The following is a 72,089-nucleotide window of genomic DNA, read 5'->3' as shown; positions in this document are numbered from 1 at the left end:
ATCCTACCGACAGATCTTCATTGTCATTATCCTGCCAATGGAGCATAATCGTCATCCTATCGATGGAGTAGCATCATTATCATTCTATCGATGGAACATCATCATCATCCTATCATTATCGTCTCCCTATCAATGAAATATTATTATCCTATTAATGGAGCATCAACATCATCATCCTATCGATGAAGCATCATCATTATCCTATCATGTAGCAGAATTATCCTACCGATAGATCAGAATCATCCTACCAATGGATTATCATCATCTTACCCATGGAGAATCATCGTTATTATTTTCATTTGCAAGGACGTCATTAAGATATCCATCAACATATTACATCAGTCTATATTTTATTTCTTCGATATCAAAGGAAGAGTACATTGAAGAATTATATCGCAAATATAAAACACAAGCTTTATTTGCTTCACGTCAAACCCGATAAAGTTGACGTTAAATGTTCAAGGAGAGCGACTAAGTGTCAACATGTCTTTGTCGAGAGTATCCGAGAGGATGAATTCTCAAAACAAACCACAGGTGCGGACGACATCAAAAGGGATGCAGTACAACGTGAAACTTTTTCTTAGCAGCGAACTGGAACATAGTCCAAAGAGGAGTGTCAAACTCTTAGGATGCGAGCAGAGGAGTGACTTTCACCACAATCAAACCACACCCCTATCAGAAGGCATGTGGGTTTTTCTAGATTTGTCAGTTCCTATTTTACATCCGAAAAATTTTGGGTTCACTGGAAGCAATTTTCCAATCTGAGTGACAATGCACCAAGAGCTTTGGAAATTATGTCCGTGTAAGTTCTTATTTATGGGTGTGAAGCATGCCACATTCATGGCTAAGAGGTTGCAAACCTCCTTTTCATACTCGACCTACTTTGTCACTTTTCCAGAACCAAAGGTTATCTTGCATAATAGATTTTCTTTTCAACCGATAGAGTCGAACTACAAGCAGTCTGATTCCCTAAGTCAAGGGATATGTAGGCGGGATCAGTGTTGAAAACTCGGTTGTATTCCAATATTTGCTCTTAAATCTTATTTCCAAGCATTTTGATATCTTCATAATTCGATATCAGGATAGTTTTTGAATTCTTTTCAAAATCTTGCGTCAAATCAAGCATATAGAACTACAAGTGGCCTGAATTCTCATATAGCCTTAGATATGTAGGAAATCCATTTTCAAGATTCGGCCATAATTCCTGAAGTCCATACCAAAATTCGTTTCTGAAAGATGAAGATGTGGTCGCTCAAAATTGGATTTGTCAATTTCATTTGCCTCGGATTTCTTTCATCAATCCAAGTCAAACGAGGCACAGTTGTTGACACCCAATTTTGGACCCCACAATATAAATTAATCATTTCGAGCTTTTTCAATTTCAAACGATTTAAAATAATTAGTTTTTACAAAATTTTGAATAAATAAATATAGTTTGCAAGTTGTTTTAAATAGTTTTGTGACTTTTTATAATTTTTAGATAATATATATGTTTCGCATAATTATGTATATAATTAGTATATTTTATGATTATTCGAAAGTCGCCTCAAAAAGATTTTGTTTTAATTAAATATTTAATTAATTTAATTAATACTTATATTTTTGCTTTATTAATAAATAATTAAATTAATTATTTTATTTCGTTGAAATTAAGAAGCTCATTAATTAATTATATGAATTCGTCTTATTTAAATTTTAGTCGAGTTCTCTAAATTATACTCAATTTGGCTAACTTCTTAATTTCTATGGCCATAATTGCAAATCATGTGGCTATTTTCTAGTCCCTTTCTTACCAATTCATTCAATTCTTTTGAGACCAATTTTGGGCCTTGCTTTAAATCTCCAGCAGCCCATCCTTTTTTAATTCCAAATCAGCCCACCACTCCATTCAATTTCAACTCCAACATCAATATAACAACAACAACAGCCCACCAACAATACACCAGCAATACAACGTACAAACGACCCCCACATTCTTCTTCTTCTTATTCACGCGTGACCAGACAAAAATGAACCCAGAAGCAAACCAGCGAACTCAGCCCAGAAATCGGCAGCCCACCAAAATCGATCCAGCAGTAGCGCGCCTCTCTCCTCTCGACGTGTCCCTATCTCCGCGATTCACTCGTCCTTGCTCAAAAATCGCACGGCTCTAATCAATTTTCCCGTTAAGAAATCCGTTCATTTGGTACAAGTTTGGTACTAAATCGAGCTGGCTGGCAGCCTTATCCGGGAGAGATTTCGAATTTCAAATTTTGAATTTCATCCCAAAGTCCCTCCCGTTTTCCCCCTTGACTCAGCTCCAATTTCTCATATGTAAACCTCCATTTACGTTCAGTGAAGGGGAAAAAAAAAAAGAGACAATACATATATATATATATATATATATAGATCACAAATACATAAATTAGATTTAAATTTTCTAATCTCAAACTACGGTTTTGAGTTTCCTATTCTCTTAAGTTGAAAGTTTTCGTCGGAGGACTCTTTCACGTGGTGGTGGAATCGTTCTTAGAAGCTCGAGTCCCAGTCGTTGCCCCAAAAAAGGTAATGTTCTCTCCATAGTTTCCTCTTCGTCATTATTTTTATTCGCGATGTATCTCATTAATTTTTGGTTGTGTCGCTGTTATTACTCGTGGTTGAACATGGGTAATCTTAATAGGCTATACATATTGTTTCTGGAATGATTCGATCTTAATGTCAATTCGAGTTTTTCGTGGTCTTGCACTTAGTGTTGTGATTTCTCCGCTTCTTGGATCGAGCTTGCTTATTATTGTTCTTCTTATATGCTTAATTGAATATTGTTAAATGCATTTCTTATTACATCGGATTTTCTTATACCAGTCTGTTGAGTCATGAAGTTGTTATTCCTTTCAAGAGTCTGCTTGTTTTGAGGTTTATTCTAAGCTTTTTAACATCGAACGAGCTTGAAATATTTAAATTTCGAGTTGCCAAGAGATGTTAACTTTCGAGACTCTAAAATAGCTTCGTGAATGCCCTGCTTCATCTTTCAAAAAGGGCTAACGTAATGGTTGTCTATGTTGGTTTCTTACTGTTTTAAGTTGCATAGTAACATGATTTAGATTTCCCTGCTATATCCAAATAACTTTCTTACAGCATACTCCTTGATGCCTCTGTCATTTTTTGGTTTTCAATTTAATTGAATTAAAGGTTTGGGTCCTGTTGGTTGTTTATGTTTTGGTGCTAATCTTTGAGTATTACTCATGTGTTGTCTTTAATTTTATTTGACTAGTAAGTTGGTTTCTTATTTTCTTAACGTTTGTTCTTCTCCTTTGACTTATGTGACTCTTAATGTGTGTATTCATCAATTGGTTGCTATGGATTAGTCATTAATTGTCTTTCTTTCTTATGATTCTGCCATGTTTTGTGCGTTTTCTTTATAAGCTATTTTAAGAGTTTCATTTACTAATTCATTTCTTTATTTTCTTTTGTTATGAATCACATCCGAGTTCCTCGTGGACTCCCTCCCTCCTTGCATATCGAGTTGGGCCATGGAGGCCTAATTTTGCCTCTTGTTTGGTCAACTTTAAATGAGTCAAAGTTTGGAAATGGAACTGAGGAAGCACGTGTACAGGTCGAGAACAACAAATAAGGGCTGGAAATTGGATTTTTCAGGCCTCAAAAAGTCCAAGGAAAGGGCTGTATACTTACTGTATGCGGCAGTATACACTAGTATACATGGAGGATTTTAATATACAAGTCCAAAAATTAATACAGGAGCTCGAGGAGCAGCATTAGGATGTATACATTGAGTGTACAGTCCAATATACTGAAAAAAAGCTCAAAATACGACCCATATACAACAATATACCTTTGCTGTATACACAGTTGCTTGAGAGCGAAAATGGGCCCCAAAAGGTCCGAAAAAATGGCCCGACAGCAGAATCTTGATCGAATAGGCCCAAAATCATGTCGGAAATTTTTAGAATAGGACAGGTTCAACAAATTTGGGGAATTTGGGCCAAAGGCCCTAGTTCAATACTCTCTTCCTTGCTTTTATTTATTTTGTTGTGCTTGACTAACATTTGATTATCTTATGGTTTAATTTAATTAAATTCCCGAGAATGGTCATTTCATCTTATTTTATATAATTAAGGTATATATATTTATTACTTAGTTCTTATTTTAATATTAGTCTTGTCAATGCTTAATTTATTTCCCTTTAGAAAATTCTCCTCTAGTTCATTTCCCTTTAGATAAATAAAATGATAAAAAATAATAATAGTAATAAATAAGTAGCTTAAAATAAAATGAGTTTTCACTCAGTTAAAGTTTCCCAAAAAGTCAAAATAAATGAGTCCTTCTTACTTAGTCAAAATTTCAAAAAGTTGGTTTAAATAGATTTTTTTTTACTTGGTTAGAATCTCGATAAAATTAGTTAAAATAAATTGAGTTCTTTACTTAATTAAAATTTTAAAATTAGTCAAAGTCGTTAGGAGTTCATTTACTTAGTTAATACTGTTTCAAAATTAGTCGAAGTCATTTTTAGTCAAATCACCGGTCAACCGCAAGTTAGCGGACATTTCGAGGGCCTAACACCTTCTCAGAATGTACATTGAACTCGAACCCTTTTTCAATTGATTTTATCTGTTTAAATCTTTTGAAAACTCTTAACCTTTTTCTTGATTTTTTACTAAAAAATTAAGTGGCGACTCTGTTCTTTTGAAATCTTGATTTCTCTTAGATCATAAGTTTAATCGATTTTTTTTTTTTTTTTCAAAACTAAGTCATATTGGAAATTTGATTTCTCTTAAACCATAAGTTTAATCGATTTTTCAAAAAACTCAGTCATTTTCCTTTTTACATATCTTTTTTAAATAAAACAGGTGGTTGATTTGTGAACAGTAAAAGAATCCCTAAAAAAGTGTAATATTATGTGTGAAAGGTAAAATATCCCTAAAAAAGTGTAATAGATAAATACCATTAATTCTCTCTTATTAATTTTATTTATCTCAACTATTAATTAAAATATAATTATATAAAACTAATTATTTAATAAAGTGGAATTAATTGAATTATAAATAAAAAATAATCTGTTATAACTTGCAATTAAAATGTTATAAGTAGTAATATTTTAAAAATAGATCTAAAACCTGTAATATTACTCCTTAAATAGATATGTGGGGTGATTTTTCCTTATTAAAAAAACCAGTTCGACCAAGTTTTTATTTTTGAAATAATTATGTGAATTTCAAGATCACTTGGTAGAGTGTATAAGAATAATGTTAAATAAAGTGTATTAGTAATGCTTGCATTAGCAATGCATATATTAGTTATGCTTGTATTAATTATACATAAATTATTTTTATGTATTGTTTGGTTTGATGCATTAAAAATAGCATGCATTGCATAAAAAAAATATTTAAAAAATATATAAAAAGAGGTTTTGAGGGGCAATAGGGTCTTTAATCATGCTAATGCATGCATTAAAATCAATGCATTGCTAATACTTAGAAATCCATGGTATTAGCAATACACACCTTAACACACAATAGAGTATATAACTAATGCAAGCATTAGTTATACATAGATTAGAAAAGAGTACCAAACAAGGTAATACACAAGCCTAATGCATGCATTATTTTTCCTAATACACTCTATCAAACGACCCCTAATCATATTATTGCATCGTATTTTATTATTTCACTTTTATTATATGTATAAATATAATGTATTGGTATAGAGATATTGTTTATACACGAATGTACTTATAAATTTTATACACAAATACAATGCATTCTGCTTTTGAAATCAAAATGTTGCTATGTTTCTTAACTAAACAAAATCCCATTATTTTCTGCAATTCTATTCAAATAATGCTATTTACTAACTTCTCCCTTTAAACTACATAAGTAGACATACTTTATTACCATATATACTATTATTACCTATACTTTCAAAATATTATGTATTCTATCACTAATTTAGAGTTGCCTATTATATATTGAGGAAGATACACATGGATACATGTATTTTTGCTATCAGAGACAAGCGAGATGGGGAGGGAGGCAAGCGAGATTTGTTATGTATCCTAGATACATGTGAATCACACTAGATAAACACTAGATGCATGTATTTGTATGTATCTAGTGTGATTCACATATATCTGGGTGCTAGATTAACAGGAAAGTGGCGAGCGAGATGGGAGGGAAGTGAGAGAGGCGAGCAAGGTTTATTATATATCGAGATACATGTGAATCCATTTGAAAACAGTGTATCTAGAACAAATTACACCTAATTTTGACCTCATTTATCTCGAGATACATGTATCTAGATGTATCTGAACGTATCTTGATGCACCAAAATCTGGTATAATACATAATATTACAATATATAGTGTATCTAAGTAATTCGCTCATAAACTAATCAAATTTATGTAAGTTTCTCCCCTTTTTAGTCTCAAATGTATTCCAATAAGTAACTAACCGATTAATAAGGTGAGGTCAAGCCCAACATTCTTGGCACACTAGGGATGATAATGGGGCGGTGCCGGGCGGGTTGAGCTTAACTCGTAAATTTTTTAATTTGCCACGCCCCGCCCCGCCCCGCCCCACATATCCGTTTTTTTTCATTTTCAACTTTCCCCACCCTGCCTCGTATGAATCCGTCCCGCATAATGTTTTAATATTTTCTTTATCTAGTTGAGTTTGATACTAAAAATAAAATCATTTTTTCATCAAGTTGTATTATTCTAATAGATTATGGCTTAAATTTTTTTTTAGAGGTCAATTGGGAAACATGTAAGAAGTTGTATTATTTTTTATTGAACTATTTTCATTTACTATCTTGAATATTTTAGTAGCTTTAAAGAAATTATCTTAATAAATAATGATCTATTACTCTTATAACATGTGAAAAATTAAAATTAAGTTTAAACACAAATAAAATCACGAGTAATTTCCCTAGATAGTCACCCATGTTTGGGAAATTACCTAGGAATATCACTTATGTTTGTTTTAGGACTACAATATCACCCAACTTTGCCTATTTTCCTCAAAATATAGTGGACACAAAAAATACATTATCTCTCTCCTACTAGGATGTCATGTCACATTTTTTTAATTTATTAATAATATTTTTTAACTCTTTAAATGACAGCTTGTTTAATGTATCTATAAGAGAGCATTAATTCATTCTCTATGAAAATCTAGTTACTTCAATTTTATAGCGAAAATCTTTATCCTATGTTTCATTTACGAGTATTTGCCGTTATATCCATACAAAAATATAGTCTTGCTGTCGAGGAAAAAATAAAACTAGTTGCTTGAAGCTGATGAAGAAACAATAAATTTAGTTGGATATTTAGAGATAAACTAGATATTAGGAACATTGATTTTTACACAAACTATAAACATTTGTTGCTTGTTCACGGTAAAAAAATCAAAGGTTTCTTGTTCATGGTAAAAAAAAAGATTTTTACAGAAACTATAAACATTTGTTCAAAGTTTAGGCATATTCAAACAATAGAAATATCCGATTCAAAAACAAGCAAGCAATAAACCCCTAAATTTTAAGAAAATTACTCCAATATCATGCTAAGTATTCAAATTATTTCACAATTTACACTTCAAAAATAAAAGAATCAGAAGAAAACTTGAATTTTACCTCGTGGCGATTTCTTTGATCGACATCAAAGGTATACAATGGCTCAAGAGACAGTTCCTTATGCAAATTCGTTAATTTATTCCTTGAAGAACCGGAGGAAGCCACATATTTTCTTGAAGAATCGGAGGAGCTCATATTACAGTTCCTTATGTAATTTTTTTTTTTACTGGGTATAATATATGGGTTGTCTAAATTTTTAAAAAAATTGTTAATAATAATAAAAAGGAATAATGTGACATCGCATCCTAGTAGGAGAGAGATAATGTATTTATTGTGTCAAGTATATTTTGAGGAAAATAGGTAAAGTTGAGTGATATTGTAGTCCTAAAACAAACATAAGTGATATTCCTAGGTAATTTCCCAAACATGAGTGACTATCTAGGGAAATTACTCATAAAATCACATATACCCGCAACTCGGCCCGCCCCACGTTAAATTTAAAAAAACCCACTTCAACCTGCTCCGCACGACCTTAAATATGTCCCGCCCCGCATCCGCCCACCCCATTGCCATATATATATATATATATATATATATATATATATATATATATATATATAATGGAAACAACACAAATTGGATTCATTAGGAAAAAATCAAACTCAATTCAATATATTTATTGAATCCACAATCCAAACTATTTACCTGACTGTCCCCTTTGTTTTATTCACTGAACCACTGTTGATAGTTTGATAGCATCAAGCAGTAATGGAACAATCTTTTCACTGAAATATTGTATCTTCCTTCTTGAAGCCATCAGAGTATACATATATTCTAATGGTGTCAAGGAATAACTAAATAGTGTTTTCACTGAAGCACTACTTATTCCACTTTGATACCATCAGAATATATATATATTTTATTTTTATTTATTTTTATTTTTATTTTTATTTCTTTTTTGATGGTATCAAATAGTAAACGCATATTCAAAAACTTATTAGGTTTGGTGTTTATCCATTTTTATACCAATAACTTAGATTTATATTAACATAATCTATGCCTTCATGAAATAAAATTCTTAACCCATTTTCAGTTGTTTTTCTCTTCCCAACTTTTTCTTCAAATTACTTTTATGAAAAAGAACATAAACCTCAACAATTCAAAATCATAAAAAAAAATATAAATCCTAATTATATTCGATGGAGAAAATAATTTTTACCTATATTTTTGTGATTCTTTTTACATACTCATCTTACTATATTTCGGTTAATGAAGTAGTATATCTTTTTACTTTAATGTTAAATTTCTATGATTAACTTTATTAATTTAATATAAATAATATGCTAAGTAATATTTCTCCATTGTTGATCATTTTTCATTAACGATACCAATTGAAAGTGTTTGAGTTATTACTTCACGACATTCCCAAGCTAATTATTATCTTTTTCAATAATCTACAATAATATGCACTTGTAACGACCTGATTCCGTCGTTAGGAAAAAGTCAATGGGGAAAGAATTGGGGTTAGAAAACTTTTGAGTAGTAACTTGGAATTTCCTAGCCTAGTCCAGATTTGGACGAAATCAGAGTCAGGCGAGTCTAGAGAAATATGGTAACAATTGGGTGATCTAATTATGATTTTGATCACATGAGTAGATAGATAAGGCGTTAAGGAACCTGTACGACTTTACAGAATTGAATTCGGGCGAGTAGAACTCCCGAAACTGATCTTAGCGTGAACATGTATGTTTTGAGTGTCATGAGATGAAGGTGTGTTGTGAAATGGGGGCTTGGAATTCAAATTCCAACATTCTGTCTCCGTGCATGCCGCTGTAGCGGGATGGACGCGACTTAAGTCGGAAATAAAACCCCAAAAATATTTTATCCTGCACTTTTCGACTTTGAGAGCTAGGAGACAACCCCAAGTGCTTTCTTGACCCTTTTTCACCATTCTTGAGGCTAAAGGTAAGGTTTTCACTCCCCGAATCCGTTTTTCGATATGTAGAATGTAATCTAGCGAGTAATTATCGATGGGAGGGTTTTAATCTGGAAATAATGGTGGAAAAAGCCCTAATCTGGGTATGAGGATCAATGGTTTGATCTAGGGTTGATAGAATTGTTGGTAATTCGGGTAATTAGTTATTGTTTATTGATTTTCATATTAAATTAATTGTTTGTAGACCAAGAACAAGCGAAACGAATTCGGAAAGGGAAGAATCAAGTTTCTTAGGGGATTCAAGCTTGTTTCGAGGTAGGTGATGGTTGTGATTTCATGTTGTGTGATATATGTTTGTACTTGCTTCATTATAATGCATGTATTTATGCGAATGTTGCATTATTGATGACACTAATCGTGAATGAGGATAATTGAATAATTGAATACCATGAATCATGACTTGATTGTATGATTATGAGAATGTACTTGTGATTGTGATTGTGGCTTGTTGAATGGATCAGGTGTTGCGTTTCGACACACTAACTTGGATCGGTTGCCATGTTCCGACATAAATATGGGATCGGTTGCCATGTTCCGACATAAATATGGGATCGGTTGCCACATTTCGGCATAAACATTGGATCGGGTACCACGAACCGGTACACTATCAGTTTGGGTGTGTGTTTCATAAGAGGACCATTGAATTGGGTTCCGTGAGAGGACTATTGAATTGTGTTGTGTATCTACTTGTGATGATTACGTTGATCATATCTAATGATGATTGATATTGGAAGACTGCATGTTGCTCTAAAATGATAACCAATGTGTATTGTTGAGAACGTGGAATGCTACATTGATCCTGAAAAGATGACTAATATTGTATATGTTCGGTATATGCCTGTTTTATAATGTTGTGGTTACTTGCATGTGTTTCACTTATTGGGATAGCCACGTGATCCTACCAGTACACTGTGGTTGTGTACTCATACTGCACTTGCTTGTTCTTTGTTGAGTACAAGACATCTTCATGCGGCTATTGATAGACCTCAACTAGGTGACTATTGAGCGTGACCGGATTCAAGGGTGAGCCAGTTCTTTCAGGCTGCCATGGATTTTTTTTGTTTAAGTCCGCTCTTTTCGGACTCAGATTATATATTTGTTTAAGGTGTTTGTTTAGTCTCGGGGTCGTACCCCTTGTTCTTAGACCTGTCGTTAGTAGAGTTTTGGTACAATGACTTTCAGGTTCTAGGGGTTGTTCTTCCGCATTAGTTTGGTTAGTTATTTGTTTAAACCTTTGGAGTTTATGAGAACTCTATATTATTTCTGCATTTAAACCTGCTTCCGTATCTTTAAATGTGTAGTATCTTGGTTAAGGCTGCTTAATTGGGTTGTAGTAATGGTTCTCCCACCGAAGGGTTAGTGTGGATGCCAATCACGACGGTCTGGGTAGTGACAACACTACTTTTAAAAATTAGTTAAGATCGAACTCAAAAATTAACCTACCAAGGTCAATTTTCCTTAAAATCGATCAAAAATTGACTTCAAATGAGAAGTTGGTATTAAAATGCAACATCTAGAGGTTTGCACTAGACTATAAATACTTATTTGTTTAAGAATATGATTTTTATTATTTTATTTTAAAATATTTTTCGCAAGAAAATTTTATCTTTAGAAGTAAAAGAAAGAAACAAACCTCATACGTAGGTTTGCATTTTTTTTTTGTTTCTGACGCCAAAAAAAATTGATCTCCAAAATTCAATTTTTTTTTTAAAAATAAATTAATAGTGAGACACATAGTTTTTTTCAAGTATAAATCATTCAGAACAGAATTTCCAACTTCATCTTTTTATTTAAGGTAGGTAACCATTCATTAGAAGTTAGGGTTATCCAAGTCGGTATCTTAATTAACTTTTATTTAGTTTCCTAATGATTTCCAATTTTAATCTTACCTAATGTTAATAATCTTTTTCCTAATCATATAAGAATTGTCGTATTAAATAAAAAAGTTTTCCCGTTTCTTCTTTTTTCCTATGTCAAAAGGACTTGAGTTTCTAAATCAATAAAATATCAAAATCTTTTTCCATCTAATATTAGGGTTACCTTGCTTATATAAAGGTCCTAATAGACCACAAATCATATTATTGAAAATTTATTAGCTAGAGAGTAGTTCTAATATTCTATTCAGTTTATTCATGGCGAAGTATCAAAAAGATATTCAAAGAAAACAACGTAAGGTGTTGAAGTTAAAAAAAGATGAAGTTACTGTTGAACATTCAATATTCTTTTGTACGTCAATTCCAAGAAGATCAAGAAAAAAAACAAGCATAAAACAAATTGTGAAGAACGGTCAAAAATTCAATCCATCAACTAGTTGGCTTGACTACAAAAAGGAGAGCAAGAAGAAGAATTCAAAGGATCTTGATCAAATGGGTGACAATTGGTACTCTGTACCTCTTTCAGAATACGACATTCCAGATTCCTTTCCCAATGATCTTGATGAATTATTATGGGATAAAGATGTCTTTGATTTTATGAATGACATTCCAAACTTGTATAAATAAATATTAGAATTTTGATTATTATTAATAAAATTAATTTCCTTATTATACTAATTTACTTTATATTATAAATAGTTGTATAGATATTTGTGTACCTCATCGATCAATTACGCCGGCCTCATATTGTGCTTGATATTATACGTTGACACCAACGGCTGCAGATTTTGCTTCTTCCAACAGTATACTAATTGTTGAAAAATCATTAGAATATAATAAAAATTTAAATATAAGCTTAAGCTTTGATTTAAAATGTGGTTGCATGGAAATAAACCTTATCACAATCAGTGGCAGAGTCAGAAAATTTCACGAAGGGTGTTCAAGAATTACAATTATTGTGCTTTTTAAAATGTGAAGAAGAAAAAAAGGTGTAAACTGTTGAAAGTCACAAACCACTAGGCTACAACACCGTGTTGTATTAAGGGTGTCCAAAATATGTTATTTAACCCTTTAACATATCATTTTACTAGTATATACGATATAATTTTTCGACAAATATAATATCCGCTTTGACACCCTAAGTATGTTGTAGCTCCACCCTTGATCACAATGTGCTTGATTGTTTGTCTGGGAGATGTAGTTGAAGGTTGAAATCCACAGAAAGTTTGGTTGTACTCCTTATAGTTAGTGTTATACATGAAGTGGAAGATGGCTGCATCAAGGGTAAGACAAATGGTTTATTCATATCAAGAGTTAGGTGCATCGGAATCGGGAATAGAGGAACGAAAATGTAATAGGAAAATGCTCGAATATGTCTTCAAACTTTGAGAGATGAGCTCTATGTCATCCTTTAAAAGTTTCGTTTATCAATGCCTTTTCCGTTTGAGAAAAGGGTCATCCATAAAGACTATTTTCTCCATTTATCTAAGTTTTGGCGCTGTATATATAGATTGGAGTGGTTGAGCTTGGGATCTCCTAAATAAAGTCTTAGGATCAAAATTCACTAGATGATTTTTCGATCGAGCTCATTATATCAGACTTAACAAATATGGTATACCTCATTTGAGAGTATTATATCAAGGGTGCGTTTATCTTGAGCGCACCACCATTGGAGCTATGCTAGTGTGGTTACTTTAATATATTACGGTGTCATAAACTGGCTCACAAGAAAGAAAGCAACAAGGGAGTAAGAAATAAGCTAGCGTTTTGTCATAGATTTTCAAATATTTTGACAAATATTATTTGGGTAAAAAATTGAGTGAAATTTCACCATGTGTTTGATCATAATATTCGGAAAACATATTTCACTTTTTAAAGAAATATGATTTATACCCATAAGTTTTAAAAACTATCAAAACTAACCATATATGTTTGTATTACATAACACATGACTTTGTTACCTTGAGCCGATTGTTCATCATTTTCATCAACAACCATATCATTACTTTCATATTCACTGAATATTCCATCACTACTTTGATGTTCGCGTAAAAAATTATGTAAAACAACACAAACAACTACTATAGAAGGTGTTTTTATAAAAGATAAAAGTTTGATGTAGAATTTGAATTATAAAAAATTCCCAAATAATGAGACTTGACCCAAATACTAGTTTTTTTCTAGTATTTGGGAATTTGAGTTATTTGCCAAATAATGACAAATTGTATGGACAAACACTATTTGTCAATTTTTTTACCAAATTTTACTTGAGAAATTTATGGCCAAACGTGTCCTAAGAAAGAGTTGATTGTACAATATGGGTGCGAGAAAAAAATGTAAAATGGAAGCGGGTTTTATTTATTTATTTTGTAATAATTGTCAATTTACAAACTAATTAATTTTTTTTCATTTTCTTGTTAAAGATTATTTCCTTCCGTTCATATTAAGTGAATTGTTGGGGGTATGACACATCCTATCCCTATTTTTTCCCAAAGTACAAAAATTTCTTAAATTTATAGAGATCTCAGATACATTAGGAAACTTGTGGATACATAACTCAAGGATTGCGAATGATACATTACTTAATGAGAGGAATGTATTCGAGAGGGGATAAGGATGTATCCGAGAGGGACTTTTATAATTTTTTAAATGGTAGGAAATTTTAGAAATTATGATAAAATAAGATGTGTATTTATGTAATTTTTCTATAAATTAAATTTACTTTTTGCTATTATCCTTTGGATTATTCTCAAACTATTCTCCTAGAAAATGTAAGGTAATTAAAAACCTTATTAAAAGGAAGGATAAATATGAAAAAAAGTCTCAATATTCTCTTGAACTTTTAAAAATTCATTTATTTCGAACTACCAAAAAAGTCCAGCAATTCATTTAAGTGAGTAATGTTGAATAAATAAAAGATTAAAAAAACTTCTGATTTATCTAACTTTTAACTCAACAAATCATATAATTGAGGACACATAAACTTATATTAGAATAATCTTGGTTGTCTATGTAGAGCTTGTGTTTCTTTTATGTGATTTCTGATTACTTACGGTAAACATTACTCCCCCATCCATTTTTAATTGTCATGTTATATTTTTCAAAAATTAATTTGACTAATTTTTAAAATTAAATTAGATTACATTAATTTAATAGTTTAAACAAAGTATTTAGATATTCAAAAACTATACGAAAAGTACTATAAATTGCAAAAAAAAATTACATATCAATAAGATGAAAAAAATATATCGTAAAGTGTTAGTCTAAATTCTTATAGTTTTGACTCTAAAAAAGAAAATCACGACAATTAAAAATGTTAGTCTAAGTTCTTATTTTCATAGTTTGTTTTGTATAATTATCTTATTTTATTACTCTTCTATCTTTTGGATGATATTAATATCTTTTCATATTTGTAACTAAAAGTAAAGACGAAACCAACAACTAATTATGCCTTTGATTTTTAAAAATGACAAGTATTAGAGATAATTTATTTTAAACAGAAATGACAAGTATTTAAAAATGAAAAGACTAGAATAGTGGACGTAAAAAAGTTACTAAATATAGAATGTGACATCATTTTTAAAGATATACTCCCTCCGTCCATAATTATTTGGCAGGTATACTAAAAATAGATGTTCAAGATTAATTGTCAATTTAAACAATCAAGAAATAATTAGTTACTTTTTTCCAATTTTGCCCTTAATGATAGTGTAGTTCAATTGAAAAGTTATGTGGACTTTTGGTATTCTTGATATTGTAGGGTTATATTAGTCAAATTACACCTTGTATTAAATTTTCCTTGAAGGATGTGCTTGACCTTACCCTGACAAACAATTGTGGACGGAGGGAGTACAATACATAAAGATATCTGCTAACTTGCTCTCGACTGACATTTATGTCCTCTAACTTTGGGTATAGACGAATAAATACTTAAACTTTTATAAAATCAAACAAACAAACACATTCGTCCGAAGTGACATCCTATATAGAAATTTGTGTCCTACATAGCGTATTATGTGTATCAGGTCACATAGAATGCACGTGTCTATTTATTTAATTTTATATAAAATTTTAAGTGCTTACTTGTCCACAAATAAAGTTAAAAAACATAAATATCAGCTAAAATCAAGTTAAAAAATATATTTATTATTAGTAAAACAAATTGAAAATAAAAATAAGACAAAACAAATTGAAACGACAAATATTATTTTGAAATTAATGGTAGTTTGAAAATATTGCAAGTGCCATTTTCAAACTTGACAGGGTTTTACTTTTACATCCGAATCCGGAGGTCCCGGGTCTAGTCTACTCTACAAATCACTCTAAATTACTCCCCAACTACCCATAGTTCGTCATTCTTCGCCATAGCTCAACCTTCACCTCTTCATCTGCTTCAAACTCTATTTTCTAGAACCTTCTCAGCTCTCATAATCGGATTTTACTGCTAGCTTCATCTCCATTGTTGATACTAGAACAAGGTAACAAATCTAATCTTTTTGTATTTCCTCGTTTTGCTAATTCTGGAGAAGAGTTTTTTTCGTTTTTGTTCTTTGAAAAACTCATTGTACGGTCGTATATATGAAGATGTAAGCTCAAAATGCATAGTCTATGGAAGAACTTTGAGTTATCCTTGTGTTGATTTAAGTTTTGGCGCTTTCAGGGGTTTGAATTTTGATTTAGGATAGTTAATTTACGAGTATTGTTAGAGTGAGTAAAAGTCTCACATTGGTTGGGGAAATGGTCTGCTTATATGGACTTGGACAATTCTCTCTTCAAGAGTTAGCTTTTGGGTTGAGTTAGGTCAGGTACCATATCTTTACATTTATCAATTCAGAAAGTTACTTTCTTTGTTTACAACAATAGGAATTGAGAAGGAAGATGGCTTTATAAGATAAGTAACTATTAGTTGAGTGCTATATGAGAAATTAACTGTTTAATTTACTTGCCTTATTATCGGGTGTTGATTTTGCTATATTAGAACTAGAGCATGGTGGCTTGAACTGCCAAATCTGAACTGTTTTTTGGCTTCTTGGTATATGGTATTTAAACTATGCCATAAAGCTTAATGGTTAGCAAAGGGAAGTAGTTAAAAAATTCCCTTAACTGTATTTGCAATGTTTCATGTAAATGGAAAAGAGTTGTTTGTTGTATTTCTTTGCGCTATACTTAGTCAACATTGGAATACTTACATTTTCTGAGAAGTAACATCTATATGTAGTTGGGTGAAAGTTTTGTCGTTTTCGGTGATTTGAATTTTGAATAGGAAAACATTTGTCTTTTTCTCTTTGTTAATAGTTGATGTATACGTTGATTTCTCAGATGGTCACTCAGCTAATAGCAAGAAGTCACCTTTTTTCTTGATTCCAATTTATTTTAACAAAGAAAGTTACTTTCTAAAATAATAACTATTAGTTGAGTGATCATATGAGAAATTAACCCGTTAATTTTCTTGCCTTACTTTCAGATGTTGATCTTCTAAATTAGAACTACAGTATGATGGCTTCTTTTGATTGAAGTGAACGACAAAATCTGAACTGTTTTTGGCTTCTTGGTATATGACACTTGTTCAACTGCTTTTAAACTATACCATTACTCAATGGTTAGCAAAGGTAAAAAATAAAACTTCCCTCAACTGTAATTGCAATTTTTCATGTAAATGAAAAAAAGTTGCTGTCTTCTTAGAAAGGATTACAAAGCCTATTATCGTAACCATAGACTTTCCCAGGCTGGAAGTCTTCTCTTACCTAATGGTAATTGAACCTTGATAGTGTTTACCTACTTAAAAGATTGAAAAAAGCCAGTCATTCAAATTTTTTTGACAAAGCAGTCTTTCAAATTGAATGTTCAACTGATTGTTTAATGTGTTCTGGTTAGAAGTCCAGTAGCGAATGGTGCTATGTAATTGTTGTAAAAATTGATTTTTTTTTTGGCTATAGGAGAAGACGTTCCCTTTTTGTTGTAATTTTCGTACGCGTCTTCTTGATGCAAGAATTCCCTTACTTCATAATTTTTTTTAATTTTTTTTTTGAAATAGGTAACTTTGTATTCACACAAAAGACCTCATCAAAATCGATGAGGTGGGATTTACAAACCCCCAGGGGGTGCCATCATACTCAAATCCAAAAAGACAAAACTAACTTTACAATTGGCTTTTAAACTCCACAAGGCTATCTACTAACCCCACTAAATTTTGCTTACACCAAAAATACAAAAGACTAAGGCATTTCATCTTGATCTCCTCTGGGCTGCTAACCTTTCCTTCAAAACATCTCCCATTTCTTTCCTTCCATAGTGTCCACCATATGCAAGCAGGGATATTCTTCCACCAGTCTTCTTTTGATCCTCTCTTTCCAATTCCTTGCCAGTGTGTTAGGACCTCAAAAGTGGTTCTGGGCATTGTCCAGTTAACCCTGAGTATACAAACGAACATGTTCCACAGATCTGTAGCTATCTTGCAATGCAGAAACAAATGACCATTTACTTCAGCTTTCTGTCCGCACATGTAGCACTTTGAGCAGATCTGTATACCTCTTCTTTGTAGCACTTCATGGGTGAGACAAGCTCTTCTAATTACCAACCAAGTGAAACATGCAACTTTTAAAGGAACCTTAATTTTCCAGATTAATTTCCAAGGCCAAACTGTTGTCAGGAGATGATTGGTATTCCTCTCCCAATAGCATGATTTAACTGTAAAAACCCCTCTGCTATGCAGTTTCCAAACTGGTTTGTCCGGCTCTGTGACAGTGCCTGGAAACAAGTTTAAAGCATGCAGTAGGTCTGCTACTCTTCCAACCTCCCAATCATTTAGAGCCCTTCTGAACATAAGGTCCCAACCTTGAGGGGTCCACATTTGCGCTATAGTGTCATTCTGCTGTAGACTGATAATGTACAGATCGGGAAAAAATGTCCTCAGAAGGGTGTGGATAAGGTTTGCTCTTTTTGATTTCTCATGTACAGGTGGTTGTATTGGTAAATTATGTCACCACTTAGTGAAACTATTCACATTAGTCATGTTACTAAAGGCATTACTTCCTTACAATTGTGAACTTTAAAATTATGTAGTGGGTGCTCTACCTGTTTGCATTTGACACGGAAAAGTCCAGGAGAGAAGGTTAGGAAAGTGAAAGTGCAATGAGCAGAAAGCTTGTGTATGTTTTGACGCTTCTTGTTCTTTAGGGATTTTAAAAATGTTGAGCATTCACTTTATTTGGGGTCTCTAGTACAAAATGGGTGAATAAAGTGTCAAAATTTATGTCTAGTTTAAAAAGGCTGTTGGACTTAGTTTTTGATTTTGAGTGTGTGTGTGTGTATATATATGTATACAAGAAACTGGTAACTTGTTTTGAGTGTATATTGTGATCTCAGCTATTCGACGGGATTGAAGATTGATAAAAAATTAGAAACTTCTATTTCCTCAGTGGAGCATAATATTTTCTAACTGTAACAAAAGCTGTGTTGATCTCTGAGGCGATTTGTAAGCTACTTTTAGATGTGTTTGCTTGTCCTTGTTAAAAAGAAACCATAAACTGTGTTGGCTATTCCTATATTTTCCTTAAATGGAAGTAGTCACATTGGCACATTTACTGTGAGTTTTAGAGATTCAACTGGAGTTATATGATTCATTTTTCACCCTGGTAAGTCTCTTAAATGAGCGATTGATAACAGGATAAGCTTAAGGATCTGAGGAAGTTTCACTTAGAAGTATATTTCGAATTCTGCCAAGGATGTGATGTTGGTACATTTGCATGAGAAAAAGGAGATCTGAGAGAAACTTAGTGCATTGGACCTTTCTCTTTCTAGATTCTTATGCAGATCTTATGCCAAATCATCCCCGTAACACGTGTTATTGTACCGAAAGAGTTAATCCCCCTATTACTTGTTAAAGTTCCAGCTGCCCATTTTCTTTGGGAACTCTGTGCAGTTGAGCATCTGAGCTTTATATGCTGAACTGGTAACATTATCACCATTAAAGTTGGAATTTACTAATAGAATGAACTTTGTCTACTTTATGCTGTGATACATTCAAATACCAGATATAATCAAATAACACTTGTACTCATACTCCCAGGAGGATGCTTAAAATGCAATAGCTGTAAAGGTGTTACACATTATGCATGTTCAAATCAAGTAAAAAACTGTTCTTTTTGTTTGGTTTAAATACATTGATATTTCATCTGGATCTCCCTTATCTCTTGAAATTTATTTTTTGTGAGATAATCACTCTTCCAGTTAAAGGGAAATGGATACTCAGATTCACAGAGTTTGAGAATTTGTTTCACAACCTATGGCGGAAAGAGCTTCTAGTTTTCTAGATTATGTTTACTTTATTAATCTGTAGTTTTCATTTCAAGAAACATAAAGGCAACTATGGACAACTGCATGATGCTTATATATTTTCATTCAGAGAAATGAAAACGAAGGACAATGGAAATGTTATTTGCAGCCTACCGGGTCTACCCAAGAAAAAACTCCAGGACTTGTGCAAGAAACACGGGTTATCTCCTTATAAGACAAAACCCAATCTTGTGAGTTCTTTGGTCCCCTACATCAAGGTAAATGTCGTAAACAATCTTATTTTTGTAGTGAACAAAAGTGAATATTTTGGTGAGATTAAATATCTGATAAATGAGAATGAATTCATCAGGAAAGTGTATTCTTGATGTGATCATCTTGAAAATGCCTTATTCAAGTTTCTTGATTGTTTGTAACCTGCTTAGCCAACTTGGATTGACCACTCAAATACAAGTTCATCTTGCTGCAGGGAGCAGATGAGCTTTTATTTAAAGAGATGAAGACAAAGGACAATGGAAATTCCATAAACAGGCTACCTAAGAAAGGGCTTCAAGATTTGTGCAGGAAACACGGGTTATCTCCTTATAAGACAAAACCCAATCTTGTGAGTTCTTTGGTCCCTTACATCAAGGTAAATGTCGTAAACAATCTTATTTTTGTAGTGAACAAAAGTGAATATTTTGGTGAGATTAAATATCTGATAAATGAGAATGAATTCATCAGGAAAGTGTATTCTTGATGTGATCATCTTGAAAATGCCTTATTCAAGTTTCTTGATTGTTTGTAACCTGCTTAGCCAACTTGGATTGACCACTCAAATACAAGTTCATCTTGCTGCAGGGAGCAGATGAGCTTTTATTTAAAGAGATGAAGACAAAGGACAATGGAAATTCCATAAACAGGCTACCTAAGAAAGGGCTTCAAGATTTGTGCAGGAAACACGGGTTATCTCCTTATAAGACAAAACCCAATCTTGTGAGTTCTTTGGTCCCTTACATCAAGGTAAATGTCGTAAACAATCTTATTTTTGTAGTGAATAAAAGTGAATATTTTGGTGAGATTAAATATCTGATAAATGAAAATGAAGTCATCAGGAAAGTGTATTCTTGATGTGATCATCTTGAAAATGCCTTATTCAAGTTTCTTGATTGTTTGTAACCTGCTTAGCCAACTTGGATTGACCACTCAAATACAAGTTCATCTTGCTGCAGGGAGCAGATGAGCTTTTATTTAAAGAGATGAAGACAAAGGACAATGGAAATTCCATAAACAGGCTACCTAAGAAAGAGCTTCAAGATTTGTGCAGGAAACACGGTTTATCTCCTTATAAGACAAAGCCTAATCTTGTAAATTCTTTGATCACTTACGTCAAGGTAGATGTTAAAGAAAACATTATTTTTTGGTGAATAAAAGTGAATATTTGGGTGAGATTGAATATCTCATTCATGAAACTGAATTCATTGTGAATTGTATTATTGATACGATCATCTAGAAAATGTAAGATTTAAGTTTCTTGGTTGTGACACGACCTTCTTAGATGGCCTGGATTGATCACTGAAGTATCAGTTTGTCTTGATGCAGGGAGCAGAGAGTTTTTCCTTCAAAGAGATGAAGACAAAGGACAATGGAAATTCCATTTACAGCCTACGCAAGAAAAAACTTCAAGAACTGTGCAAGAAGTATGGTTTGTCTCCTCATAAGACAAAACCCAATCTCGTGAATTCCCTGGTCAATTACTTCAAGGTAAATGTTGGCTTTAGGTTGATGATAGACAATCTTGCTTTTGTGACGAGTGAATGTGAAACTTAGAGTTATTGAACATATGATACATGATGATGAGTTCATTATGAATTTGTATCGTGGCAGGATCATCTCCAAATTACTTGATAAGGTTTGTATGTTATTACATCAAGTGCTTAGATGCCCTGGGTTGATCTCTGAAATACAAGTTTTTCTTGATGCAGATAGCAGATACAGAGACTTCTAAAGGCAAAGAGTACAACATTCTAAATTCTTCTGGTGTGAAGAGCGCAACCGGAGAGATATTGTTTTCAAGATTCATCGCTCAGAGTGATGAGAAAGGTTTCAATCAAGGACTTGACAGTCCACAAACAAGTTTTTCCAAGAATGCATTTACTTCTGATGTTAAGTTGATGCATGTACCTTCTTTTGAGTTTTCTGTCTCATCAGAAGATGGAATCAACCTTTATGTTGACTTGAATTCATGCCCAACAGACACTTTTAAAAGATTGGAAAAGAAGGTGTGTGTATGTCACAATCTGCAGAATCACAAATTTCAAAGTTTCTGTCAGGAGATTCAATACCTAGGAAATAACAGACCAATGACAAGTTCATTTCTCTGGAAAACAGATTCAGACAATAGATTTAACAGCAGCCATGCACAAACTGTTTCTTCCGCAAGTTTATGTGGCACTGTTGATGTTGTATGTCATACAGAAAATACAAACGATGCGTCTTTGGGATTTTCAGCAACGACAAAATCATGTGATGGTTCTGTAGAAACTTTAACACATTCAGAAGGAAAAAAGGGAAGTCCATCTTCATTTAGAACCATTTGTGGTGTACAGAAAATGAATATCACTGATGTAAATACTTTTATGGGAGAGGAAGAGATAACATGTGTGGGTCTGAATACCTTTCAAGCTTCCAAGAAATCAGTGGCTATTAATAGAACTGTCAATGTTGAGGCTTATAACCCAGAAAACACTACAGAGGTCTTAGATGCTAGGCTATGTAAATCTTTTCATGCATCGTTGGAAAAAGTAGCTATCAGTTCCCCTGCAGATGTGCCAGAGCTAAAACATAATAAAAATGAAAATCAGAATACGAGGCTAGATGTAAGTTGTCTCAATTCTGAAAGGCAGAGAAGTTGTGTCCCAGAGAAGCTTATAGTGCTATCTCATATCTCTTCAGAAACTGATTTTACTGAGATAGAGGCTACAGATATCGGCAGTCATCATCAACATTCATCATATTCTTCTTCTGGAAAAGATTGCCTTAGATATTTGATTGATGCAGCAGAGAGCCTCAGAAGTCTACCCCATTCTAGTGAGGATACCTGTGGCATTTTCCTGGACGACACTCCTTCATCTGCTGCTGGTGGGGTAATATATTCTTAGCATAATCTGGTGCATTTTGCTATTGTAGCTTATCTAGGTTATAGCTTTGCAAATGTGATTCTATGTAGCTGTCATTCCTTGTCTATATTTTTTAAGTAGTGGGATGACCAACCAGTCTGAAATATAGTTTCTACTCTATGAATGATTAAACTTTAACTTTTGAAGATTATGTAAATGATATTCTTATGTTTTATATAGTTTCCTCATTACACGTATGTGTATTGTCAACATGTTAGAAATCTGAGTGTACCAGCTTTATTCAAGGCTAGTTCTTCTTTTTGTTTTTGTGGAGATGTTTCTTAGCTTGTGACATGACATTCATTAGTAGGGTAATATCCACTTTGATAAGCATATTGCTGGTCTGGTAATTTGTGAAAATGATATTAAATATTGGAATAGTTTGTGCGTTCTAAGCAGCTCTCCTTACTCTATTTGGATTTCTCCTCCTTTTTCTGCTCCCTCGCCCCCTTCCCCAACCCCACCCTAGTACAGGTGTCTGTGGGCTCGCATGGGCTACCACTAGTCAAACCATTGCGAAGACTTTTGCTCAGATTAATGAAATGCTCTAATCAAGGATCACTGATGACCACCATACCGGTAGATCTATGGGTTTTGGCTGTATTACCTTCAGGACTGCGCAAGCTGTGAGGGATGTGATCACGAGGATGAACAGCCCAAACATTGATCGTATATCAGTTGTGCGGAACCAGTGGTGGTGGTACCGGTGAGGGACGCCATTTGGGCGGTGGAGGGTCTAGAGGTGAGAGACACAAAGGTGAAACGGTGGTGGCCACAGAGGTGGCTGTGACGCCGGAGGTGGATATGGTGGCTGCAGTTGTGGTTTGTTACAGTGACAGTATATCACACTGCTGTTGCAGCAGTGGTGCCTTGGATGGAAAGGAATTAGATAATTGGGATTTGGGAGTGAATGTGGGTTTATTGGTTTTGATCAAATTTGAATTAGTTCTATTTTGATGTTTGTGTGACCGTTATTTTCGAGCAGTATTGGCTCGATTAAGTGGAAGTTACATATTTTACAGCTCTTCCATTTCTCAGTTTGCCTACTTTTTATATTTATCCTCTTTTTCTTTGCATGTAATAAGAGATGATCACTAAGCATGTAGAAATTTGTTTTCGTGATTGTCTCATTATAATTTATATATTTTGTTTCTTTCATGAAAATCTGAAACAAGTTAACATCATGATGTCTTTCATTTTACAGGCAAGGGCCGACCATGCCGACAGAACAGAAACTTCTAAGTAATCTATCTTCCTGAATTAAGATGCTGTGAATTATAGAATCTGACGACACAAGGATGAAAATTTGTTTTCTGGACTTGTACACTTGCAGAGAGCTTTTGAAGAAGCAGACGGAGCAATTATCCCATGGAGGGAAGAAGAGAAAGAGGCATGACGGTGAATCCGATAATGTTCATCATTGTAATGATGGGAGAATTTTGAGAAGTGCAACGCGTCTACAAAATCTTCCCAGAAGATCTATTCGGCTTGTCTCTAAGGTTTGCATTTAGTGTTGCTGCTTCAGTGTTTGATCATTAAATTGACTGAACAAATTAGAAAATGTATTGAACCTGGTTCTCGAATTCAATAAAGAATGGACACCTTATATATACTCTTCCTCCATTTCAATGTGTTTGTCTAGTTTTGATTTGGCATGGAGTTTAAGTCTTTAAGAAAGTAAAAGGACTTTTGAATCTTGTGGTCTTAAATTTAAGATATGTAGAATGTACCAAAATGTTCTTTAATCTTGTGGTCTTAAAAAACGCATGTGGAAAGTTGTAATTAAAAATTTTCCAAAAAGAGAAAGAGGCATTCTTTTTGAAACGGAATAAAAAGGAAAGTAGGACAAACAAATTGAAACGGAGGGAGTCTTATCTAACATTCTTGACTGGAAGTTGGACTAGTAAAAGGGTTGGGATATTAGGCAACCTGGTACTGTACCATTACTTTCTGCTGTCACCATTTTTAATATATGATATGTAAAAAATGATTCCTCTCACACTGATAAAAACAGGAGATCCACTCACAAAGCCATTTCAATATGCCGCTCTTAACCATAAAGCGGACTGGAGGAGGAACGAGATGTAGGGTGAGATTGCATTTACCTTTCTCCTTTTGGTTTGAGGATCAACTTTTATACAGTAGCTAAGTGGGAAAACCCTGTGTCCAACTAGTATAAAAAGGGAGTATTCAACTCAGGAGCTAGATTATTTCCTCAAGATTTTACTGTAATTATGAATGTATACAATTTGGTTGGTGTATTACAAAGTCCAATCAAATCCTTACATCAAATTCCCTGATGAAATCAATATTAAATATATATTTTTTGACTACCAAAAAAGGATCAATAGTATTTAAATATTGGACTGTCTTAACAGACGGAGTGCTGCAAATGGCAGGAAAAGAAGGATCATCACTGCTCCTCTGTCTTTAGATTTTGATTCTATCATCATTGCCTATTGTGAAATGATGTCCTTGTTTAATCCCATGTCTATAACGTCCCTCCAGAGACCTCCACATACGTCATAGTAATGTGATCGACCGTCCACCTCCTTGGATCTCATATTTGTCTTCTATAATTCTTCTTCACTGGATCATATTGTCCATAAAAGTATATGTGATCAGATGAAACCTTCTAAGAGCACTATGAATTGTCATTACCGTGGTTAGGGTCCATTCTTTCCATCCTGAGGGAGATAAGGGTCTTTGCAACGCCAAGGATATCCGGTCATTTGATTTTCTATGTCAAAACTCTACATCCATTTCCAAAGAGGCCCTGGCAAATATTCTTAAGTCTCTGATTCCTAATCCTCATTGTCATGCCCCTTTTTAACTCCATTAAGGGTTTAATTTTTTTTTTGTTTTTTGAAGTGACGCTTGTAAAAGAAGATTATTTATTTAATGGGGGTTACCACTTAGAATTGAGTTTGGTGTTCCAAATCACCTTTTATTTGAATCCTTAATAAAAAAGGATGGTATGACTCCTTAGTTATTGGTCCGTGAAAACAAGAAGACCGGGGGAAGGTATTAGGCACCCTCTAGTCATGTGGTTCTAGCATGGTCGCTTTGTTGACTTATATTTAGTGTAAATTAGTTCATGTTGGATAAAATTGTGTTTATTTGGTTATGCCTATGATTCAATTGATATTGTTTGAACTTTGATTAGTCTTAACTAAGGTGCGTAACCACGACCTTAGCTTCGACATAAACCGGTCAAGGCACATTACCATGACCTAGTCCTGTGTATCACACCCTAATCTTGAGCCTACTCGTCTTATTAAACCATGATACTTCTTTTATGAAAGTGTTGGGGTCAAGTCGCGTAACCATGACCTTGCTGTTCTATTGACATGTCCTTATCCAAGACGTGTAACTGTGACCTCGGTCACTACAATATATTATTCGTGTCGTCGTCTGGCCTATCACTTGAAGTATATCATTTATTAGTCTCTCGCAAATCCGAGCTTCTATCTTTGTCCATTTTTGTTCTTTTCATTTAATTTTTGCAACTAGTTTTGAATTAATTCGCGACTCATCTCGCTCCCTCATAATTGTTCTTTCCACTCTTTTTCTTTTACTTTGCTAGCCAAACATAAGAAATTTTAGCCCAGCCCCCCAACACCAACACCATCCTCTTAGTGATGATAAGAACATAGAAAAAATTGAAACCCATAGAGTAAATGAGCAACATCTGGCTCTCCCCAGAACAGTGAAAAGACAACTCTTTCCATGTGAATTCAGGGTTTTCCTAAGAACATGTTGTAGGAGGTGTCTGTGTCCAACACTTGGAAGTTAATTTTCAACTCAGTGGGTCTGATTGTCAGAGTGAGTTCATTTCACCAATGAGTGAGTTAGAGAGAATGTTTTCGATAATCAGCTCAAGAAAACCGTTTTCAAAAAAAATTTTCGGGACAAATACAAGAGTAAAAACTATGATGATAATACTATAGAAAGTACTGACAACAAAAATAGTAAAGATAATCAAAGTAAAAGAAACAATAATAGTAGTATCATTGGAGAATAAGATAATAATATACTAATATAATGATACTGATAAGTAGAAGAGGGAATAACAAGTTGCTCTAAGCTAGAAGTAGGGGTGTCAAAAATGAGCCCAAATAAAGGTAACCCACCCAAAATCGTAAGGGTTGGGCTCAAGATAATTTGAATTGGGTTCTGTCTCAACCCATTCATGCCTAAACCCATTTTAAGAGAATCCTCAATTGAGCCCAATTAATCTCCAATTTCAACCCGCTTTAAGACTTTTTATTTGCATTGATGTAATGTATGTTCTTATATTGAATGTATGAATTACTATCTATTTTATATCTTTTAGGATTTATCTATCCATTTGTAACTTTTTTTAAGAAAAAATTCTTGAGTTAAATTTCAAATTGGGGTATAAAAGTTAAATAACAATATGTTATAATTATTGAGATTAAGCGGGTCAAATTAGGCGGGCCATGACCCAACCCAATTTTTAACCCATTTGAACCCAAAGTAAACTAGGGCGAGTCAAGACCCAACCCAATTTCTATATCAACCCATTTTAATATCTTCAATTTCAACCCAATCCGCCCATAGCTAGAAGCATGCTCTCCCACAGGAAACACAGAAATTACCGCGATTACCTACTAATCCTCTACCCTTATCCTTGACCTCCATGCTTTCCTATCTAGGGTCACTCTTGGTAAGCCGAAGATGTTCCATGTCATGGATAATCACTTCTCCCCATTTCTTCCTTGGTCTTCCTCTACCTCTTCTTAGATTTATCACTGCCAACCTTTCGCACCTCCTCATCGGGGATCTATTCATTTTCTTTACATGCCCAAACCATCTCAGTCTCCCTAAATGCATCTAGTGTTATCAAAGGCGAAAAACGCAAAAAAGCTCTAAGGTCCGTGGGCCACGGCTTTAAGTGCAAATAAAGTGTGGGCTTTAATGAAAAAAGGCACAAAGGGAGAACAAAATACAAATATATATGTTTAGTCTAAAACTAATAATTATGAACATGAATGACAAGTATATGACCATGTGAATTGGAATTATCTAGTGAACATGTTACAGAAGATGGGTTTTGGATCTAAATGGATCAGGTGGATCAAATATTGTATAGGTACAGTCAAATTTTCAGTTCTGATCAATAGAAGCCCTACTGGTTTTTTCTCTTCTCAAAGGGGGTTGAGGCAGGGAGATCCGCTTTCACCTTTCTTGTTCATTCTAGCAATGGAGGGGATGAGTAGCCTGATTAACACAACAAAAGCCAAAGACTGGATCAGAGGGTTCCAAGTGCAAAACAGGGCAAGTAACAACCTAGAAATCACTCACCTACAGTATGCAGATGATACCTTCGTTTTTTGTGAAGCAGTGAGGAACCATTTTCTGATTTTGAGGACCATTTTCATTATTTTTGAAGTTGTGTCAGGCCTTCATATAAACTGGGGGAAAAGCTACATCTATCCAATCAATGAAGTGGTGCAAATTGAGGAGCTAGCCAATACGCTAGGGGGGCAAATAGGGGAGCTACCCACCATCTACTTGGGCATGCCATTAGGTGCAAAAAGTAAGTCAATAAGCATTTGGAGTGGAGTGATAGAGAAGTGTGAGAGAAAATTAGCAAACTGGAAAAGTCGATAATTATCCCGAGGGGGAAGACTTACTATGATCAACAGTGTGCTGGATGCCTTACCAACTTGCATGATGTATGTTTTCCCAGCACCAGCTGGTGTAATCGATAGAATAGAGGTACTCAGAAGAACTTTCTTTTGGCAAGGAAATGAAGGTAAAAGGAAGTATCATCTTGTCAAATGGGAAGGAAGAAATGAACATAAGCAAGAAGATAGGGGGTGTGGGCATCAGAAACATGAAGTTTCAGAACCAAAGCCTTATGATGAAGTGGTTATGGAAGTTTGCATCTGCTGAGAACTCATTGTGGAAGGAAGTGATTGCTGCAAAATATGGAATGAGGGATAAGTGGATGACAACAAAGGTGACCTCTCCCTATGGGTCTAGTGTATGGAGATCTATCAGTGATCTATGGGATTTGGTGCTAGAAAGATCATATTGTAAGGTGGGAAATGGCAGAAAGGTGGCGTTCTGGATGGACAAATGGTGTGGTCAGGTCCCATTAAGCCAAAGGTTTCCTGACCTCTACGACCTATGTCAAATGCAACAAGCAACTGTAGCCGAATTATGGAATGATCAGTGGTGGAATTTGCACTTCAGGAGGAATTTAAATGATTGGGAGATGTGCAGAATAATTGAGTTTTTGGTTACCCTAGCACAATTTAGTAACCTGTCTGAGGAAGAGGACTCATTGGTGTGGAATGTGGGGAGCAAAGGGTGTTTCACAGTAAATTCAGCATATGAAGATCTCAACACAGTTGGCTTTGAGGAAGTAGAATGGCCTTGGAAGATGATATGGAAAACCAAGATACCCTATAAAGTAAATTGTTTTACTTGGCTGTTAGCTAAGGAGAGTTTTGACACATGAGAACCTGAACAAAAGAGGCGTTCACCTGTGTTCCAGGTGCTTTTTGTGTGAAGAGCAAGGAGAGACAGTCAACCATCTCTTCTTACACTGCAAGTGGACAACCCAGCTGTGGCAAATGTTCACCAATATGAGAGAGATTAAATGGGTGAAACCAGGAAGGCTCAAAGAGGTTTTGAAGTGCTGGAATAGAGATGGAAATGCAGGAAGAAAGGAGGAGAGATGGAAGATGGTCCCATCATGTATATGGTGGACAGTATGGCTAGAGAGGAACTAGAGATGTCATGAAGGAAAGCAGAACAACATACAAAGATTTAAGCTTAAATGTTTAGCTCTGTATTATTTTTGGTGTAAACAAGTAGTCTTAGATAGCTCAGAAGTAATCAGCACAACTATGACTAGCTGTAACTTGGTAGGTATAGGATCCTATGTAACTACAACACTTTTTGGAGGGGAACTACACTTTTGAGGTAGTATACCTGTGGATAAATATAGATTAACTGTTACTTTTATCAAAAAAAAAAGTATATGACCAAAAAAATTGGAAAACAAACTATGATAAAGGGAAATATCAATTATTTAGTGTCACTTCTTAATAAGAGGCTCATTAGCAAGGAAAAGTTTGCTAGAGAACCTTGACAACGACACTGAAGCGCACATAAAGCGAGGTAAAGCGCTCAACACGTTTTGAGCCTCGCTTCAGCGCTTAAGCGTGCCTTTGATAACACTACCTGCATCTTGTCCACTAGTGAGGCCATTCCAACCTTCTCCCGTATATCTTCGTTTCTACTCTTATCCTTCTAGTTGTCCACACATCCTTTTGAGAATCCACATCTCCGCTACATTCATCTTCTTAACATGTGAATTCTTTTATTTTTTTTGAAGAAAGGTAACATTAATTCTATATACCCTACAAAAGTATTACAACTTACATCTGTGGTTCAATTTATCCTTACAAAAAGTCAAACATCAAAATGTCTTCTGTTTGAGCAAATAATTTTTGCTCACACCAAAAATAAAATAGGCCTAAGCAATTCATCTTAAGATTCTGTAAGCTGCTTTGTACTCCTACAAAACACCTCTTATTCCTCTTAGGCCAAATTGACCACCAAATACAAGCCGGGACAATCTTCCATCTCTCCTCCTTCTTACTTACCATGTCTGAAAATGTGAACTCTTGACTCGCCAATACTCTGCCCCATTCAATATTGCTATGACTATTCTATATAACTTACCTTTAGGTCTCGGTGGCAAAAGTTTGAGGCCGAACTAATTAAATCTAATACAAAGAGCGAGATGGGGTGCAAGTTTATTTAAAATCCCATAAAAAAGTAAAAGAAAAAGGGCGAAAAGAACAACTATGAGGGAGTGAGATTCCCTGTAGGTTTATAGCACGCTAGGCTAGCTAAGAAAGGTATTCTATCTTTCTCTTTTTGTTGTTCGGCTCGATAGAATTGTTTAGAATCCTCTCCTAGCTTCCTCTTTCCATAGATATGAAGACTATAAAACGTCGATCAGAGAGCAGGGTTGTTCTAAGATATAGAAGTAGTCGTGAATTAATTCAAGACTTGTTGCAAAAATCAAAAGAAAAGAGTGAAAATAGACATCTCGGATTTGGGAGAGACAAATAAATGATATATTTCAAGTGATATGCCAGGCGAAGGCACAAATAATATATCGTCCTGAGGTTGCAGTTTCGCATCTCGGATAATGACCTGTAAATAGAGCGGCAAGATCGTAGTTACACGTCTTTGACCCAAACATTTCAATAAAAGAATCTAGTTTAATCAAGACGAATAGGCTAAACATTAATCTATTAGTATAACATATAAATTTGTCAATTTAGTGAACTAGTTATGCAAGGATCAACACATGGATCTTTTTTTCCTATGAATAATATATAAATTTTTATGTGTCATTCATAATACATAAATATATATGTTGTAAATTTATAGTATGTGTTAGAGTGGGTAAAAATCCTACATTGGTTGGGGTATGGATTGGTGGTCTCCTTATATGGACTAGGGAAATCCTTTCCTCATGAGCTAGTTTTTGTGGTTGAGTTAGGGCCAGGTGCCATATCTTAAATGGGATCAGAGCCAAGTCCGTCCATCCCTGTTTGGGGCTCCTTGTCCACGCGCCAGTTGGACCTAGGCGTGAAGAGGGGGTGTTAGAGTGGGTAAATATTTCACATTGGTTGGGGAATGGATTGGTGGTCTCCTTATATGAACTTGACAAATCCTCCCCTCATGAGCTAGTTTTTGGGGTTGAGTTAGGCCAAGGTGCCATATCTTACCGTACGTATATTTATGCTCGGAATTAATAGTACATGGATTGTCATGCAAAATTGTGATACCAAATTCAAGAATTAAATTTACTCGGTAGTATGCTTTTAAAAGTTCTCTTTAAAAATTTTAAAAATTATTTTATACAAATTATTAAAATACTTGCTTATCCTTGTATATATATAGATAAATATTTTTTAATTTGACCTTTTGTGCAGCGACAGGCGGCATGTAATTCCTAAGTGTTAAAGAGATCTGCCTATGTAAAGATTAAACTCTCAGTACTGGTTTACAACATACATGTTCTTGTAAGTACAAATCCTGAAATTCAGCTTCGAGTAGTTCACGAGGTGAATAAATTATGTTTTTTGATTCCTTCATCTTAATGTTGTTTGTTTCCATTTCCTATTAAGTTTATCGTTCATTCAGCAAACATGTTAATTCTGCTCTAACTTTCTCAAAAGCTTTTCTTGAACGCGAGTGCCTAAGAATGGACACATGTCATACACTTCCATTTGAGTAGATTTCAGCTGCAACAGTTTTAAGCATGTAGATTCAAGAGTTAGTCTAATAAACTCAAGATGTTCACTGAAGGTTTATAGTTTTATGCTGTCTGCTCAGCTAAATTTCGTGAAATCAATTAATGTGACACTCAAAATCTATTTTGATTTCTGACCGTTTTGTTTTATCATGGATCATGCTTAGTTCGAACTCTTAAAATCATGTAACTGTGGAGTCCTTAATCTCACTTTCCTAACTGATTTTAACATGCTGCAGGAGGTTCCTTTATTCTGTATTCAACAACATACTCAGTGTAAGCCCACAAGTGGGGACTGGGGAGGGTAGGATGTACGCAAACCTTATCCCTATTCTGTATTCAAGAGAATAATTTATTTGAGGTCAGGCCAAGTTGTTTAACGTTATCTATTTTTCATTCTTCTAGAATGACATTTTTTTGCCCATCTTTTCTCTGTTATGCCTTGTTGTTTAAAACTTTGCACACTTTGCTGTTTGTTCTAAACCAGTTTGTGTCACTCAATTGGAACTCTGCGGCTTCAAATCAAGAAGGGAATGAACACCTCCAATTCCCCCCCAATGTAGTTATATTTGATAGAAATAATTCATGAACTTGATCCTTTGTCACAGCTTTTCTCCAATTGTCCACCCTATGCTAGTTGCAACTAAATGCTCTTCTTCCTCAAATCATGAGACGAGGATTACAGGGTTGGTCTCATTCTCTCTCTCCCCCCCCCTCCCCCCCCCCATATCTCCAGACGTGGGGAATGAGGGAGCTTGTCTTTCTGTACTGCTTTCTGTGATTGAATATTAGTTTTCTTTAAAAGTAATATAGAAAGAGTTAATGATAATTTAATCAACCAAAGAAGAATTGTGAAAGGTCAGTAACAGTAATGGTGGAAAATTCAAGGTGACGGAGGAAGGAGAAGAAAGAGGGTCCATTGAAGTTTACTGGAGTATATAATACTGAAGGGTCCATTCAATCTAAGAGTGTTCTGGTTGTCATTCTGTACCCCAAATCATAATAGTAGAAAGTGAAACATGCTTCTAAGAAACGAGAAATATTTCAAACACACGTAAAGAAGATCACAATGAGAGAATGGAATAGAAGCAAGATAGAGCTTCTATTGTGTTCTTGGGATTTTAATAGATAGATATCAAAACAAAGTAGGAATGAGAAGAAAGTAGTGGGATTTCCTTCATTAACTTGCAAATAAGAAGTAAAATTTTTTAAATCCCTCTTCACATCACCTGTTAAACAGAATAGAGGATAAGAGATACAATATAAACCTTTAGATCTCTAGAGGACATGTAGTTTCAATCAAAACCTTTATTGAACATTACTGTAGGATAAAAGACTGGAGGTAATTCTATCCCCACACAAAATGTGTACACAAAGATTAATAACATGAAAAAGAGGGAGTAATGCTTTTCTATCAAGATTCTTTAGGGAGGAGCCAAAAAACATGAAATAAAGATTTAGAAAATATAACAAACTATTTACAAGTCATAAACCTACGAAAAGAGCAGGAAAACTCCTTTTTATCTGTGTTCTTTCTTTCTATTCAAACAAATGTAACAGTGCGGAAAATGAGTGTTTTTTTCTCTCTATTTTTCGTTTTCTGATTTTGCATCTAGTATTCCAAGTTCACTTGATTGACTAATTAACATTAGCATCAAGTTGGCTTATTAAGGTCGTAAAGGCTCCATCCCAGAAACTTCTCTAAGAACTGTTCTCAGACCTTTGCTTAAAGGGTACAAGATTCCAACCTCCAAGGTCTTGTCGATTTTCTCGTTAACTCAATGCAGCAAATCCACCACTTTTCATCATCTGCTTAAACTCTATAAAATTCACCATTCCATCTCCATCAGCATCCACTTTCTTAATCATCCGCTTGCAGTCATCAACGGTCCGCCCTTGCTTGAGACCAAGCGATGCTAAGACAGATTTTAATTCATCCACGGTAATGTATCCGTCCCCATTTTGGTCGAACACATTGAAGGCCTCTCTAATGTCTTCCTCCTCATCGCGCTCTTCCATTATGGTCTCATATAGAGCACCAAATTCATCAATATCGATGTAGCCATCGCCATTCACATCAATCTTGTTGATCATCTGCGCCAGATCCGAATCAGACATGAAGATCCCCATGTTCTCTAACGAGTCATTCAGCTCCTTTTTCGTGATCCTTCCATCACCATTCCTGTCGAACATATGAAAGACACGCTTGAGCTCATCTGTCTCCATTATTCTGTGGTTAAACAACAATACAGTTATTGATTTTCACGCTACTGATTGTAATTTTTGGGAGAAGATTAGATGGCCTGAACTTTTTGGACACAACGGAGAGAAGAATTGTGTCAAAGAGGTGTCTTAGACAGAAAATTCTCAACAAAATGGTTGGCAGTGGCATTCTGTTGAGTGTGCAACACTTATTATTGTGTGGTGATTTTGGCTTCTTGGTTGAGAAAATTTTGGAGAGGAGCTTGGGAAAAGTTTTTTATTTTTTAGTACTATAATAATATTCATTCTGTTTTTTTTCCCTTGACCCACCTTTTGACAGATGTCATCTTCCGGGTTGATTTGAGCAATCAATCACAATTGAGATAAATATGTTTTTGACTTGTTCTGTATAAATATAAGACCAGTAAAAACTATTTGTTCCTTTGGATTACATGTGAATGAAGGAATGCATTCAGAAAATAGATCGACTTAGAGAAACAAATTTGAAGAATTCTTGATTTTTCTCAAGTATGGCCATGTCTTCCTCTACCAACCCAAGCCATACTTCTATTCCCTTCCCATCACTAGTGTCCATTAAAACAACCAAATTGGGTGCTATGCTTCCAACAGATGCCCATTTTGGCCTACCCCATCCAAAATCAATGTCATAGAAATTAAACTTACATAAACTAGTGGAGCCAAGTATTCTCTCTTCTTTATTCAATGTTCTTACTCTATCATCCATATTCTTTACATCATAGCCATGTTTAGTCACATTCTTTATCGAATCTTGAATTTTTTTTCACTAGTAACTTATAGTCTAAAGGTCCCTCAGAAACTTCCCAATTTGCCTCAACCATATGTATGATATTTCCCATGGTTTGTTGAGGTAATGGAGGTTGAATTCTTCTCCTTAAGTCTATTGGAGTTCGAATTACATAATTCTTAATACTATTATTATTGTTCCTTTTCTGCATAGCTGCAATAACTGCTTCCCATACAAAGGCTAACACAGCCTCTACTCGAGAAGTTGAACGTTCTGCTTTCGTGTCCAGAGCCAAAATATTGGACTCATTGAACATGAATCTTCTTGCTGCCATTTTTGGTTGAAGTTGATCTTTTTTCCCAAATTGAAACATAGAAAAACTATGGACCTCTTTCGGTGGAAAGATGGAAGTACAATCTATGAACAATTTGTCTGAAATAGTAATGTTGTCATTTTCTGCGCGACTCTGAATAATGCTTGCCCAGGTTTTGAGAAATGTGGCGATGGATGAACCATCAGTTATAAGGTGACTAACACAAACACCTATAGCAATTCCTCCACAAGCAAAACAGTTTATCTGTAGTGCCAACAAGACATTATCATCTGATCTTGTTAATGGATTCATTGGGAGTAATTTTCTCAGGACTTGAATTTTCAGGTTCATAAGCACATTTGACATGTCTTCATGAACGTTGGCACGCGTTAAATCAACACCTTGGTCGTTGCATTCAACTGTGATTCCATCTTTAACTCTTCCTGCAAGCGGGTTCAGGTAACTTAAGGTTTTCGAGAGGGATACCTTAAGAGAATCTATAACATTTTCCAAATCACTACTTGAGTTCTTGTTGTAGAAGAGAACAAATGTAGTGTAACAATTTGGAGCCTTTTGATCTAAAAGAGAAAGCTTGTGGCTTTTATGACTCTTTGAACTTGGAGAAAATGGTTTGATTGTTTCTTTAGAGATAATATCAACTTTGATATCCATTTCCCCTCAATGAGAATATGTTGATTTAGTTTGTACAAGTTTTGTGCATATAAGCAGATCAGAGTGAGAATAACAGATTCCCAAAAGTGCCAAAAGGGAAAAAGGACAATAAGGCCGGCAAAATCATCAAGTAGTGTGGTGAGATGAATGAGATCTCGTGGTCTAATTCTGGAAAAGGTCAATCCTAGTAGGGAGATTTTCCGCAGAATTTGAATTAGTCAAATCAGTAGGCTCGGAATGATGGATGATCGAACCAAATAAAAAATTTATTTGTGGCAGAGCGGATTATCCAAGGGAGCAATGAAAGTGATATTCAGCTGCATATAACCAGAGATTAGAGGACAAGACGTATTTATAAGGATTTTAAACGAATCAATTTATATTATTATTTGGAGCTTTTCACTAGCTAATTAAATTGAAATGTGTCGAAAGAAGTCTTGAAAGAAAAATTATACTTCTTTTTTTTTTTGAAAAAAATTCAAGTTGGAGGTAAAATTAGCATAAAAGTGCAAATTCAATTATTTGCCTTGCGCTTCTATTCATATAATTACCTCAATCAAATCCATGAAAAACAACATAATTAATAGTAGTAATTATTTTATATTTATAGATATAGCATATGTTTGTTTTTATTTTATATATTTATAAACATGATAAAGATATAGAATTTTGGGGACTCTTTCAACATTAAGAATTTATCAAAACTAGAATGTTTTTTTCTAAAAAGAAGTTTATATGGATTAAATAAAAAATAATTTGAAATCACATGTCACTTTATTTTTTAATTTAATTTGAAAGGGTTAAAAAAACATATGACAGGAAATAAAGTTGACAAATGATAATAATGCAGGACGGATTCATGTGGTATGATGTTGAGTGGGGCGAAAATAATAATTGTACTATGTCAATATTATAATGATTCATGCCTTGTTTTACTTGTGTGCAATTATACATTTTTAGTGCATTAATTTCATGCTAAAGATCAAACATATTGAAATTAGTAATTATCAAACATACAATACCAATTTTGTTTTTTTTCATATTAAATTGCTTTAAACATTTTCATATGTAATCGAAAGAGACCTTTTATTTTTTGTGAAAAATAAAAATAGTATTACTCCCTCCGTTCTTATTTATATTCACCAAATCAATTTTTACTTTATCATTTATATTCACCAAATTTAAAGTAATAATAAATTTTATGTTGGTGAGAATAATAAATTTTAAAAAGTAATGATGTGATTATAAATTTTATATACATATGAAATAAATGGTTAGTAGATATAAATGTGGGGTTGTTTTAACAAAATATAAACTTGTGGGTCAATTTTTGTACTTAAAAATCCCAAATCGTGATATGGAATTCCCATATCATAATTTTTGGAGAATATGGAATCCCATCTCATGATATGAAATTATGAAATGGAATCAGTATAAAATTGCATGTCCAAACACTGATTCTATCTCATGATATGGTATCACATGACCAAACGCCTATTAAAAAAATCACGTGTCATTTTATTTTTTAATTTAATTTGAAAGGCTTCAAAAAAAAACATATGAAAGGAAATAAAGTTGACAAATGATAAATGGGGTGGAGCCGGGCGAAAATAATAATTGTACTATGTGAAGTAAGGTGGGGTAGAATGAGTTGAAATCTTTCCGAGTTTACGTGAATTTGTCCTTCAATTGTTCCACTCTATTTGTCATCCCTAATAATATCCCTTGTCCATGATAAACTTATTATTACAAGAATCAAATTAGTTTAGTTAGTGAATTCTGAGCATTAGATAAATCTCTCTTCAACTCCCTCTGAGATTTGAACTATCAACTAATATTTTTAATTGCGAGTCATCAAAAGAACGAATATGTACTTCAGAGAAGAAGTGATAGAAATTGGTTCCTTACAATGTTTTTTGTCTTCACGCTTTCTAAAATCTAGCATATTATTCTATACAAGCTATAATATTCGAGTTTTTTTTTCTTTAAATTTTAGGATTCGTTTGACCATAAATTTTGAAAGCGTTTTTAATTTTTTTTTGGTCAAATATCTATTTGTCCATAGAAATTATCTAGTTTTTGAGAAATTAATTTTTAAGTTTCAAAATCTGCTTTAAATCTATTTTTGGGTCAAGATATATATATATATATATATATATATATATATATATACTAGTTTTTTGACACGTGCGTCGCACATGATTATCAATTTAGAAAATTTAAGCGAAAATTTTAATAATAAGCTTTGCACAAAATAATATTACAGATTCTTTTGTGAATGTTCAATGTGGTTCATCATATATATCTCTTATTCACACGAACCTATGAAGATGGTCAATGAAAAACATTATTAGTTAAAAGCAATAATTTATATATTTATTTCAGTTTGATGAGGTTCAATCATGTAATTAGTCGTATCTCACTAATATTACCTTATAGACGATATTTATTATGTATTTTTCTTGTCATCTAACCAGATGTGCTTTGCACGTGTATTCCACTTAATCTGTTTAGATGTCACATGAACATGTGGAGAGCAACTACATTTTATTTTTTAGAACTATTTTTGTATATTAATTTTTTTATATATTAATTTTAACATAATAGATGACGTTCTTTTTGTTGGCTCTCATATTTGACTTCTCGATTGACTGTGTACATAAATCAAAGAAAGTTATCTGATTGTCCATAGTTAACTGAGAAATGTTTTCTTTTTTTTACCGAAAAAAATAAAAACCAAAATTAAAGAATATATTATATCTGTGAAATCATATATATAATCACCTGTTTTTCTTACACCCAACAAAGATATAGTTCATATACTTGTAAAAAAAATTCAATTTATTCAAACAAGCATGATTCGTCCAAGGAAAAATAACAACACCGTGTTATCACATATATAGGGGCGGTATAATAATATGAAAAATTGTTGGTCAAAAGTTAATATAAGGAAAAATGAAAGATAGAAATAATTAATGTAATAACTATGAGAATTCATAATATTATAACTAAAGAGTATAAAAGAGTGTAAAAAATATTTGCAATAATTTGTAATAACTAAGAGAATTTATAATGTTATAACTAAAGAATTAATGTGCAATAGATGAATTTCTAATAAATTTTATACTTACATAAATAAGTAGGACTTTTAATTAATGTTACTATTTATTTTATAGGTATTAGATTTTAATTTAGTGTAGGGACAAAATGAAAATGTTTATTCCATATTACTAAATATAAAATTTATTTCATTAATGATAAATTTTAAATGATTCATATATATTCACATATTTTCACATTTGTTGTGTGTGTGCGCGCGCGCGTGCATTAATGAAAATATATATCTTATATAAAGTAGCTATAAATAAATAATTAAAATTAAACTAATATAGACTTCAACTGGTGTTATTAGAAGTCATATGAATTTTTCTTCGTCGAAAATACTGATATATTAAGAAATAGTAAATGGGTAAAACAAAAGGGCAGTGTTTACATAGTAATAACTATTTTGAAACAAACTTCCTGACAATCTAAATCATATAAGTAGCATTGCCAAAGAAAGTTATTCTTTTGTCTTGAGCATCAAAAAAACAAATGGTAACGATTCTCTAACTCTTGAGAAATTTAATAATTTTGGGAAAAGATATTCAGAAACATATATCTACATCACAAGAGAAATTGTTAACAAAAATAAATGAATTTATACTACAATAAAAATTAAACTAATACAAAATTCAACTGGCGTTATTACGAGTCATATGAACTTTTCTTCGTTGACATACTGAAATATTAATAAATAGTAAATCAGTAAAAAAAAGGGCAAGGTTTATAAAGTAATAACTATTTTGAAGCAAACTTCTAACAATCTAAATCACATAAGTAACATTGATAAATAAAATCATTCTTTTATCTTGGACATCAAAAAAATAAATCGTGACAATTCTCTAACTCTTGAGAAGTTAAGTAATTTTGGAAAAAGATATTCAGAAGCATATATCTACATCAATCATAAGAGTAATTGTTAACAAAAACAAATGAATTTAGACTACAATAAAAATTAAACTAATACAATTTCATGACGTTATTACAAGTCATATAAACTTTTCTTCGTCGAAAATACTTAAATATTAAGAAACAGTAAATCAATAAAACAAAAGGGCAATGTTTATATAGTAATAACTATTTTGAAGCAAATTTCCTGACAATATAAATCACATAAGTAACATTGATAAATAAAATCATTCTTTTGTATTGAGCATCAAACAACAAATCATGACAATTTTGTAGCTCTTGAAAAGTTTCATAATTTTTGAAAAAGATATTTAGAAGCATATATCTACATCACAAGAGAAATTGTTAACAAAAACAAATGAATTTAAACTACATCATGTTAACTTCATATATTGGAACATTACATACTAATGTATATACTAAGCAAAAACATAATTACTTTATCATCAGAATTATTTTCCTCAAGTACTCGGGGTTAAAGAATCTACTCTCTTAGGATAGAACAATTTACTTCATCAGAATAGTGGTATCTCATATTTCGCTAAACTTTGAACTCATTCAACGACAATAAATCACATGCAATTTTTTAAAATGCAAGAAGAAGAAGAGTGGAAGATTAAAAAAAAATTGTGGTTGAAAAATGAGAGGAAACCCCTCTATTTATAGTCAACAAAGGGTAGTATGAACAAGTAATTTTTGTGTCTTATCTGAAAAGTCATGACCTTTCCAAGAAATCACAGCCCTTTGGAAAAGTCACATCTTATTTAAAAAGTCACAACTCTTTGGAAAAGTCACAACTCATCGAAAAATCACAACCCTTTGAAAAAAGTCACAACTTATTAGAAAAGTCACAACTCATTCAAAAAATTACAACCTAAGTTAGGAATGTTATAGTAATTTAACATTCAAGTTAGGAGTTCATGCTTTTAAGGTAATTTAACAACGGTTATATATATATATATATATAAAACCGTTGGTTTCTTTTTAAAGTTTTAAAACTTGCCTCCCCAAATATTTTTATTTTATATATATAAAAAACAAACCCATCTATTACTTTATAATTGTTTTGCTTGATTTGTATAAATGTACTTCAGATTTATTTTGCTTGATTTGAATAAATTCTTCTTCATCCTAGCCAAAATATATGAGATCTCTCATCTTGTACTGATGAATTTTTGTAGCTACAATGTAAGTTGACGAATTGTAATAACTAGTAATTCTGTTTTTTATAAAAAAAACTAAAAAAATTATGTTATAATTTTAAGATAATATATTATTTAGTTTATCATAAAAATAATGATTTTATGTCAAACTTTTATATATATATATAACATTATGATTTATAATAATGATAAATTCAAAACTAGCTTACTTAATAAAAACGTGTTAAATAAACCATTTCAGATGCACCAACTTCTAGGATAATAAAGAAATGGCCAATAAATATCCACGTAGCATCATGTGATTGGTGCTACACAATTAAAGAATGATACTTATCCACATATAACTGCTCTTGTTTTCACAATCTATTTGACAGAGACGAATTTTATATTCGAAAATTAGAAACAGATCCAAAATTCAAAATTTGTTAATTCAGTAGTGCTACTGAATTTCAATAAACGCGTGACGAATATTCTGAATCCGTCACTGTAAAAAGATGTGTTGGCTTCCAATTCTCATCTTAATAGTTGCATTTGAGATCATATGCCTACAGCCTGCTCTAGCTGGTTTGTCTGTCAAGCATCTTCCTGGATTTGAAAGACCACTTCCCTTTCAACTTGAAACCGGGTAATTTTATTTATTTATCTTAAAGTAAATATTTAATCGTAGGGGCGGATCTACATTGAAGCTTTCAGGTGTTTTGGAGCATTCATTAATTTTGTATCTAATTAATAAAAATATAAATAAATGATATAAATTTAACCAGTGAGCACCCAAGCAACAAGTAGTTGATTGGTGCAGTGGTTGTTTGTGGGTGCTCAAAGTTACATTGCATCTGTTGTCTTTGGGTTTGATTCTCATTTTAACATTAAAACCAACTCTTCTCGGGCAGCAGATATTTATATCAAATTAATGGATGCATGACATATATTCTTTCCGTTCCCTTTTATTTGTTATTATTTCCTTTTTTAGAGTTAAACGATAAGAACTTTAATCAATATTTTATTATGTATTTTTTTTTTATCATATTGATATGCAAAAAATTGTAATTTTTAGTACTTTTCGTAAATTTTTTGAACTAATGTAATTTAATGTAACTTTGAAAAATAGTCAAATTGACTTTCAAAATGCGAAACATGATAACTAAAAAGGGAAGGAAGGAGTGGTTGAATGATTTTTTTGCGTTCTTAGCATGTGATGGTGTTTGATAGGATATATAAAAATAATGTTGAATAGGGTGTTTTAGTAATGATGATAATATTAGTTATGATGATATTAATTATGTAGAAATTATCTTTATACATTATTTGATTTAGTGTATTAAAATGATATACGTTGAATAATTTTTATTTTTTTTATTTACAAAAATTATACCCTGCATAAATATAATGAAAAGAATGTAGAAAAGATATTAAGGGGCAATTGTATTTTTAACCATGATAATGCATATATTAAAATCTCTTGCATTATTAATACCATGAATTTCTATGTATCAATTAGACATATCTTCATACTAATTAGAATGCATAACTAATATCATAGGTTGAAAAAATATACCAAATACTGTACAAAATTTTAAGTGTTTATTGAGAACTAACTTTTATTAATTAAAAGAATATCTACTCTATATGTAACACCATTTATTTACGAATTCAATCTTTAAATCTATACCCATAGTAATTGTGTGCATTTGAATGTTTGAGTTCGAGGAACATAATTTTTTAAAAAAATAAACATAAAGATATTAAAACATCCATTGGACATTATTGGACACAATGAATTGTAGTGGAGAAATCCAATCCCCACAAGGGGATATATATATATATATATAGTCCCAAATGGACTAAAGCTATAATGTACTTTTCCTATATGTGGTAAAATGTTTGAGATTACAAGGCGCTTGAGAGATGAAAATGAAAAATTTGAAAAATAAGTTTTATTGGTTACAATATATATGTTCTGTGACAATTTTAGGGGTTTATGTGAACACCCAATTATTTAGGAGTTAGAACGCTTTTTTTATACGTATTGCTACTTGAAACTCTTTAGAAAAGTTTTTGAAGTTTGATGTTTATTTGATCTGTTATATCTCTTCATGAGATACTTTAATATTTAATAATGTATATATGAAACTCGTAAAATATTGACTATTCTCAAATTACTTGATCAGGTATATAGGAGTAGGTGAAACAGATGAGGTGCAACTCTTCTATTATTTTATAAAGTCGCAATCTAATCCTAAAGTCGATCCACTTATTTATTGGTTTACGGGAGGTCCCGGTTGCTCTCCATAGAGTGCGATTTTTTTTGAATTTGGTAAATTATTCCTCTAACTTTATCCTTATATTATAAGAATTGGTTTTCTTTTAGGCTTTTCTCCTTTTTTTGCCATCGGCCAAAAATATATTACATGTGTTTACAATAATTTTTTCGCCAAGAAATAAGTGTTTTTGAATAGTTATACGTAGAAGTTTTTATTTCAACTTTTAAATTAAGCTGAAAGAAGTTTTTCATTTTGTTTATTTTTAATAAATCATAATCCATACTTATTTATTTATTTATTAGAATAATATTTTTATCGTGATGCTAATAACTTATTAGCATTATTTATTAGCAGAAATAAGTGTTTAACCAATTTTTATAAGATAGGAAAAATAATTGAGTAGTATTTACCTATATATTTATATATATAAACTACAATCATATACTAAAGCAAAAAAAAAAAGGTTACAAATTGCAAATTGTACTAATTAATTTTTTATGAAATCACTCAATTATGTTTTTAAGATGTTAAATATTATTCAAATTTCTTGCTAAAATTTGCAGGACCCATTACATTGGACACTAGAGCTTATAATGGGAGCTTGCAACGTTATCTTTAAATCCATATGCATACACAAAGGTCAGAAATACAAATAAAAAGGAAAACTTACGAAATCTCATTAGTTTAGGAGTAAATTATTTAGATACACTCTAATTTGCAATATTATGCATTTTATTAGATCTATGTGCCTTAAGATACATGAATCTGAGTCAAATTAGGTATAATTTTTTCTAAATACATTGTATTCAAGTGAATATGCATGTATGTGAAATACGTAGACATATCTCGCTCTCCTTCCTCTCATCTCACTCGTCACTCTCCTATATATCTGGTATCTCAGGTACATGTGGATTACATCAGATACATGTATCTAGTATGTATGTACTGTGATTCATATATATATGGGATACATGAGTCTATCTCCGTCTCCATCTCATTCGTCTCCCTCCCTATTTTAGTATATCTAGTGGTAACAATACATGTGTATTGGTGTATCTTTCTCAACATATTATCGAAAACTCTTAACTAGTGGTAAGATATGTAATTATTCAAAAGTATAGGTATAATTATTATATACAACATTGATGTACGTCTATAAGATAGTTTTTCCAAATAAAAAAAATGCTATAAATCACAATAATTAACAAGTTAAACTTATATAAAAAATTAACCGAGTCTCCTAATTTCATCTCTGTCACGATCAAGATCGTCGTGATTGGCACCCACACTAAACCTCCGGTGGGAGAACCATTACTACAACCCAACTAACCAAATTTATGAAAACTAAAGCATTTAAAGATATAGAAGCTGGTTTAAATGTAAGAGTCAAATAGAGTTCCCATAAACTCTCAAAAGGTCTAACAACGACTAACAAAACAATGCGGAAAATAATTCCATAAAATCTAAAAGTCAATGTACCAAAACTCTAACAAGGATCATAAGTCTAAGGAATGGGTACAAACCAAGCTAAACATAGGAATATCTAATGAACTAGTCTAAGTCCGAAAAGATGGACTAAACAAAAGGAGAACTCAAGACAGCCCGGAAGAGCTGGCTCACCCTTGAATTCGATGACGATCACTGCTCTTCTAAACGAGGTATGTCAATAGCCGCTTGAAGATGCCCAATACTCAACAAAGAAAGAGCAAGTGCAGTATCAGTACACAACCACAGTGTACTGGTAGGATCACGCGGCTATCCCAATTAGTGCAACATAAGCAAATAATTACAACATCATAAACATGCATACACTGAACATATACAATATCAAATATCACTTATGAACAACGTGCAATTCCACATTCTCAATTACATCAATATAACAAGTCAATGACCCTCTCATGGAACCCACACCCAAACTGTTAGTGTACCGAATCGTGGCACTCGTTCCAAGTTAGTGTGTCGGATTGTGACACCCGTTCCAATATTTATGTCGATACGTGACATCCGATCCAGTTAGTGTATTTAAACATAATACCCGATCCATTCAACATACCACAATCACAATGTACATTATTCACAATCATACAATTAAGAGGTGATTTATGACATATAGTTATTCGTTCATACTCATTTACATAAGGTGTGATCAATCATGCAACATTCACATACATACATGCAATACAATGAAGCAATTACAAACATATATCACACAAACATGAAAATCACAACCATCACATACCTCGAACAAAGCTTGAATCCCCTAAGAAACTTGATTCTTCCCTTTTCGGATTCTTTTCGCTTGTTCTTAGTCTACGAACAATCATATTAATACCAGGATCAATAAACAAAACCTAATTACTCGAATTATAATCAGTAACATCAACTCTAGGTCCAACCCTTGATCCTCATACCCAGATTAGGGTTTTTTCCACCATAAATCCCATATCAAACCCTCCCCCATCGATAATTACCCAAGAAACTAAGCTCTATGGATCGGAAAATGAATTCGGGGAGTGAAAACTTTACCTTTAGCCTCAAGAATGGTGAAAAACTTTCAAGAAAACACATGGGGTCGTTCCTTAGCTCTCAAAGTCAAAAAGTGCATAATAATGACGTTTTTGGGGTTTATTTTCGACTTAAGCCGCGTCTGTCCCGCCACAACGATCCTAACCTCGCTGCAGTGGCCCCGCCCTAGCGGCACAAATCCCGCCATAGAGGCTTGCACGGAACATAGATCTAATTAAAGAATTCCCAAACCCCTATTTCACAACACACCTTCATCCCACGACAGTCAGAAAAAACCCGTTCACGCTAAGATCATTTTTGGGAGTTCTACTCGCCTCAATTCAATTCCGTAAAGTCATACGGGCTCCTTAACGTCTTCGCTATCCACTCATATGATCAAATTCACAATTTGATCTCCCGTTTGTTACTAGATTTCCCTAGACCTCACTAACTCCGATTTCGTCCAAATCTGGACTAGATTGGGAAATTTTAAGATATTACCAAAAAGTTTTTCGGTCCAAATTTTTTTCCCGATGACTTATCTATAACGATGGAAACCGGTCGTTACAATTTCTGCCACATAAATTGAGACAAATACAATAACATATATCAAACTCATACTGACACGAACTCCTATATATGGTATATTTAAAAATGCCCCTAATTGTTTAATTGAATTATAGGTGGCAAGCATGATTTTTGTGGATTTGCCAGTGGGAACTGGATTTTCCTATGCAACAACACAAAAAGCAAATTACTCAGATGATTTACAATCAGCTAATCATGCTTATGAATTTCTTCGTAAGGTAAGTCATGAAAAAATATTTTTTTTATTTTTATTATTAATAATATTATATGTGCATAATTATCACGTATTATGATAATATTTAAATCTATTTTTTTAAGTCACCAATTTTCTTTAAGTATTTTACAGTGGTTAATTGAGCATCAGGAATATCTCAATAATCCTTTTTATGTTGCTGGAGACTCATATAGTGGAATTACAGTTCCTATTGTTACTCAAGTAATATCAAATGGTAATTAATAAATAATTCGTTTGTAATTATTATTAAGGAAAAGGGTCTGATATATTCCCAACTTTATCATTTAGAGTTGATATATCATTTGTTTTGAAAGTGACTCATATATATCTTTTTCTTCTTACGGAAGTGAAGAAAATTATTTTAATTTATTATTATTTTTAAAAATATGATCCATATGGGGTGTATTGATCCTCCTCACATGTAAGTTTTTGACTTTTTTGTTTCAACGACTAATTTAAATTTATTATTTTGATGGTCAAATTAATTTATGTTTCACTAATTTTCTTGTAAATTTTATTATAGATGCCCCATTTTTTTTACAAATACAAAAACTAAAGTACAATCTAGCCGAAAAAATAATTTTAAATTATAATATAGCAAAAAAAAATAGTTTTAATTTTTCTCCTTTACACTAAAGAATGAAAGAAAAAAAAAAGAAAAAAAATAAGAAACTCAAATAATGATAATCAAAGAAGTAAAAGAATAATTTATGTATGAAAAAAAATTAAAATATATATCTTGAGCTTTGCTAGAAATTAAGATCATATATACCCTTACATGAATTTCTTAAAAAATAGAAGTCAAAAGAATAAATTAAAAACTTTTTTTTTACTTCCGTTAAATGATGGGTATATCCGTATATGTGAGCTCGTTTTGTAACGATAGGGGTATATGTAAGCAATTTGCATAACGGTAAAGATATATATGAGCCATTTTTTATAACGAGGATTTATCATATCTAAATGACAAAGTTGAGAGGTATATTAGACCCTTTTCCCTTATTATTATAATATATAGTTTTTTATTTTATCAAAAAATTTAATATATTGTTGATACAAATTATACAATGCAGGTATTGATAGGGGAATCAAGCCATGGATCAATCTTAAGGTTGGTAATCATGCATGTATCTTTTATTTAGGCGAATTTAATTATATGTACATTTTGATGGAAATTAGGTGAATTTAATTATATGTAGATTTTTTATGGAAATTAGTTAAATCAAGCTATCTCACTTTTGATAATTTTATTCAGAGTTAGATTTCACATATCAATCGATAAGGAACTTTTATTACTTTAATATGATAATAAAAAACTAGTTTTGTGACTTTATTATTATAGTGAGTGAAGTTAAATAACTTTATATTAAAATAAACCTGAATTATATAGCTTAATACTAAAAAAAAATTTATGGTGGAAAAAATATCTGCAACTTTTACTTATAGTAACAAAAAATTTATTATGCATTTATGTCCAATAAATTAAATGGTATTTGCAGGGATATATTTTGGGCAATCCATTAACATTTGCTGGACAAGATTACTATAGGATACCTTTTGCTCATGGGATGGGCCTAATTCCTGATGAACTATACAAGGTATGAGTACTTCAAAATAATTTTAGATATGCGGTGATTTTAGATAAAAATAATAGAAATTCAATTATATATTGAGATAAAAATGTCTGATTTTAGGTAAAATAATTGAACTTTAGTCATATGTGTCTGAACTTCAGACATCGTAAGTCATATATGTCTGAAGTTCAGACACATATGACTAAAGTTAAATTATTACTTGTTGTGACGAAAAGATGAAAAACGAAAATCTAAAATAAAGAACACCAAGTTTAACGTGGAAAAATACTTCAAAACGAAGGTAACCACCACGGGATCGACAAGATCCGAATTGCTTCACTATAACAATAAGAGAGTTACAATTATTCTTCTAATGGCTACACAACAAGTGCCAAAAGAGAACAAACAATAGCTACACCAACAAAAGATAAATAGAAAGAAACACCACCCAAACTCAGCTGCTGTTCGGGACCTAAAACAGGATCTTTCTGACTTCCGAATCCGATCTCCACCGTTCAAATCAACCACCAAGATGTCAGGAACATTCAGTACAAATTTCAGCCCGATCCAACGGTTAGTTAATCGGAAAACACGATCTGAAGGTTGGTGGTCGGAATAAAGGACTGCAGCAAAAGAACCCTTTTTCTTCTCTCTTATCTCTTGTTGAAAGCTCTCTCAAAAAACCTCTCTTATGTCCTAATGTCTTTCAAAGACAATATTAATGAGCAATCTGAATTATTCTCTCAAGACCATCCTCTATTTATAGAGTTGTGCTTTTCCTTACAAAGCCAAAACCAACTCCAAGTAGGATTACTATTCCAATCCTTTTCCTAATAGAATTGGAAACAAAATAAAGAGAATAATTCCAATCTTTTTTCAAGTAGCATTTGGCCATGGGCCTTTGGCTGGAACTTGGGCAATAGCCCAACAAACTCCCCCTCCAGCCAAGGGGCCAAATGGACTTCAAGTGGAGGAACTCTTGACAGGCTTCATGCCTGCCGCACTTCTACAAAACTCATGCTTGTCTACGATCACCACTTTTGTAAGCATATCTGAAGGATTGTCATCAGTGTGTATCTTCTCAACCTCAAATAATTTCTCCTCCAGGGCCATTCTAATCCAATGATATTTTCTGCTAATATGCTTGGACTTAGAATGAAAGGTAGAGTGCTTGGTGAGATAAATAGCACTTTGATTATCACAAAATAAGACAAACCTTGATTGTTCAAAATCAAGATCTTTGATAAACTCCTTCATCCAAAGCAATTCTTTGGCACCTTCAGTGATGGCAATATATTCAGCTTCTGTGGTAGATAGAGCTACGCACTTCTGAAGTCTTGATTGCCAAGAAATAGCTTCCCCTCCAAAAGTGATCAAATAACCAGAAGTGGATTTTGAATTATCAAGATTTCCTCCCAAATCAGAGTCTGTGTAGCATACAAGTTCAGACTTGCCACTACCAAAGCACAACTCCATATCTGAAGTACCCTTCAAATATCTTAGTATCCATTTCACTGCAGCCCAATGTTCTTTTCCAGGATTGGAAAGAAATCTGCTAACGGTACCAACATCATGTGCAATATCTGCTCTAGTGCAAATCATAGCATACATCAAACTACCAACCGCGGAAGAGTATGGAATACTTGACATCTCATTCTTCTCTTCATTAGTAGATGGACTTTGGGTCGTACTCAACTTAAAGTGTTTAGCAAGAGGTGTACTAACCACTTTTGCCTCTGTCATGTTGAACCTCTTGAGTACTTTCTCAATATACTCCTTTTGGGATAGTGATAACTCCTTCTTGTGTCTATCTCGATGAATTTGTATGCCTAAGATCTTCTTTGCTGGCCCCAAGTCCTTCATCGCAAATGATTTGGTTAACTCTTTCTTAAGGACTACAATTCTAGATTTATTTTTGCCAACAATCAACATATCATCCACATAAAGTAGTAAGATAATAAAATCATCATCAGAGAACTTCTGAAAGAATACACAATGATCTGAAGAAGTTTTCTTGTATCCCTGATTTTCAATGACAGATTCAAACTTCAAGTACCACTGCCTTGGAGCTTGTTTCAAGCCATACAAGCTCTTTCTCAATTTGCAAACATGGTTTTCTTTTCCTTTAACGATGAAGCCTTCAGGTTGCTCCATGTAGATCTCATCTTCTAAATTACCATGAAGAAAGGCAGTCTTGACATCCATCTGCTCAACCTCTAAATCTAGACTTGCGGCTAAGGCTAGAACCATACAAATAGAGGACATTTTCACAACAGGAGAGAAAATTTCATCAAAGTCAATTCCTTTTCTTTGACCAAAACCTTTGACAACTAACCTAGCCTTGTATCTAGGTGCAGATGTATGTTGCTCTTGCTTTAATCTGAAGATCCATTTATTTGTTAAAGCTTTCTTACCTTTCGGTAACTCTACTAGCTCATATGTGCGTGCCATTCTCGTGAAGTGACTTCATCTCGTCTTCCATGGCTTCTACCCATCTATCTCTATGAGTATCTAGCATGACTTCATCATAACCTTCAGGTTGTCAGTCAAAAGGATATACTCATTAGGAGAATAACGTGTTGAGCTTCGCTTCTCTCTAGTGGATCTTCTACAAGAGGTTTCTGGAGCATCCAAATTTGTCATCTCAGCATTAGTTGGTTGATGATCAACCACAACATCACCAATATGAACATCTATAGGTTCTACACCCTGATCATTATCTTGGGTTCCTTCATGTGCAAAAGATGTATCAATAATAGGAACTGGATCAACATCAACTAAGCTCTCATCAATCTGAGAATCTGGTTTCTCAACCTTGTCAATATCTTCAATAGTTTGATCTTCAAAGAACACAGCATCACGACTTCTAATGAGCTTCTTACCAATTGGATCATAAAAACGATATCCAAACTCATCTTGACCATAACCAATGAAGATGCACTGCTTAGTTTTAACATCCAATTTCGACCTCTCATCTTTTGGAACATGCACACAAGCTTTACAACCAAACACTTTCAAGTGATCATAAGAAACATCCTTACCAAACCAAACTCTATTTGGAACATCACCATCCAAAGCAACAGCAGGAGACAAATTGATAACATAAGCAACAGTGTTAAGTGCTTCAGCCTAAAATAAATTTGGAAGTTTAGCCTCTGAAAGCACGCATCTAACTCTCTCAACTAAAGTTCTGTTCATCCTTTCTGCCAGGCCATTTAATTGAGGAGTCTTCTGATGACGAATTCCTTGCGATTTGCAGTAGTTATCAAAGGGACCAATATACTCACCACCATTATCAGTGCAAATACATTTTAATTTCTTTCCCGTTTGTCTCTCAGATAAGGCTTGAAACTCCTTAAACACATTAAGTACTTGATCTTTGGATTGTAAAGGATATACCCAAATCTTGCGAGAATGATCATCAATGAAAGTTGCAAAGTAAAGCGCACCACTTTTTGACTTCACTTTAAAAGGACCACACAAATCAGAGTGTACTAGCTCCAGTAGCTCAAACTTTCTTGAAGGAGGATGACTGTGAAAAGAAACTCTTTTCTGTTTCCCATCTAAGCAATGAACACATCTTTTTACCTTTGCTTGTTTCACACCAGCAAGTAAATTCTTCTTAGCCAAACAGGTAATCCCCCTTTCGCTCATATGACTAAGCCTCTTGTGCCACAATTCTGATAAAGTCTCACTTTCCACCAAATTTATAGAGTCTCCAAGGATCGATCCTTGTGTCACGTATAAATTTGAATGTTTTCTTCCTCGAGCTACAATCAATGAGCCTTTGGTGAGCTTCCATTGACCATTGAACAATTCATTATGATAGCCATCATCATCTAGTTGTCCTACAGAGATCAAATTCAGGGGAATGTCTGGAGCATGCTTGACATTCTGAAGGACTAACGTTGAACCAGTATTGGTTTTCAAACAAACAGTACCAACTCCAAGCACCTTAACCTCACCAGCATTACCCATCTTTAACACCTCAGAGTTAACAGAAGTATAAGATGAAAAGAAGTCTTTTCTCGGTGTAACATGTGATGTAGCTCCAGAATCTACTATCCAACTTGTATCTTGAGATACAAAATTGATGACGTCTTTATCACAAGCAAAAAAAAGGTCATCTCGGGCAACAGCAACAACATTGTTTCCATTATTTTCTTCCTTATTCCCTTCTTTAAGATCTTGCTTCAATTGTTTGCAAAATCTTCTAATATGTCCTTTCTTTCCACAATGATGGCATATAATATTTGGATTCCTGAATCTTGACTTGCTTTTACTTTTACCTCTACTCTTCGAATCTCTTGTCTTATCTCTCCCTCGATCTTCTGTGTACAAAACATCTGAATGTGAGGATGTGCCTTGAGATTTTCTTCTAACTTCTTCATTCAACACACCACTTTTTGCATATTCCATAGTCACCTTACCACCAGGAGCAGAATTTGTTAAAGAGACACGAAGAGTTTCCCAAGAATCCGGTAGAGTATTAAGAAGCCAAAGTCCTTGTATTTCATCATCAAAATTAACACCCATTCCTGATAGCTGATCAAGAACACCTTGAAAATCATTTATGTGATCAAGAATAGGACTGCCCTCCTTGTATTTAAAGGTCATCAATTGCTTTAGCAAGAACAACTTGTTATTGCCAGTTTTTGAGGCGTAAAGCGTCTCCAACTTTTCCCACAATGTTCTAGCATGTGTCTCATTCACAATATGGTTGCGAACATTATCTTCAACCCATTGTCTTATATATCCACATACCTGTTGGTGCTCGAAATCCCAATTTTCATCGGTCACAGTCTCAGGTTTATGAGCAGCAAAAACGGGAAGATGTATCTTCTTCACGAACAGTAGATCTTTCATCTTGCTTTTCTATATGTTGTAGTTTCTTCCGTTTAGACAAACCATCTTGCTCATATTCCCCTCCATATAGAGAACCTCGCTCTGATACCACTTGTTGTGACGAAAAGATGAAAAACGAAAATCTAAAATAAAGAACACCAAGTTTAACGTGGAAAAATCCTTCAAAACGAAGGTAACCACCACGGGATCGACAAGATCCGAATTGCTTCACTATAACAATAAGAGAATTACAATTATTCTTCTAATGGCTACACAACAAGTGCCAAAAGAGAACAAACAATAGCTACACCAACAAAAGATAAATAGAAAGAAACACCACCCAAACTCAGCTGCTGTTCGGGACCTAAAACAGGATCTTTCTGACTTCCGAATCCGATCTCCACCGTTCAAATCAACCACCAAGATGTCAGGAACATTCAGTACAAATTTCAGCCCGATCCAACGGTTAGTTAATCGGAAAACACGATCTGAAGGTTGGTGGTCGGAATAAAGGACTGCAGCAAAATAACCCTTTTTCTTCTCTCTTATCTCTTGTTGAAAGCTCTCTCAAAAAACCTCTCTTATGTCTTAATGTCTTTCAAAGACAATATTAATGACCAATCTGAATTATTCTCTCAAGACCATCCTCTATTTATAGAGTTGTGCTTTTCCTTACAAAGCCAAAACCAACTTCAAGTAGGATTACTATTCCAATCCTTTTCCTAATAGAATTGGAAACAAAATAAAGAGAATAATTCCAATCTTTTTTCAAGTAGGATTTGGCCATGGGCCTTTGGCTGGAACTTGGGCAATAGCCCAACAACCTTTTGCTCATGGGATGGGCCTAATTCCTGATGAACTATACAAGGTATGAGTACTTCAAAATAATTTTAGATATGTGGTGATTTTAGATAAAAATAATAGAAATTCAATTATATATTGAGATAAAAATGTCTGATTTTAGGTAAAATAATTGAACTTTAGTCATATGTGTCTGAACTTCAGACATCGTAAGTCATATATGTCTGAAGTTCAGACACATATGACTAAAGTTAAATTATTACCTAAGTATCACATTAAATTATTTTATTTCTTCAAATGCCTCTATAATTAAGTGTAATTTAATTTCCATTAACAGTCATTAGTGACTAATTGTGAAGAAGAGTCGATACATAATGGTCCAACCAACCCACTTTGTTCAAGGGACATGCATACTTTCAAATGGGTAAGCTCTCACTCATTTTTTTTTAATAATTAATTTTAATTGTCAAGTTAATAATTAAAAACCATTAATACATTAATGCAGTTGACTAAGGATATTTATCAATATAATATCCTAGAGTCCCCTTGTGAACTTGTATCAAATGATTCAAGAAGATGGTTGACTGAAAATGTTCTAAAGCTCAAAAATTCTGCTACATATCCTCAAGTTAAATGTCGAGTAAGTTACTATCAATTTTTTATTTTTTACTTTATCTCGCCACGAGGAAACAATCTTGTTTTTACCTTGAATCCTCGTAACTTCAACTTGAGAATAATTCGAAGCTATAGTCATAAGTTGGATAAATTTGAACCTTACACATGAAATTCATATATTTCACGTTGAAACTCTGCTAATTGTAATGACAATATGAGACAATTCGCTAATGCAAGAATAATATTGGGTAACGTACGACAAGAAATACTGTTTATCTTGGAAAAACAAGACAATTGAACAAATTCAGATACATGGATAAATTTAGATTTTTTTCTTGTTATTATATTATATATTATATATTATGATATGAAAATCAGAACAAATATCTAACAATTTATTTCCCCGTAATTATTTTTGTAGAAAGAATGGCGGCATGACCTCTCTTTGATTTGGGCCAACGATAATATTGTAAGGGATGCTCTTCATGTTCGAAAGGTATGTAATTTTAATAATAATAATAAAAAATCAAATTGAAATTTAGATATTATTTATTAAAATATCAAAATTAAATCAAATTCAGAAAACTATTGGAGCATGGGAGGAATGCAAGAGGAACTTGCCTTTTGGAACAATTATCAACAATACTATACCATATCATTCAAATCTTAGTCGTAAAGGTTTTAGATCTCTTATTATAGGTATTTATTAGACTATTTTATTTTCGAGCTAATACATTTTATAATAATTTTCTAAACTTATTTTTGAGGTTAATTTCATTAATAATCACTTAATATTATATTATTACAGTAAAATTACCAAACTATTTTTTATAACGAAATGATTATTCAATTTTACCATAGTATCATAAAAACTTACAAATTTTTTTGGAGTAGTGGTGATCACGATATGGTTGTGCCATTTATTTCAACTCAAGTATGGATTAAATCACTAAACTATTCAATTATTGATGATTGGAAGCCATGGATTGTTGATGGTCAAGTGGCAGGGTGAATTTCTAACCTATTTTTTTTTCCAATTATTCCTTAATTAATGTTAAGCAAAAGAATAAATTGAAAAAAATATTAATTAAGTTTGATTGCATATACGTATACAAGAAGTTACTCCAATCAAATGACATTCGTGAGAATTAAGGTAAAAAACTATTACACCTGTTTTAATTTATTTGTTTTACTTCTTTTTTTTTTAGTTTTTTTATTTTTACAACTATTTATATCAACTTTTTGCAAGTCAGGTTTAAGATCATAAGATCAAAGAGAAATTAGTATATTATACATATCTTTAATTTTAAATAGCAAGAAATCAAAAGTTTTCTTAATTCTTTTCTTAATTTGTGTATCAAATCAAACTCAAACAAGCAAATTAAAATGAAAGGGAGCAATACTTTTCATAATAAAATTTTGATTGCATATGATGTTGGCATCAAACCAATAAATACAAAATATGCATCTTTCATGGATATGTATTTATATGTTAATTAACAAATTATTAAATAGGCATTGGGCTATAGATTTTTTAATATTTTTTATTTTTTTTGGAATTTATGGAGTTGGAGTTGAAGAAGAAGTTGTGTTTAGTTATATTATTTGCAAAAAAAAATAATTAAAAATTGAAATAATATTTATGTTTGAATGTATTTAAATACAACTTTAAAAGTGAAACATGAGTTGAAAAATAAATTATAAGCTGTTTATTTTAAATTTAAAATACAATTTCAAGTTTAATTTGAATTTTATGATCATATACTGATTCAAATAAAATAAAAGTTACTCCAATAAAAATAAATTATTTTTATGGCCAAATGATTCCTATGAAATAATATCTATTAACTTTCCTTCATTTTTAACTACGAACTTATTTAATTTAGTATAAACATTTGATGCACATAAATATACATTACTCTAGTTCACTTGTTTAAATAACTTTTGATTGTCATTCTAATTAATGCCTTTTGAATACAGGGAGCATGACATACTGGCCCAGAATATAAACCCGTGGAAAGTCTTGCCATGTTAAAGCGTTGGTTAACCTATGAATCACTCTGATTTAAAGTATATTTATTGATAATATTATTTTTATACCATGAATTCTATTTGATTGATTATGAGAAGTTATAAAGAACTTTGTTTTTGAAATTATTATATTAAGTTTGGTATGAAGCATTACCTGTTGTTGAAAGGTAAGAGAGCAATTAAAAATAAAAAATGTGAGCAACTTACCTTATGATACTTTAAGCAATATTTAATTAGCTCTAATTATAGGTGGCTTTATGAATTTAAATTTCGGGGGTAAAATTTATCCGCATCGGGTGTTTACACCAAGCCAATACATGCATGTCATGTGTTTAAATTTATAGTTCATTTTACTTCATTAAATCATGTAATAATAGAAATTACATTGGCTTGATGTAAACACTCGGTGCGGGTAAGTTTTTTCCAAATTTTGGCTTCAACTTTCAAGGAGTATATTTTTAAGGAAAAAAAGACCAAAAATACACCTCAACTAAAATATGAACAAAATTGCCCTTATTTTCATTATGGTTACAAAGTCCAAACATACCCTTATTATCACTTGTAGATTGGTTCATAATTTGCCTCTCAACTAAAAAAAATAATTTAGAATAAATTTGATTCCAAATTTGTTCTTATTATGAGGTGGACTAGCTTATGTTTGCCCTTCAATACAGTAATACAATTTATTTATTTATTTGATCAATTCTTTTATTTTAGGATAAAGTTTTTTATTACAATTATATATTACAATCAAACTATCTTAAAACTCATATGCTCTATCTCAAGTCACCCACCTTAACTTCTTTAGTTGTCAACTCCGTCGTGTAGGTATCAAATCAAACCTAACCTTCTATCAGATAGAGATTTTTCGAATAGAAAGTTGTCTCTAACTCTATTAACCGACCTATTACTCTTCCTCAAGTTCTCATGTCAACACCCTAATCCTTGAACCCTCTTAGTAGACCATATGTAAGATTCCTACTAAACCATCTTGACTCAAATCCCTACTTATCAGATATGTTCTAAATACTAAACAACTATATTAGTTCCAATATTTAAATTGTGCACCAGACCCTTGGTCATCAGCTTGACCTAGTAAACCACAACTTAGCAAAACAGATAATATATAATTAAAATCACAAGTATAACATAGCGTCAACTCCAAGTCTTCACTCTTAGTTGATATGCATAATAAATGTGAACAACCTCAGCATAACAAGCCATACACGATCCATCACACCTTTCAAGTAACCTGAACCATCAAAGATCCTTAGAACATCATTTAACATGCAAAATTGGTCTGCATAAGAACTATCCCATCATTCAAAATAAATCTAGCCATTCATGGACAAACATGTAACCATTCCACTACAAAGAAGTAAATTTGGTACACACAAATTGTTAGTGTACTGATGTAGTACCCGAGCTATTGTTAGTGTACCGGCGTGATATCCAAGTCAATCATTAATGCATGGTATCCAAACCAATCGTGGTGACATCCTATATCAGGCATGGTACCCGTGCCAACCATTAATCACACAAATACAAGCACAATCACATGCCCTTGTAAATACAAGTAAGCAACACCTCCGTTGCATGAGATTGTCAACATTCATCATTTAAAATCATGTTTTTTTCTTTTTTCATTTATCCTAATCATATATCATGCATGCAATATGAAGGAAACAACTGACAAGTACATATAACATAGACAAGAAAACAACAATCATCGCCTACCAAAAAGATTTATTCCCAAATATTTTTTTATCATAATCCGACTATCCACAATTTTCTTCCTAGTATAACACCTAACAAATATCATAATATCAACAATAACTAATCAAGTTTATCATCAGCCTAAATCACAGTTAAACCACTCATTCAATCAATTAGACCATGTGCCTGAAGGCCTATGCATGAAATCTCCTTACAGTCTACAAGATATTGATATAAGTAAATACAGATCTAACTACCCTATTAAAAAAATCTAGCATTCCTGCAAACCAAACTGTTGATGCAGAAGTCTGACCATGAATCTTTGACCCTTTAGTGAAGCTTTAGCTTGTACTTGGTCTAACATAATAATACAACAAGACAATCAATGCCCTAGATTCTAAGGCTCAAGAGTCAAAATACAAATTAGGGGAGTAATTAACTTACCTTTACAAAAGAAATTGGTGAAAAAACTGGGGAAAGTTTCCCTATATCGCCATTCCTTTTCTCAAGAACGAAGTTGCAGAATAATGAGAGGTTTTGGAGCTTTTCTACACAAAAATCTGACTAACCCTATTACAGCGGCTTGCACGAGACAGAAACTTGAAATTCTCCCCAAAAGCCCCCATTTCGCAACACATCCTCAAATTTTGACGTTCTAAAATAATCCTTTCACGCCAAGTTCGATATTGGGAGTTCTACGCATTCGAATTTACTTTCGAAAAAGTCTTACGAGCTCCTTAATGTCTTAAGCTAAAAGAAACCAGCCCACACTTAGACATTATCACCAATCCTTTCTCATATTGCCCTAGGCCTCACCTTACTCAGATTTCACCTAAGGCTGACCTAAGCCTAAAATTTTTAAGTCGATACCCAAAAAGTTTTCTTATCAAATTCTTTTAACACTGATCTATCCATAACAATTGAAAATCGTTACATTTTAAAACATGAATGAGAGGGGGGAGAAAACCACATATAGAAATCGAATTAATCGACCTAATAAATTCTGATGTCTGGATAATTAAACTAAAATATGTTTCTATGATGCATCGACTTCTATAATAACCTTGTCAAGAAATAAAAAATGTCCATGTTACCTCACGTGATCACGATATTTATGACCAATTAATAAGGCCCCGCTATAATATAGTATAATATATGCGCAGAAGCAGCCATTAATTAATTAATTAACAAAATTGAGACCCACAAACTTAGTACCACTTGTCTTGTAAAATATATATCAAGAAAATTTATTTCTTGTCCAGTTTTATCCACCATATGTATTCGAGGGAGAGGCTAAAATCGAAAAATATAAGATTCAGTATTTTCCATTCTCAAGTAGAGAAAAGAATGAAATACTTGAAGATGAAGTGTTCACTTCACATTGTCTTGTTAATTTTTGTAATATTTGAGATATATCCATTTTTTGTTCTTGCTGGTTCACCTGTCAAGTATCTTCCTGGATTTGAAGGACCACTTCCATTTCAACTTGAAACCGGGTAATTTTAATACTTTCTTCATTTATTTTTATTTATTCATTATATATTCTAAAAAAGAAGAAGCTATTCACTTGTAATGTATCAAAGTAAATATTAATTATCTGTTTTCTAGATTATGAAAAATATTCATATCAATTACTATTAATTTTTTTTAAAGGCATATTCAAAATATACAAATAAAAGTAAACTGATAGAGTATTTCATTCACTAATCTTTCAGTTATTAGAGGCAAAATATTATTTCCTCAATAACTTTAGTATGTAACATGGAAATGTTTTTGTTTTGTTTTTTGTTTTAAAGTTATTTTTTAATTATTATTATTATTTTTAACATAAAAATGTTTGATTGGGACTAGAAAGAAAATATCTAGTCTTGGTTCCTCCATTTACAGGTTGACTTAGAGGATTTTTTTTTTTTTTTTTTTTTTTTTTTTTACCGTGGTTTCCGGGCGTCGCTTTGCGAACCCGACTAGCTGTACCCACCGGGTCCCGCTGTTTCAAGGCGGGTCCACCACGGTTAGTTCCACGGGGCCCTGGAGACGCGGCCGGTTTGTAATGCCTCCAGTGGCCCTGCTGGGGCTCGAACCGGCGACCTGAAGGACTTTGAATTATTTCTTAATTTCTAAATTTAATATTTATTTTTAATATAATAGATGAGTAAAAATAAACAAAATATTTATGACACGCTTGCAATCTTATTGAAAAATGTAGTTTATAAAGTAGCTGGCAGCGCACTTACTTTTCTTACTTATGTGTCTACTAGTCAACACATAAGGTTACTTTATTGCAAAACATTTGAATCACACCCTAAAGTTTGTATCTACTCCTTTCATTAATTTATATGATATTTTTAAAATTTTAAAATTTAAATAAATTTATTTTTTATCATAAATTTTTCATATATTTTTTAATTATTTTAGTACTCCATAATTTTGCCCAAAAGTGCATCATCCAACTTAATTAGTATTAGGAAAATATGGAGGATATGATTTATGGTATTTAATGACCATACTATAGTAGAAGACGACCAAAATATCAAATTTGTATCGTCTTTGAAAAATTAATATTCCCTCCGTTTAATAATAGTTGTTCACTATATTAAAAATAGTTGTCCAACATTATTTGTCCAATTTAGAAATCAAGAGATAATTTACCTTTGGGTCCATTTTACCCTTGTTATTACATACTATTTATCATCTAACACATTTCTTAAAACATTAAATTTAATAAAGTCAAAGAATCAAATAGTGATATTACCCCTATTATTTATTATTTATTATTTATTATTTATTAAGGGGTGTGCCAAGTCAATAGTGAACAACTATTGTTGGATAGAAGGAGTATTATACCAGCTACTTTTTTTTAATCATTTCAAGGTAAGGTAAAATATGAGCTCATTTTTTTAATTATATTATGTTACAATATCTTTTTGTCATTTTTTGATAATGCAATAAACATGATTTTTTTTTATATTGGTGATTCTTAAATTAATTAATCAGGTATATAGGAGTAGATGAAGCAAATGAGGTGCAACTCTTCTATTATTTTATAAAATCGCAATCTAATTCAAAAATCGATCCACTTATTTATTGGTTTACGGGAGGTCCTGGTTGCTCTCCATTGAGTGCGATTTTATTTGAATTAGGTAAGTTATTCTAAAATTTGTCTTTATATCATAATGCCTCATATTAGTTGAATTTGAGAATTTTTATCTTTTATGAGATAATTAATAGTCATATATGTATTTATAATTTGTTTTATATTTCTTTTACATAATTAGACATATTTCACTATCATTATTATATATAGGGAAAAGGGTTTGAAAAATACCTCAATTTTGGTCGGAATTGTTATTACGATACCAAACTTTAATGGGGACCTATTAACCTCCCCCCCCCCCCCTAGACTATTTAATACCATATTTTAAACATATATATTTACCCAGCTGGTCAAGTGCGTGAAAACACGACGCATAGGCACGTAGGGCACATGATAAAAAAATTTAGGCCAATCATTAAATGCCACGTATCAATACATGGATTAAACTATATCTATTTCTTTTTACCTATAATTCTAATTCATTTTACACCCTTTCTCCTTCGCTGGAAATTATTTTCTAAATCCAAAAGACCACCATTGAAGGGCCAGGTAAGCTTTGTAGGGAACAAATTATGTTCTTTAATTTCAGATTATTTTTCTTGGTCTTATTTGTTCTATTGTTATTTAGGTCTTCTAATTTCTTTCCTTGATTTCTAACACAATTTTGATCTTTGATTTCCTCTTTGGCAATGAAGTGAAAGAGAGTTTTGGGAAAGAGACGGAGTGACAGTGAAGTGACTATTGATTTCCCCTTTTTCTTGACTTTTTCAAATATGTTTATTAAAGGGAACGAAATGACTAATTTAATTAATTTAATGAATTAAAACGCGCGTGTGACACACTCAACTAACATAGACTGAGTATGGGCAAATAAATATGTTTAAAATACTGTATTAAATAGTCTAGGGGGTAATAGGTCCTCATTAAAGTTTGGTATCGTAACAACAATTCCGGTCAAAGTTGGGGTATTTTTCAGACTATTTTCCTTATATATACTATTATTACTTATACTTTTAAAATATTATGTGTTTTACCACTAACTAAGAGTTTCATATCATTGATTGAGAAAGATACACTTAGATACATGTATTTTTGCTACCAAATACACTAAAATAGGGAGAGAGGCGAGCGAGATTTTGTTATGTATCCGAGATACATGTAAATCACACTAGATATACACTATATACATGTATCGATATGTATCTTGTTTGATCTGCATGTATCTGGGATACCAAATACGTAGGAGAGCGGCAATCAAGATGGGAGAAAGACGAGCGAGATTTGTTATGTATCCCAGATACATGCGAACTCACTTGGATACAGTGTATCTAGAACAAATTTGACCTCATTTATCCTGAGATACATGTATCTAGACGTATCTGGACGCACCAAAATCTGATAAGTCACATAATATTGAAAACTAGAGTGTATCTAAGTAATTAACTCTTTAACTAGTGAGATTTATGTAAGTTTTCCTTTTTTAGTGTCTATATTAAACAAAATATAATCACATAATATATATATATATATATACTTTTTTTTTAATTTTCTTGCTAAGATTTGCAGGACCCATTACAATGGATATTAGAGCGTATAATGGGAGCTTGCCAACGTTGTCTTTAAATCCATATGCATACACAAAGGTTAGAAACAATAAATACATTGTAATAATGTATTTTTCTTTTTATTTGAAGATAAATTTAATATTATGACTCATTAGGATAATCAAAACAAAATTTAAATAGATTGTTTAAAATATTTTTCAAATTGATTAGTAACCTACAAATTACTTCTCATTAAAGAACCGTTTTAAAAAAAATTACTTTCGACACAAAATAACTTTTAAAATAACCATACAAGCTAGTAGTCTCAAACAAAAGAATAATAATGTTTTGTTCAGTCAAATTTTCAAAATCTGTTTCTTTTATAAAGTTGTTTATTCGAAAGTAATTATTGGAAAAAATACTTTCGGAGAATAGAAGTCATTGTTTGACTAATCAATTTGAAATGTACATTTATCAAAATCAGAATAGCAATTTAATTTGTGCTCGTCCAATAATCTAAAAGTTCCAAAAATATGTTTTGGTTAAATTAAACACCTTAATTTTCTAAAATAAATACTTTTAACTTCTCGAAAATTTTGACAACAAATTAATAATGGTTAAATTATAGGTGGCAAACATGATTTTTGTAGATTTGCCAGTAGGGAGTGGATACTCCTATGCAACAACACAAAAAGCAAATTACTCAGATGATTTACAATCAGCTGATCATGCTTATGAATTTCTTCGAAAGGTAAGTCAATTGAAAGTCATTATCGAGGGTCGTGGTGGGATAGATAAAAAGAAAATTTAATTTAATCAGAGGTCTTATTCGAACTCTAGATATGAAAAAAAAATCTTATCAGGGAGTGTGTGCATTCTCTTACCCGGCACGAATTTAAATTAATCGGGATTCCAATATGGATACTGAATATTAGGTGGAAAACAAAAAAAAATTACCTTGAAATGTCATCATTAGAATCTTTAGCGACAATTAATTAACGACAATAGCTTAATTGCCACTAAATATGTATTTTTAGTGGCATTTAGTATTTTTTGTAAATGTTCCTAAAGTCTATAGCCACACCGGATCCAATGACAATTAACTAATGTCGATATATATTTTAGCGCTCTTTGTTAATGTGCATATTTATTGCCGTTAAAAGTTGTATTTATTTTAGTGTAGTTATATAAAAAAAAATTTTTTTTTTTTAGTTTACTATTTTTTTAAAATATATATACTTTGCAGTGGTTAATTGAGCATCAAGAATATCTCAATAATCCTTTCTATGTTGCTGGAGACTCTTATAGTGGAATTACAGTTCCTATTGTTACTCAAGTCATATCAAATGGTAATAAATTAATAGTTTGTATAATTATTTTTATAATACATAGTTTTTTCTCTTATAGAAAAATATAATAGTATATTGTTGATGCAAATTATGCAATAATGCAGGTATTGATATGGGAATCAAGCCATGGATCAATCTTAAGGTCAGTAATCATACATGTTTTTTCTCTTTTTATTAAGCCAAGCTCATTTAATGATTAATTTCCTGAATTATTTATTTTTATTTTACTTGACTCATCTATTAAAAATATATGTTTTATTTTGCTTATCCATTTTAGCAAATCAAGGAAATTTTATAACATTTTCTCTGTACTTACCCTTGGGAATCATTTGGTTGGGAACACGTTATCCTGAGATTAGAAGTCTCACCCTTGAAGTGAGATAAAAATAAAACTACGATCCCCGGATAAGTTATCTCGCAATTTTATCACAATGAAACATTGGATAAAGTCATCCTAAAATTAATCTCGAGATAGTTATCCTTTAGTTCTCCTACCAAAGTAGTAGTACTCAAATTTAAAGTCCTAATACATTATTAATAAAAGGGAAAAGGGTCTAAAATGCCCTTTAACTATGTGAAAGGGAAAAAAAAATGCCCTCCGTTTATGATTTGGCTAAAAAATGCCTTTACCGTCAATACTTTGGTTCAAAAATTCCCTTTAACTAAGCGAAAGGAACAAAAATGCCCTCCGTTTGTAGTATGGTCCAAAAATACTCTTGCCGTCAATACTTTGGTCCAAAATGCCCTTATTGTTAGTTAATGGGTCAAAAATGCTCATTTTCCAAATAAATATATTATTATTTTCTTTTTAACACATTCTTTTTCTAATAATGTTTTTTTTTTTAAAATTAGCAAATGTTTATCTTACTTCAATTCAAAAAAAATAAAAATGAAAATATTTCTTATTTTATTGTCATTAATTTTTATCGTCATATAAATATAAATTAATGATGGATATACTATGATCTTAAATATATGACATATATTATTTGTCGAAAGGGTACATGAAGTTATTCTATTTTAATTGATAAAATGAGATTAAGAAGAAAAGAGATATTTCCTACATTTTTATTTGTTAAAGTGATTTTAGAAGAAAGAAAACAAGAATAGTGTTCTTTAATAATATTTTAATTAGGAAGAAGATGTGTTTAAAAAGAAAAAAAAAAATTATTCGAAAAAGGGCATTTTTGACCCATTTTGTAACTATAGGGGCATTTATGGACCAAAGTATTGACTACAACGGGTTTTTTGAGTCAAAATATTGACGGTAAGAACATTTTTAAGCCAAACTATAAACGGAGGGCATTTTTATTCTTTTCACATAGTTTAAGGACATTTTTGACCTTTTTCCCTTAATAAAATTTAATAAAATAACCTCTAATTAATTTTTTATAAAAAAATGTTAAATTAACAAAGCCAAATAGTATGAAATGGAATGGGTATATTAACTTAATTTCATGAATGTATTGAGTCTTGAATATTGCTTATTTAACATTTAATGAGTTAATGGAGTTAATTCTACGTACCGCTCACAAAACACATTATGTATTCATTAGGTTGGTATTCAATATTTGTATTAGAATTCTGACTATCTAAATTCACTATCATACAAGATTCATGTAAGGGGAAAATTTCCTTAACTAAAAAAATTTCATACACAAAACTCAACCCAAAATTTCTAATTAAAAGAGGAATTTTACTACCTCTTCCATTCACTTTTAATTTTGCATGCTTCTTAAAAATGATTTATACGAGTCACCATAATATTCATATTAATTGGTGTTTCAATCTTTAAAAATAATTTGACGAATATATAAGTCATTAACACTAAATATAAAATATGAAAAAAATATATATATCGTATATTAAAAACGATAACTACAAATAAAAAAATATTTTAAAAATAATAGACAAGTAAAATTAAACGAATTTTGTTATGTATTTTTTGTGGAATTAATGGTATTTGCAGGGATATATTCTTGGGAATCCAGTAACATCTCCTGCTCCAGATTACAAGTATAAGGTACCTTTTGCTCATGCAATGGGCCTAATTCCTGATGAACTATACAAGGTATATATGATTATCATTTATAGTCGCTCTACTATGTATTAAACGTGAATTATATGTAATATATACGTATTATAAATATATTATATTAGTTTTGATTAAAAAAAAGTTGGACTATGTATTAAAAATGAATTATGCATGTAAATAAATTTGGATGTATTACACTATATATAAAAATTGAATTTGCATGCAATATAGATGTATGACAAGTGTCTTAAAATGTACTAGACTTGTTTTGATAAAAAAAAATTACACTTTAGTATTAAAAGTGAATTATACATGTCATATAAATGTATTAAAATTAGGGAAACTTACATAAATTCTACTAGTTTAGGAGGTAATTACTTAATTAGATACATTCTAGTCTGCAATATTATGTATCTTACTAGATTTTGGTGAGTCTAAATATGCTTATATACATCCATCTCGAGATATATGTGGTCAAAATTATGTGTAATTTGTTCTAGATACATTGTATCAAAGTGCATTCGCATGTATCTGGGATACATGACAAATCTCGCTCACTTTCTTCCCCATCTCGCTCACCTCTCTATTTCAGTATATCTGATAGCAAAAATGCATATATTTAATTAATGGTAAGATACGTAATATTTTCAAAGTATATATTTGAGTAAGTATCACAAAAAGTCAGACGACACAAATAATGACTTGTTTAATGACTGGTGACTTTTATTTTTGTTTTTGTTTTATAGAGAACTAATTAATTAAGTGGGCTTAATTTCTTAAACAGTCATTTGTGAATAATTGTGGAGGAGATCATTACAGCCATAATGATTCAACCAACCAACTTTGTTCGAGGGACATACGTACGTTTGATTGGGTTAGCTCTCATTCATTCATTTAAATTTTTTTTGGAAGAATAATTTTGGTTGTCAAGTTAAAAATTAAGAGCAATTAATATATTAATGCAGTTGATTAAGGATATTTATCAATATAATATCCTAGAGTCCCCTTGTGAACTTGTATCACATGATTCAAGAAGATCGTTGCACGAGAATGTTCAAAAGCTCAAAAATCTTACTACATTTTTTGGAATTAAATGTCGAGTAAGCTTTTATTATTTTCAAGATTTACTTTAATTTGGATTTTACTGTTTGAGATTTACTTTGATTTTTTCTATGGATCAAGGTTTAGACTTAGGGTTCTAGTCCAAAGTCGAGGTTCGGTGTGTCGAGTCTTGAGCCGAGGTCAAAGTCGAGTCTCAGGTTAAGTTTCAAGTTTCGGGTCAAAGTCAGGTCTCGAGTCCAGTGACGTAGCCACATGGTGGTTAGGTCGTTGGAAAAAATACCGTATATACAAGTAAAATGATATACAAAATGATTAAATGACATATTTTGGACACCCTTAACATAACAAGCTATTATAGCCCACTGGTTTCACCTCCTTGGAATGAAGAAGTGCTCGTGTGTTCAAATCTCACTATTTCTACTTTTTGAAAAGAGCTTTGTTGTGCTATTTCTGGACACCCTTTGTGAAATTCCTGGCTCAGCCACTACTTGAGTCCCGATCGGAGTTAGGGTTAGGTTTTGGATTCTAGGTTAAAGTCGAGTCTCGAGCCCCAAGTCATGGTCACATCTAGGGTCTCAAATATCAGGTTTGGGTCGGGTTTGGGTCTCTAGTCTCATGTTCCTGATCAAACTCAGGTCTCGAGTCTCAAGTATTGAGTGAGGGTCCAATCTCGAGTTCCAAGTCAAAGTCGGGTCTCAAGTTTTGGTTCAAGTCATCATCGGATCTCAAACTTCTTGGTCAAATTTAACCCAAAAATTGTATTGGAGAATAAATTTGAACAATTTTGAATACATGGACAAAAATTAAACTTTTTCTCGTTATTCAATTATAATTAGAAAATCAGGATAAACACTTACCAATTTAATTTGCTCCCTTTGTAATTCTTTCTTTAGGAAGAATGGCACGAACTCTCTGTGATTTGGGCCAACGATAAAATTGTGCAAGACGCTCTACATGTTCGAAAGGTATGATATTTCGAATATAAAATAATATTTTCTTTAAAATTAAACCTAGATTATTTACTAAAACACAAAATTCATAAACTTCAAAAGACTAGTATAGCATGGGAGAGATGCAGGAAGTTGTCTTTTGGAACAATTATCAACAATACTGTACCATATCATGCAAATCTTAGTCATAAAGGCTTTAGATCTCTTATTTACAGGTATTTATTAAACTATATATTATAATCATAAATTATTTAACTTGGTACATATTTTTTATGTATATGAATTTTTGTTTGTTTTGAGTAGTGGTGATCATGACATGGTTGTGCCATTTAGTTCAACACAATTATGGATTAAATCACTAAACTATTCAATTATTGATGATTGGAAGCCATGGGTTGTTGATGGTCAAGTTGCAGGGTGAGTTCCTTATAACTTAAATATTTCTTCAAATATATATGTATATTATAATGTTAAGAAAATGAGGTAAATGCAAATAAAATTAATTTAAGTTTTATTATTGCATAGTTATACAAGAAGTTATTCCAACCAAATGACGTTTGCCACGGTCAAGGTAAGACTAATTAACTTCATCATGATTTCCTCTTTCATACATACATTTATCATTAAATTGTGATTAAGTTATCCGCAACTTATAAAATTGTCACTAGTTTAGGAGTTAATTATTTAGATACATGTTAGTTTGCTATATTACGAATCTTACCAGATTTTGTTGCGTCCATATAGTCCAGATATACGTATCTCGGTATACATAATCAAAATTAGGTGTAATTTGCTCACGATACATTATATCTAAGTGGATTCACATGTACCTAGGATACATAAATAAATCTCAATTGCCACTTTGTTATGTATTTGATATCCCAGATACCTGTCAATCACACCAGATATATTTATCTAGTGTGTATCTAGAATGATTCGTATGTATCTAGGATGCATGGACAAATCTCGATAGCCTCTCTCTCTATTTCAATGAATTTGGTAGCAAAAATCATGTATCTATGTGTATTTGACTTAAAATATGATATAAATTTTAACTAGTAATATAAAATATAATTACTTCAAACTATAGGGAGAATTAGTGTATATATATACATTATCAGGACTTTTAGTGCACTTAATCACTTAGCTGAAAGTAACTGCAGTCGTTAGTCAGATATACAAAAATAAATTAATAGTATATACACTAATTATATATATATATATATATATATATATATATATATATATATATATATATATATATACACACACCGTGCTTGAAACATATATTTACCATGCTTCACTTATTTAAGTAACTTTTATAATTTTATTTGATGCATTTTGCATTCAGGGAGGAGGGCATACGGCCCCTGAGTGGAAACCTGCGGAATGTCTTGCCATGTTAAAGCGTTGGTTATCCCATGTATCACTTTAACTAATTTTTATCATTTTTAATGAAACTCTTTTCGAGTCTAAAAGTACTTTTTATAGGATTTTAGTTACATATACTAACAGTATAATATATTTTTATGTCATTGGCTTAATCTAGTTGGCTATGCTAGGTTATTACTATCAGAGTATATATATATATATATTCTGATGGTATTAAGGATGAAGAAGCAGTGATTCAGTGACTAGAACAAAGGAGCAGTCGCGTAAAATTTATCATGCTTCACCCATTTAAATAACTTTTGTAATTTTATGTGATGCATTTTGAATTCAGGGAGGAGGGCATATTGCCCCCGAGTGGAAACTTGTGATACTCAGTTACTATATTGATACCATATTGATATTATATAGGACTGAGCTTAATCCTCTATGATACTCCATCGGTATATTGATACCTTATCGATGTCATATAGGATTGGACACTTTTTTAAAGAAATAAATAACAAAAAATTAAGAGAAATTATTAAAGTCACAATCTTATTGGTTAAACTTTAAATTAGTAGAAAATATATTATTTGTGATACTCCGTCGGTATATTGATACCATATTGTAGGGTGTACATGGCCGGGTTGATTCGGGTTTTTCAAATATCAAATCAAATCATTTGTATAAATTTTTTAAATTTATAAATCAAACCAAACTGATAAACTCGGATTTTTCAACCTCGGATTGGTTCGGGTTTTTCAAATACCAAACCAAACAATTGTGTCGGATTTTTAATTTTTTAAATCAAACCAAACTAATAAATCTAGGATTTTTTCAGGTTTTTGGGTTTTTCTGATAAAGTGTGCATACAAACATATAATTAACTTGTCCTTCAAATATCTCTTTAGTCCAACCAAAATACAATTATCTAAGGTGTTTCTTAAAAAAATAACACAAAATATGAGATGAGTGATGACACAAAAATTTTCAATAAAAAATAATAATGAAATCATCATATAAAATAAATATTCCATAGTCATAGTGAAAATGATGCTAATTTAAAAGTACTAAATCATTCTAAAATAAGTCTAATAAGTATTAGTTACATGATTAAAAATTTAAAAAAATTAAATTTTGTATTTTAAATGTCTAAACCAATGTAAAACTAAATAACAAATATTCAACATTATTGTTATTCTTAGTGTTGAATTAATTTATCTTGTTAGCATAGTATTGATTTGATTTCGAATTGAGCTTTATTGTAGTTACTAATATCTATAGACTATAACTTTTATTGGACCATTCAAAATTCTAAGTTTAAAAAAACTTGAAAAAATATGTTAAAAAATAAAAATTATGAAAACGTATAAGTAATATTTAGAAATTACATCAAAGTAAATACTTTCATGTGTAAAATAAATTTTAAAAATTAATGTCGGGTTGGTTTGGTCTCGGGTTGACTTTTTTTAGTTGAAACCAAACCAACCCAAGTATAATCGGGTTTTTTTTTTCAATACCAAACCAAGTCAAACCAAACCATTAGTCGGGTTTTTTTTTCCGATTTGACTCAATTTGCGGTTTGATTCGGTTTTCGGTTTGATTTTGTACACCCCTACCATATTTGTATAATATAGGACTAAGCTTAATCCTTTGTGATACTCCGTCGATATATTGATACCCTATTGGTTTCATATAGGATTGAACTCTTTTTTTTTTAAGAAATAAATAAGAAACAATTAAGAGAAAATTATTCAAGTCACAATCCTATTTATTAAATTCTAAATTAGTATAAAATATATTTATATATATTTTTAAATTAAAATATTAAAGAATTGAAACACACCTCAATGATACCGCGATAGTATATAGATATACCGTAATGGTATCATGGATGATTGAGTAATTTCATAGAAAAACTAAAGTAAACCTCAATAAAAACATTGTTCAATTACACATTAATACCACAAGAGTATATTGTACTTTAATGGTATCAAAAAGGAAGAAGCAGTCCTTCGGTGAAGATACTCGATCTCTCTTGCAACTTCATGGTCTGTCATAGTTGAACCATTAACAAGAACTTTCATTGCCACATGAATGCCACTTGGCACATGATTCAACTCAATGAATGAACTCAGTTGACTCTCGTACAATTGAATAAATGCAACCATAAGTTAATTAATTTGA

The 72,089-nt window shown here is 32.1% G+C and overlaps 4 protein-coding genes across 11 annotated transcripts; 2 read left to right on the top strand and 2 right to left on the bottom strand.

Moving 5' to 3' along the window:
- The first annotated feature begins 15,703 nt into the window (after nt 1–15,703).
- LOC125831377 (uncharacterized) lies at nt 15,704–32,630 on the top strand. 8 transcript variants are annotated; one of them, XM_049510571.1, is made up of 11 exons: nt 15,704–15,911; nt 19,838–19,985; nt 20,195–20,356; nt 20,566–20,727; nt 20,937–21,098; nt 21,307–21,468; nt 21,690–22,850; nt 24,088–24,125; nt 24,217–24,382; nt 31,877–31,966; nt 32,436–32,630. In XM_049510571.1, exons 2-10 carry the CDS (start codon nt 19,842–19,844, stop codon nt 31,898–31,900), a joined length of 2,181 nt encoding a protein of 726 aa, XP_049366528.1. In that variant the 5' UTR covers nt 15,704–15,911; nt 19,838–19,841; the 3' UTR covers nt 31,901–31,966; nt 32,436–32,630. The 8 variants fall into 8 exon arrangements, with proteins under 8 accessions (XP_049366528.1, XP_049366531.1, XP_049366534.1 ...); XM_049510573.1 differs by having other exon boundaries at nt 15,771–15,911; nt 31,877–32,008; nt 32,436–32,580; XM_049510572.1 differs by having other exon boundaries at nt 15,792–15,911; nt 19,772–19,985.
- Nucleotides 32,631–33,629: 999 nt separating this feature from the next.
- On the bottom strand, nt 33,630–34,623 carry LOC125831250 (calmodulin-like protein 3). The gene is made up of 2 exons (XM_049510443.1): nt 34,447–34,623; nt 33,630–34,412 (listed from the first exon to the last, which is right to left on the bottom strand). Exons 1-2 carry the CDS (start codon nt 34,586–34,588, stop codon nt 33,970–33,972), a joined length of 585 nt encoding a protein of 194 aa, XP_049366400.1. The 5' UTR covers nt 34,589–34,623; the 3' UTR covers nt 33,630–33,969.
- Nucleotides 34,624–35,165: 542 nt separating this feature from the next.
- On the bottom strand, nt 35,166–36,149 carry LOC125831474 (stemmadenine O-acetyltransferase-like). The gene has a single exon (XM_049510655.1). It carries the CDS (start codon nt 36,147–36,149, stop codon nt 35,166–35,168), a length of 984 nt encoding a protein of 327 aa, XP_049366612.1.
- A 5,565-nt stretch (nt 36,150–41,714) lies between these two features.
- On the top strand, nt 41,715–69,974 carry LOC125831473 (serine carboxypeptidase-like 2). Its single transcript, XM_049510654.1, is given in 25 exon segments — nt 41,715–41,948; nt 43,492–43,637; nt 44,148–44,186; nt 44,189–44,223; nt 46,776–46,898; nt 47,027–47,129; nt 47,989–48,026; nt 48,415–48,513; nt 54,473–54,559; nt 54,641–54,775; nt 55,172–55,246; nt 55,332–55,449; nt 59,837–59,993; nt 61,492–61,637; nt 63,158–63,234; nt 63,764–63,886; nt 64,382–64,484; nt 64,589–64,626; nt 66,454–66,590; nt 67,020–67,110; nt 68,475–68,546; nt 68,634–68,746; nt 68,835–68,948; nt 69,057–69,102; nt 69,883–69,974. Coding segments are annotated over 25 exon segments (2,430 nt in total). The 5' UTR covers nt 41,715–41,817; the 3' UTR covers nt 69,967–69,974.
- Nucleotides 69,975–72,089: the final 2,115 nt, after the last annotated feature.

The sequence above is a fragment of the Solanum verrucosum genome, unplaced genomic scaffold, assembly GCF_900185275.1.
Source record: "Solanum verrucosum unplaced genomic scaffold, falcon-dt-bn FXZP01000049.1, whole genome shotgun sequence".
Lineage (NCBI taxonomy): Eukaryota > Viridiplantae > Streptophyta > Magnoliopsida > Solanales > Solanaceae > Solanum > Solanum verrucosum.
Note: the sequence above shows the minus strand (reverse complement) of the source record. Positions and strands in the feature narration are given on the sequence as shown.

Coding starts and splice junctions, on each gene's coding strand:
- LOC125831474 (XM_049510655.1), bottom strand. CDS start 36,149: ATGGATATCAAAGTTGATATTATCTCTAAAGAAACAATCAAACCATTT.
- LOC125831250 (XM_049510443.1), bottom strand. CDS start 34,588: ATGCCACTGCCAACCATTTTGTTGAGAATTTTCTGTCTAAGACACCTC. Junction 34,413..34,446: donor TAGCGTGAAAATCAATAACT/GTATTGTTGTTT, acceptor TAATGGAGACAG/ATGAGCTCAAGCGTGTCTTT.
- LOC125831377 (XM_049510571.1), top strand. CDS start 19,842: ATGAAAACGAAGGACAATGGAAATGTTATTTGCAGCCTACCGGGTCTA. Junction 21,469..21,689: donor CCCTGGTCAATTACTTCAAG/GTAAATGTTGGC, acceptor TTCTTGATGCAG/ATAGCAGATACAGAGACTTC. Junction 24,383..31,876: donor CTATTCGGCTTGTCTCTAAG/GTTTGCATTTAG, acceptor CCTTTTGTGCAG/CGACAGGCGGCATGTAATTC.